General features: G+C 44.4%; 1 protein-coding gene across 2 annotated transcripts; it reads right to left on the bottom strand.

Moving 5' to 3' along the window:
* Positions 1-17,073: 17,073 nt before the first annotated feature.
* On the bottom strand, positions 17,074-58,128 carry SMIM36 (small integral membrane protein 36). 2 transcript variants are annotated; one of them, XR_012754068.1, is made up of 2 exons: positions 57,680-58,128; positions 17,074-18,677 (listed from the first exon to the last, which is right to left on the bottom strand). XR_012754068.1 is itself a non-coding variant. In XM_075347518.1 (2 exons), the coding sequence occupies exon 1, from the start codon at positions 32,681-32,683 to the stop codon at positions 32,420-32,422; it is 264 nt and encodes an 87-aa protein (XP_075203633.1). In that variant the 5' UTR covers positions 32,684-32,825; the 3' UTR covers positions 17,074-18,677; positions 32,354-32,419. The 2 variants fall into 2 exon arrangements, 1 of the variants encoding a protein (XP_075203633.1); XM_075347518.1 differs by lacking the exon at positions 57,680-58,128 and adding an exon at positions 32,354-32,825.
* Positions 58,129-72,089: the final 13,961 nt, after the last annotated feature.

Below are 72,089 nucleotides of genomic sequence, written 5' to 3'. Positions count from 1 at the left end.
AAGTGCCCCCCCGCACCCTCCCGGAAATCCAAGATGGCCACGCGCACAGCAGTACGCTGGCTGCATTCATCCTACTCTTCTGATTTTTGTCGCATGTGCCATGGAATATGCGACAGAAAACTCCTCCCCAGGCCCTGCCAGGTCACCCCCTATAATCCCACCGGTGTTCCACAGTGTCCCACGGTACCTGTGCAGCGTTGATCCCTCACAGCCCTCTCCTTCACAATAAATGCTGCTGCATGCACAGAGCGGCTGTCAGCTCAGCTTCCTGTGTTCAGACACAGTGAGTGGCGGTAACCATGCATCTGTAAGCTACTGCAATGCCCTGCTCATGAGGTAAGGAACATAGTTGATCAGGAGAGCTATACTACATTTCCAAATGGAGGTATTTGATTTTATAGTTGCCCTGCTGAACGACTACCAAACATGAGAGTCCGTTATACACCACAAGAAAACGTCTAAATATCGAGCTCTGTTGTTTAGTATTCACTCAGCTGGATTACTGGACTTAAAGGGGTATTCCATCTCCAAGATCCTATCCCCAATATATAGTAGGTGGAATAGCAATAATATCAGCAAATACCAATATTTGGAAATATAGAATAGTTCTCCTGATTAGGCATGCCCTTACCTCATGAGCAGGGCATTGCAGCTTTGATAGCAACACTTACGACATGGACTCTGCTGCTATAGACCCGGGGAGAGTGGGTGCAGATTCATTGCACCCACACTCCTCACATGGAGGGTCTGCACTCCTAGAAAATTGGGGATACATTCCCTGAGCGTGTCACCCCATATTCTAGATGGTCCAGAGTCGTCGTGGGACCCCCTTATTTTTTTTCCTTGCAATAAATTGGTGAAAGAGGGAATGTTTTGGGGAGTGTTTTTTCAAATACATTTTTTTTTGTCTATTTTTTTGTTAGTACTGACAGTTTGTGATGTCGGGTATCTAATAGACGCCATGACATCATAAACTGCTGGGCTTGATGTCAGGTGACCTTACAGCTAGTATCAACCCCATTTATTACCCCGTTTGCTACTGCACCAGGGCACGGGATGAGCTGGGGTGAATCACCAGGATTGGCACATCTAGTGGAAGGGCCACTAACTATGGACCTTCCCACCCTGAGAATACCAGACCACAGCTGTCCGCTTTAACTTGGCTGGTAATCCAATTTGGGGGGGACCCTACTTTTTTTTGTAATTATTATTATTTATAAAATTATTATAAAAAAAGAGCCTGGGGTCAACTCCACATTGGATCACCAACCACGATAAAGCTGCCAGCTGTGGTCTGGTATTCTCAGGGTGGGAAGGTCCATAGTTAGTGGCCCTTCCACTAGATGTGCCAATCCTGGCACGCTACAAAGCGCAGCGTAACTGCATGTAATTACGCAACGTGCGCACATAGCCTGACTCTGTAAAGAGCGCCGACATGCATGGACGGGGAAGCCCATCCTGTGCCAGAGCATCTCGCCGGTAAAAGGACATGTTCAAACGAGCATCGCTTACCGGAGTGATGCACTGACAGGACCTAGGATGATGTCATAGTCATGTGACCAGTCTGTAGCCAATGAGATAATAGACACGTGACTGATGACATGGCTATTTTGACGTCACGGAAGGTCCTGTCATCAGTTTTGGTTACCAGGAGGACGCAGCGATTATCGGAAGGAAAAACGGTGGGAGACGGAGTGCAGGATGCGTCGCGGGGACCAGTAAGTGTAATGGCAATGTTTATTAACTGTATGTGTACATTTATGTGTTTTTATGCGTTTGTGATTGCCTCCCATTGTTTTCAATGGGGTTCGAGAGATTCGTCGAACGGCTCGCCAAACCGAACTCGAACGCGGCCTCCATTTGATGAACCGAACCGAACTCGAGCCTCTAGAGACTCGCTCATCTCTACACGCAACACTTCCATGTGTATGAGGGAGTCGTGAGAAATAGCTGAAAGAATGTTTGGCCAACAGCTAAGTTGAAGTTGTATGGACACTAAGTCAGATTAGTGATTCAGGTGCTAGGGTAAAGTTTGTATGTTCTCCCTATGTTAATTTGTTGGTTTCCGTCAACATTCATAATAAAAATGTAGGTTCATTTAGATTTAGTGTTTGAGCCTTACTTAGGCCATGGTCTGGGTGTTGCCATTTTCTGCAGACAGGTAAAAAGTACATTCGTGCTGTGTAAATGAAAGACAAAAAAATAATCTGATTATTGTTGATTGTGTTTGGGCACACCCTTTAGAACTTACTAAGGTTTGAATATATATATATATATATATATATATATATATATATACATACACATACAGTATATTTTACCATTATTTTTAAAAGTGGCCAAAATACAGTCAGGGCCAGAAATATTTGGACAGTGACACAAGTTGTTATTTTAGCTGTTTACAAAAACATGTTCAGAAATACAATTATATATATAATATGGGCTGAAAGTGCACACTCCCAGCTGCAATATGAGAGTTTTCACATCCAAATCGGAGAAAGGGTTTAGGAATCATAGCTCTGTAATGCATAGCCTCCTCTTTTTCAAGGGACCAAAAGTAATTGGACAAGGGACTCTAAGGGCTGCAATTAACTCTGAAGGCGTCTCCCTCGTTAACCTGTAATCAATGAAGTAGTTAAAAGGTCTGGGGTTGATTACAGGTGTGTGGTTTTGCATTTGGAAGCTGTTGCTGTGACCAGACAACATGCGGTCTAAGGAACTCTCAATTGAGGTGAAGCAGAACATCCTGAGGCTGAAAAAAAAGAAAAAATCCATCAGAGAGATAGCAGACATACTTGGAGTAGCAAAATCAACAGTCGGGTACATCCTGAGAAAAAAGGAATTGACTGGTGAGCTTGGGAACTCAAAAAGGCCTGGGCGTCCACGGATGACAACAGTGGTGGATGATCGCCGCATACTTTCTTTGGTGAAGAAGAACCCGTTCACAACATCAACTGAAGTCCAGAACACTCTCAGTGAAGTAGGTGTATCTGTCTCTAAGTCAACAGTAAACAGAAGACTCCATGAAAGTAAATACAAAGGGTTCACATCTAGATGCAAACCATTAATCAATTCCAAAAATAGACAGGCCAGAGTTAAATTTGCTGAAAAACACCTCATGAAGCCAGCTCAGTTCTGGAAAAGTATTCTATGGACAGATGAGACAAAGATCAACCTGTACCAGAATGATGGGAAGAAAAAAGTTTGGAAAAGAAAGGGAACGGCACATGATCCAAGGCACACCACATCCTCTGTAAAACATGGTGGAGGCAACGTGATGGCATGGGCATGCATGGCTTTCAATGGCACTGGGTCACTTGTGTTTATTGATGACATAACAGCAGACAAGAGTAGCCGGATGAATTCTGAAGTGTACCGGGATATACTTTCAGCCCAGATTCAGCCAAATGCCGCAAAGTTGATCGGACGGCGCTTCATAGTACAGATGGACAATGACCCCAAGCATACAGCCAAAGCTACCCAGGAGTTCATGAGTGCTAAAAAGTGGAACATTCTGCAATGGCCAAGTCAATCACCAGATCTTAACCCAATTGAGCATGCATTTCACTTGCTCAAATCCAGACTTAAGACGGAAAGACCCACAAACAAGCAAGACCTGAAGGCTGCGGCTGTAAAGGCCTGGCAAAGCATTAAGAAGGAGGAAACCCACCGTTTGGTGATGTCCATGGGTTCCAGACTTAAGGCAGTGATTGCCTCCAAAGGATTCGCAACAAAATATTGAAAATAAAAATATTTTGTTTGTGTTTGGTTTATTTGTCCAATTACTTTTGACCTCCTAAAATGTGGAGCGTTTGTAAAGAAATGTGTACAATTCCTACAATTTCTATCAGATATTTTTGTTCAAACCTTCAAATTAAACGTTACAATCTGCACTTGAATTCTGTTGTAGAGGTTTCATTTCAAATCCAATGTGGTGGCATGCAGAGCCCAACTCGCGAAAATTGTGTCACTGTCCAAATATTTCTGGACCTAACTGTACATAGGGTTTTGTATAATTAATGTCCATTTGCTGAAGATTTATCGTATAATCCTTTTCTTCAACATTTACTGTTAGTGCTGATTATTTTCCAGCTGTCTGATTCTATAATGAGATTATAATGTCATCTCTGGGGAATTTATTTCACTTCCATAGTCAGCTTTGATGTCTGTGACAGACAATAACAAAAGGGAATAGTGACTCATTAGGGATGGCTGCACAAAGACAACTAATTACAGGAAATACAGTTACTGGACGCTTTAGATGACTTACAGATCAGTGTATAGCTTCTGTGCAGTTGGATATATACCGTACCTTTTTTACCATGAGCACTTTGAATGTAGCTAGACAATATTATAAAAATTGTGTGTGCTAAGAGATATGGAATTCTCTTGAAAGAAGACCATACAGATTAGGCTATTATATCCAAATCCTGATGATTTTAACAGGATTGGCTGACCATTGACTAAAGGCCGCTTTACACGCTGCGATATCGTTACCGATATCGCTAGCGTGCGCACCCGCCCCCATCGGTTGTGCGACACGGGCAAATCGCTGCACAACATCACTCAGACCCGTCACACTACTTACCTGCCTAGCGACGTCGCTGTGACCGGCAAACCGCCTCCATTGTAAGGGGGCGGTTCGTTCGGCGTCACAGCGACATCACTAAGCGGGCGCCCAATAGAAACGGAGGCGCGGAGAAGAGCGGGACGTAACATCTCGCCCACCTCCTTCCTTCTGCATTGCCGGCGGCCGCAGGTAAGGTGAGGTTCCTTTTTCCTGCGGTGTCACACATAGCGATGTGTGCTGCCGCAGGAACGATGAAATACATCGTACACACAGCAGCAACGATAATTGGGGGAATAGGGGGGCATGTCACCGATTAGCGATTTTGAACATTTTTGCGACGATTCAAAATCGCTCATAGGTGTCACACGCAATGACATCGCTAAAGCGGCCGGATGTGCGTCACAAATTCCGTGACCCCAACGAGATCGCTTGAGCGATGTCGTAGCGTGTAAAGTGGCCTTAAACCAACCACGGGACCAGCCCATCTAGTCTGTCCAGAAAAACTCATCTCATCAGCCCATGTCTTCAGATATTTTTTAAACAATCCTCTAGGAGAAAGGGTTAATACTTTGCGCTGCCATACAATTAGTCAATGCATTTCAAAACCTTCAAGGCTTCCTTCTCAGGACAAGCAAAAACGCAGCAAAATGCCAGACAGCAGAGGCTGTGTAGATTGAATTGAAGCTATTATTGGAAACAGTTTACATAACATTTTGCATCACATACAAGTGTATCTCAATAAATTAGAATATCATCAAAAAGTTAATTTATTTCAGTAATTCAATACAAAAAGTGAAACACCTGTATTATATAGAGTGATTACACACAGAGTGATCTATTTCAAGTGTTTATTTCTGTTAATGTTGATGATTATGGCTTACAGCCAATGAAAACCCAAAAGTCATTATCTCAGAAAATTAGAATATTATATAAGACCAACTGAAAAAATGATTTTACACTCAGAAATGTTGGTGCCTACTGAAAAGTCTGTACAGTAAATGCCCTCAATATTTGTTCGGGGCTCCTTTTCCATGATTTACTGCATCAATGCGGCGTGGCATGGAGGCGATCAGCCTGTGGCACTGCTGAGGTGTTACGGAAGCCCAGTTTGCTTTGATAGCGGCCTTCAGCTAATCTGCATTGTAGGGTCTGGTGTCTCATCTTCCTCTTGACAATACCATATAGATTCTCAATGTGGTTTGTCAGGTGAGGTTCCTGGCTAATTAAGCGCAGTGATATTGTGGTTATTAAACCAGGTATTGATACTTTTGGCAGTATGGACAGAGGCCAAGTCCGGCTGAAAAATTAAATTTCCATCTTCAAAAAGCTTGTCAGCAGAGGGAAGCAGGAAGTGCTCTAAAATTTCCTGGTAGACGGCTGCGCTGACTTTGGTCTTGATGAAACACAGTAGACCTACACCAGCAGATGACATGGCTCCCCAAACCATCACTGATTGTGGGAACGTCAGACTAGACCTCAAGCAGCTTGGATTGTGGCCTCTCCCCTCTTCCTCCAGACTCTGGGACCTTGATTTCCAAATTAAATGCACAATTTACTTTCATCTAAAAACAACACCTTGGACCATTGAGCAACAGTCCAATTCTTTTTCTCCTTGGTCCAGGTAAGACGTTTCTGGAGTTGTCTTTTGGTCATGAGTGGCTTGACACAAGGAATGCAACAGTTGTAGCCCATGTCCTGGATACGTCTGTGTGTGGTGGCTCTTGAAGCACTGACTCCAGCAGCAATCCACTCCTTGTGAATCTCCCCCAAATTTTTGAATAGCTTTTTCTTAACAATCCCATCAAAACTGCGGTTATCCCTGTTGATTGTGCACCTTTTTCTACCACACTTTTTCCATCCACTTAACTTTCCATTAACCCCTTAACGACCCATGACGTACTAGATACGTCATGGATCGTGTGCCGGTAAGCCCCGCCCCCTGCCGCCGGTCGGCGGCGGCGAGACGCGCACATATCAGCTGTTATCAACAGCTGATATGTGTGCCTGCTAGCCGCGGGTGGAATCGCTTCCACCCGCGGCCATTAACCCCTTACATTTCGCTGCCAAAGTCTTGGCAGCGATATGTATATGGGCGCCGCCATGACAGTGACTTACCCCGCCCCCGCCGGAAGTCACGTGACATGATCACGTGACTTTCGGCGGTTGCCATGGTAGCACAGGGTCATGTGATGATGCCTGTGGCTAACATGAGTCACTTCCTCTCAATGCCGGAATACAGCCGGCATTGAAAGTGAAGCAGCAAATCTGCAGTTCTCAGCTCTGTAGCTGAGATCTGCAGATAGTGCAGAGCGATCGGATTGCTGATCGCAATAGCCCCCTAGGGGGACTAGTAAAATAAAAAAAAAAAGTAAAAAAAAAAGTTTTAAAAAATTAAAAAAAAATAAAAAAACCTAAAAGTTCAAATCACCCCCCTTTCACCCCATTGAAAATTAAAGGGTTAAAAAAATAAAAAATACACACATATTTGGTATCGCCACGTTCAGAAATGCCCGATCTATCAAATTATAAAATCAATGAATCTGATCAGTAAACGGCGTAGCGGCAAAAAAATTCCAAACGCCAAAATTACGTTTTTTGGTCGCCGCAAATTTTGCGCAAAATGCAATAACAGGCGATCAAAACGTAGCATCTGCGCAAAAATGGTACCGTTAAGAACGTCAGGTCGAGACGCAAAAAATAAGCCATCACTGAGCCTCAGATCCTGAAAAATGAGAACGCTACGGGTTTTGGAAAATGGCGCAAAACGTGCGCCACGTTTTTCGGACAAGCTTGTGAATTTTTTTTAACCCCTTAGATACAAGTAAACCTATACATGTTTGGTGTCTATAAACTCACACCGACCTGAGGCATCATACCCACACATCAGTTTTACCATATAGTGAACACGGTGAATAAAATATCCCAAAAACTATTGTACAATCCCACTTTTTTTGCAATTTTTCCGCACTTGGAATTTTTTTGCCGTTTTCCAGTACACTATATGGTAAAACTTATGGTTTCATTTAAAAGTACAACTCGTCCTGCAAAAAACACGCCCTCATATGGCAAGACTGATGGAAAAATAAAAAAGTTACGCCTCTCGGAAAAAGGGGAGCAAAAAACAAAAACGCAAAAACGGAAAGTGCCCGGGGGCTGAAGGGGTTAATATGCTTTGATACAGCACTCTGTGAACAGCCATCTTCTTTAGTAATGACCTTTTGTGGCTTACCCTCCTCGTGGAGTGTGTCAATGACTGCCTTCTGGACATCTGACAACTCAGCAGTCTTCCCAATGATTGCTTAGCCTACTGAACCAGATGAATGGACCATTTTAAATGCTTGGGAAGCCTTTGCAGGTGATTAGTGGTAATTATTCTAATTTTCTGAGTTAATGACTTTTGGGTTATCATTGGCTGTAAGCCACAATCATAATTATTAACAGAAATAAACACTTAAAATAGATTATTAATGACTATATAATATAATATGTGTTTCCTTTTTTGGTATTGAATTACTGAAATAAATTAACTTTTCGATGATATTCTAATTTATTGAGATGGACTTGTGTATCCTGTGCTTTTCACTGAGTATATACATCAGGGTTTCCATGCAAATTTCTGTATAACGTGATCCCTTCACTATAATGAGGAAGCATAGTTACTCTGGACTTTCTGTGGCTTTTTTTCAGCAGTGTTTGTCTTTTCCGAAGCGCACAAAACTGTGGTCAACCGTGCTTTTATGCGCACTAAACGAAACTGACACTGCTGGATCATAGGTCAGACATTGTCCAAAATGACTCTTTCTGCCTAATTATAGTGAATGTTCCATCCGGGGCATTGTCTGAATCACGTATTTCAGAGATTTCATGTAAACCTCAGTGTAAGTACCCAGCATAGAACGCAAGATAAATGTGAACCGATTCTTACTACAATGTTTGAGAGGCAGAATAAACAAATTAACAGCAGGTCAAAATGGCTTTTTTTATATTTCATACCATTCACCATGCGGTATAAGTGATTAGATGGCTTTATTTTTTTCAGTGCGATTACAATGATACCAGATTTATATAATTTTCTTATGTTTGGTTACTATCTATCACACACTAAAAAACGCTTTTTTTTTTTTTACAAAAAAAAAGTTTTTGCATCAGCATATGTTGAGAGCTATAATTTTTCTATATTTCTGTCGACAGAGTCATGTGAGGGCTTGTTTTTTGCGGGATGAGTTGATATTTTAATTAGTACCATTTTTGGGCACAGAACTTTTTTTATTGCTTTTTATTCTGATTTTTAGGAGGCAGAATGAACGTGAAACAGCAACATAGAAATTGGTTTGGGTTTTTTTTTTACACTGTTCACTATGTGGGGAAAGTGCTAAGACAGCTTTATTCTTCGGCTCAGTACGATTACAGTGATATCACATTTATATAATTTTTTTAATGTTTTGCGCTTTTACACAACAAAAACAAATTTTTGAAACACTATATTCTAAGAGCTATAGCTGTTATTTTTCTGTAGACAGAACTGAGAGCTTGTTTTTGCTGACCAAGATAAAATTTTCAGCCATACCATTTTTATTTACATTTGACTTTTTGATCATATTTTATTTCACTTTTTTCTGTCGGTATGATGAACCATCATCGGTTTGTATCACTTTATTTTTTTACAGTGTTCAGTTTGGGGGTTAAATAGTGTGCCAGTATTATATTTTAGTTTGTTCTTAATGCAGCAATACTAAGTATGTGGACATTTTTGTTTTTATGTCAATATATGTATTTACTTAGAACATTTTTTCATTTGTTTTGTTCTTTATTTTGATACAAGTAAAATATATCTTTGTACCGTGTTAGCCAGTAGAGATAAAAAAAAATTGTTTAAAAGAACAGAGAGTCCTCAGTGGTTGATACCTTTTAATGGCTAACTGAAAAGATGGTAATAATTGCAAGCTTTCGAGACTACTCAGGTCTCTGATGAAGAGACCTGAGTAGTCTCGAAAGCTTGCAATTATTACCATCTTTTCAGTTAGCCATTAAAAGGTATCAACCACTGAGGACTCTCTGTTCTTTTAAACAATTTGTTCTTTATTTTGTAATTTAAAAAACCCCTAACTTTTGTTTCATTTTTTTATTTAGTTTCTATATGGGACATTAACTTTTATTACTCTGATCACTGGTATAATGCATTGCAATGTACATAAATCGCAATGCATTATATCTGTCAGTGTTACACTGACAAAACAGCTTTTAGGCTTAGCTCCTGGTCTATCAAGCCACCATGGCAGACCCAGAGGTCATTATTTGACCTCGGGTTGACATGGCAACAATTGTCAGCCTGCAGTTACATCACAGGGATGTTAATCGTGTGGGAGAGGGAGCACTTCTTCTCTCAGCCTCCTAAATGCTTTGATCGCTATTGATCACAGCATTTAGAGGGTTAAACAGCCATAGACAAAGCTTGGCTATCATTTACACTGTGCTCCTGGCGGCGATAGTTCTGGCACAGCTCCTGTGCCCGACATGACGTGATTGCCTATACGTCATTGGTTGGGAACCCCTATCAAATGTCGTGAAGGGGTTAAGGGGTATTAAAACACTATTACATTTTTTGGAACATAGCAGTTGGGATAATTACCATTGGTTAGAAGGGATGTTCTGAAGGGAGAGATCATCATTCATCAATAGTATCATTTTTACAATTTACAGACAAAGACTCATGAGCTTGAGGATTTTTAAGGTTAAGGAATCTTGACCATTTCAAATGCTAGAGGTTTAACCCAATCTCCATTCTACCATCTATTGTCGAACAAGCTCATTTCCAGATGTCATATACAAAAATGTTGTACACACCACATATTTTTGAAATGTATATGTGTATGTAATGTACATAATTAAAAGTACAACATGTATGTTTTGACTACTGTTTTGATACTATGTTGTCATTTTTCTGTCCTAGTAACTGTATTCAATATTTAGGAATTATGACTCTCTGCATAGACCAAAACTAGTTTTGTTCACATTCTTTATATTAATACGATAGTGTAACTAAAATGTGCCTGGAAATGGTAATATTAAAAAGAGCTTCTGGATTCCACGTTCCAGCCACGTGTCAGTAACATTCTAGCCAAATAGAAAACCTAATTTTAAACCAGTCAGTTACACAAGGTCAGCTAGTTCAATATAGCCTCCATATCCCACAGTTTCTCAAGTAATTATATTATTGGCAAGAAACCAATCTTCTTGTGTGTCCTTCCACTGAGCATTAAATGGGCTGAATTGTTAACAAAGCACAAAGATCAGCTTGGAACTATTAAAACCGATTAACAAAATAATTTCTTCATGCAGAAATTTAGTAAAAGTAAATTGTTTACTTTAAATCCCGTCAGTCTTGATGAACCTTAACCTGATCTTCATTTTGAACTTCAATTTATTTCTGATATAATTGGGTGCTAGAAAATTTATTTTCTATCTACAGATATTCTATGTGAATTACTGGGTGACCGAACAAGTCAACAAGTAAAGATATTTAATATTTGTGGATGTGTGGACCATAGAAACAGCTAAAAGACTACTGTGAGGACCTTGAGGAAACTGGGCCAATTTCAGATTGGTTTATCTACACTATAATAGAAGATCAGTGGTGCTGTACAAACAAGGATATTGCATGTATACCCAAGGACACAGGATGAATATGGGATGGAAGTGGATGAGAGTTCCATAATTTTTCGTTGTGGGTGTTTAGGAGAGGGCAAACTTTTAGGTTCATTCGAGGCCACTAGACCTAAATGTGTGACAGTGAAGTAAGCTTTAATTCTTTCAATATATAGAGTTTGATAGGTATAAAACTGTTGATGAATGGCCAAAGTTACAATGCCCTTCCCAACTGGGTTGCCATCCATCTAGAAATTCTATGAGAGTCTATAAAAAATAAGTCACTTTGTGATCTTGTCCATATAAAAAAAAATAAGGTGTCCATGATTTTTTGAAGCTGAGGAAACATATACAGATTATTTTAATTTTAATTATCATAATTTTACACTTTACAGTGAATATCTGATCCCAGATATTGGGCTATAAATCTATAGGGACCAAAATCTGGCATTTAAAAATGGTGATAGAAGGGATAGGAGGTTTAGAGCAAGTCTGCTATACTTGCCGAGTCTCTGGTGCAGCTGTAACTGCTTCCAGGCCGCTCACTCTATATTGACACGCAGATAGTCTGTGATTGCAAGCAGTCAGACGCTGTCACAGAGGCTGGGGCGTGTCTGGCTGCAACCAATCATAGATGCCAGGACTGATGGTGGGTGGGTGAAGAACTGAATTTGTATGAGGTTAATAAACAGCCCCGGAAGAAGAGTGAGCAACCCGGAAGCAGTTATAGCCATGCCGGAGACTCGGTAAGTGTAGCACAAGTGCTTTCTTTTTCTTTTTTTTTTATTTCCCAAATTGCCGAATCCAGATCATTAGCCGGAGTTCCCTGAGACCTGCGGGCCTGGGTCCAGCATTCGAATACTCTTGAAACTGCGCATATCCAAACTTTTACAGCCGGGGTCCACCCATCACTATTTCTGAAGGTTTTCCAATGTGTCTGTAAAAATATTGTCTGTCCATGATAATTCATAGTAAAACAACATATATATATATATATATATATATATATATATAAAAAAAAAAAAAAGCTTATGTTTTACTGTAAGTTTTAAACCTACATTTTATTGTTAGTTTTTAGAAAATGAAGAAAACGATTTTAAATCTCAGGACCATCATTTCATTTAAAATTTTGGATTTTGCACATGACTGGAGTATGCTGGTAGGAGATTAAAAAAAGAAAAAAAAAAAAAAGTTGGTTTAGAGGTTTTTTGCTGTTACCATGACAACCATGAAAAAGGCAAAGAAGAAAGTGCAAACTACTTGTTTTTTTTCAGTTCGGTCAAAGCTAGGAAAATTCTCAGGGATAAACTTTTGGCATTATTTGAATACAACAAATGTACAATGGTCTCTGTTTAAGCTGCCAACTTAGATACTCAGACAAAACTAGTGTTGTGGCGACAGTGACATTACAATTGCATTGAAGCGCTTCGTAATCTACTTTTGTAAAATGAAAAGAATCAGCTTGGCTGTACAGAAGCCATGTATAATGAGGGTGCAGAGCACTCTGTTCAGCAACGGCCTTAAAAAGGTTTTTGTGTTTTTCAGGCATCCGATGAAATGAATAACCTGCCTGTAGACCAACGTGTAGTTCAGAATTACCGTTACAATATTACATGGGTGGAGCGAGCAATGTAATGGAGATAGAACTGATTTCTGAAAACAAATAATTGTTAGAGAGTAACATGAAAAAAATGTGAACTCAGCGATAAGAGGGGTTCTTTCACCATGACCGCCCCTTTTTGTACTAAGGCTAGCCCATTGATTACCTGCAATAACTATACAGTTGTGGCCAAAAGTTTTGAAACTGACCATATTTTGGTTTTCATAAAGTTTTCAGCTTCTAATGTTTTGAGATCTTTTAGTTAGATGTCTCTATGCTTACTGAAGTCAAATTATAAGGATAAGGTTTTACACTTTTACTGACAAACACATACATTTTATGCAAATATTTTATGCAATATTTTATGCAATATTTACAGTGTTATCCTTCATTTTTCAAGACTTCTGCGATACACCTAGACAGCTGGATATCAGCTACAGGGCCTGACTGATAACATATTCTTGTCTAATCAGTGCTTGGCGCCTATCACAAGTTCTGTGTTTTTTGTTTTTGAGGATTGACAACAGGTTCCTAACTGAGATTTCTGGAGTTTCCTGGACATGGACTCTAAAGGTGGTGTCACACATAGCGACGACGACAATGACGTCGCTGCTACAACACCATTTTCTGTGACGTGGCAGCGACGTCCCATCGCTGTCGCTGTGTGTGACATCCAGCAACGAGCTGGCCCCTGCTGTGAGGTCGTTGCTCGTTGCTGAATGTCCTGCTTCATTTTTTGCTCATTGCTCTCCCGCTGTGAAGCATACATCGCTGTGTGTAACACCGAGAGAGCGACGAACTGAAGCGAGCAGTGAGCAGGAGCCGGCATCTGGCAGCCTGCGGTAAGCTGTAACTGAGGTAAACATTGGGTAACCAAGAAGCCCTTTCCTTGTTTACCCGATATTTACATTAGTTACTAGCACCGCCACTCTCACGCTGCCAGTGCCGGCTCCCTGCACACAACCAGAGTACACATCGGGTTAATTACCCGATGTGTACTCCAGCTACAGTGCCTAGTAGTATTCAACCCCCTGCAGATTTAGCAGGTTTGATAAGATGAAAATAAGTTAGAGCCTGCAAACTTCAAACAAGAGCAGGATTTATTAACAGATGCATAAATCTTACAAACCAACAAGTTATGTTGCTCAGTTAAATTTTAATAAATTTTCAACATAAAAGTGTGGGTCAATTATTATTCAACCCCTAGGTTTAATATTTTGTGGAATAACCCTTGTTTGCAATTACAGCTAATAATCGTCTTTTATAAGACCTGATCAGGCCGGCACAGGTCTCTGGAGTTACCTTTGCCCACTCCTCCATGCAGATCTTCTCCAAGTTATCTAGGTTCTTTGGGTGTTTCATGTGGACTTTAATCTTGAGCTCCTTCCACAAGTTTTCAATTGGGTTAAGGTCAGAAGACTGACTAGGCCACTGCAACACCTTGATTTTTTCCCTCTTGAACCAGGCCTTGGTTTTCTTGGCTGTGTGCTTTGGGTCGTTGTCTTGTTGGAAGATGAAATGACGACCCATCTTAAGATCCTTGATGGAGGAGAGGAGGTTCTTGGCCAAAATCTCCAGGTAGGCCGTGCTATCCATCTTCCCATGGATGCGGACCAGATGGCCAGGCCCCTTGGCTGAGAAACAGCCCCACAGCATGATGCTGCCACCACCATGCTTGACTGTAGGGATGGTATTCTTGGGGTCGTATGCAGTGCCATCCAGTCTCCAAACGTCACGTGTGTGGTTGGCACCAAAGATCTCGATCTTGGTCTCATCAGACCAGAGAACCTTGAACCAGTCTGTCTCAGAGTCCTCCAAGTGATCATGAGCAAACTGTAGACGAGCCTTGACATGACGCTTTGAACGTAAAGGTACCTTACGGGCTCGTCTGGAACGGAGACCATTGCCGTGGAGTACGTTACTTATGGTATTGACTGAAACCAATGTCCCCACTGCCATGAGATCTTCCCGGAGCTTCTTCCTTGTTGTCCTTGGGTTAGCCTTGACTCTTCGGACAAGCCTGGCTTTGGCACGGATGGAAACTTTCAAAGGCTGTCCAGGCCGTGGAAGGCTAACAGTAGTTCCATAAGCCTTCCACTTCCGGATAATACTCCCAACAGTGGAGACAGGTAGGCCCAACTCCTTGGAAAGGGTTTTGTACCCCTTGCCAGCCTTGTGACCCTCCATGATCTTGTCTCTGATGGCCTTAGAATGCTCCTTTGTCTTTCCCATGTTGACCAAGCATGAGTGCTGTTCACAAGTTTGGGGAGGGTCTTAATTAGTCAGAAAAGGCTGGAAAAAGAGATAATTAATCCAAACATGTGAAGCTCATTGTTCTTTGTTCCTGAAATACTTCTTAATACTTTAGGGGAACCAAACAGAATTCTGGTGGTTTGAGGGGTTGAATAATAAATGACCCTCTGAATAAACTTTTCACAATTTTAAAAAAAAAAAAGAAATAACATTCTTTTTTGCTGCAGTGCATTTCACACTTCCAGGCTGATCTACAGTCCAAATGTCACAATGCCAAGTTAATTCCGAATGTGTAAACCTGCTAAATCTGCAGGGGGTTGAATACTACTTGTAGGCACTGTACGTGAGCAGGGAGCCGGCACTGGCAACGTGAGAGCACACGCTTAGTGCTGGCTCCCTGTACACGTAGCCGGAGCCGGAGTACACATCAGGCAATTAACCCGATGTGTACCCTGGCTAGGAGAGCAGGGAGCCAGTGCTAAGCGTGTGCGCTGGTAACCAAGGTAAATATCGGGTAATGGTTACCCGATATTTACCTTAGTTACCAAGTGCAGCATGGCTTCCACAGCGACGCGTGTTCTTATGATCGCTGCTGCGTCGCTGTGTTTGACAGCTAAGCAGCGATCATAACAGCGACTTACTAGGTTGCTGTTGCGTCACAGAAAATGGTGACGTAACAGCGACGTCGTTGTTGTTGTCGCTGTCGCTATGTGTGAACCCAGCTAAAATTTCAGTGTTGTGTTGACCAAGCCACTTAGTTATCACTTTTGCCCTGTGACATGTTCTCTATCATGTGGGAAAAGGATTTTTCATCACCAAATTGCTTCTGGATTTTTGTGAGAAATTGGTATTGGAGGACGTTTAGATTCCATTCCTTATTCATGGCAAAATTGTAAGTGACAACCCCACTTTTGAATGGTCTCTTTTACTGTTGCATGACAAAGGACTCAGGTTAGCACTCACTTATTCTTCTCCAGACAATTATTCTTCCAGATGTCCCAAACAGTTTGAAGGGGACTTCTCCAGAGAAAATAGCTTTGCAAGAAGTATTGGGATTGGACTACAGTGGACTGGGGTAAAGTTATATTCTCTCCTGAAGCCTCTTTCAGACTGTTGGGGGCATGTGGAAGAATGATTGTCCGGAGAACAAAAGGTGAGCGCTACCATGAGATTTGTATCATGCCAACAGTAAAGATTCTTCATACAATTAATTTGTGAGGTTGTTTTACATCCAGGGGAATAGGCTCGCAAACAATTTTGCCTACAAGCCCTTCCATAAATAAAGAATGTTATCTAAATATCTTCTATGAGAAACTTCTCCCAACGAGTCAGGAACAGTTTGTGATGAACAACGATTTTTCCAGCATGATTGAGACCATGTCACAATGCAAAAGTAATATCTAAGTTGCTCAGTAAACAAAATATTGACATTTTGGTCAGGAAACTCCACAAATCTCAATTCCATTGAGAATCTGTGATCAATCCTAAAAATGCGAGTGGACAAAAAAAACACAGAAATCGTGATAAATTCCAAGCACTGATTAGGCAAGTATGGGTTGCCATCAGTCAGTATTTGACCCAGAAGCTTATATTCAGCAAGAATTTGTTGTCAAAAAGGGTCAACACTGTAAATATTGAGTCTTTGCATGTGCTTGATTGATTTGGCAGTAAGAATGTAAAAACTTATGAAATGCTTTAAAATTGTGCTTCAGTAACTATATAAACATCTGACTAAAAGATCTAAAAACACTGAAAAAGCAAACGTTGTGAAAGTGAAATTTGTGTCCATCTCATAACTTTTGGCCACGATTGTAGAAGGTTAAACAGACACGTTGCCCTAAAAGAGGACACCAGCACTATCAGTCATTGACATGTTACAGTACTGTTTTTACTGGACTGAATAGAAACTTCAAGTGGTCGCATGGCAATCAATGTTCAGGCTGTTTGGATGGCAAAGAAATAATGGTAGACGGAGGCAGGCTTAAAAAATTGCAGTAACACAACCACTTTAATGTACACATAGATTAAATTATTTTTCTCTCCTCAGGAGGGTGCATCACTTGTAATAATACATATATTACAGCCAAAAAGGGTATTACAGTCCATACGTTCTAGTAATGCTATGGAGGAAGTCCCAGGTGTAGTGGCATATTCTTTACCCGACTTGGGACTCCTTTATTGGGGCACTGCATCACCCTGCAGTACAGTAGCTGTAGGGGCTGAAGCTCAGGCACCCTGTTGCACTATCTCTTGCAGGCTTTAAGTTGGATTTCATCTGGCACTTATGGCAATGCAGGAATGAAGACTCTCTCTCCTTCCATGCTGTCGTTCTCATGATTTCGGCTTTGTTTGTCATCTGTCTCATCACTTCTGCAAGGTTGACATCTCTGGATATGGCAAGAAGTACTCCTCCGTCTCTGGCACAATAGTTGGAAGGTCATGCAGCCATCTCTCGAAATACCCTGTGGTGGGCCATAGACTGCTCTCCAGCTCAACTAATGCAGCGCTCTAAGTAAGCTGGGGAGACTCCCACTCCCACCTGTGCAGTCTCTGTTCCATATTTCTGCCTGTGCTGTACTATTGAAAAATCTGTATATATGTATATACATATATGAGAAACGGGTTTCAGCCGCGCTAAAAAACACTGTTACCAGGGTGTTGATTAAACACATTTAAGACATTTTCTCTTTTTCCCTGAAGAAGGAGACGGCTCATGTCTCTGAAACGCATTGGAATACTGTAATAAAAAGAGATCTTTAATCAACACCCTGGTAACAGTGGTTTTTAGCGCGGATGAAACCCGTTTCTCATATATGTATATACATATATACAGATTTTTCACTACGTCCATTACGGGGCCGCTGCTTTGAACCACGCTGACACTCACATGCTTTACAAGGGGTTGTGACTGGCACAACCTCATCAGGTGAGTGTTTTCATCTTTATCTTTTACACGGTTATTACCGGGTAAGACCCTATTGCGCCTTTTGTCTCCCCTTCTCCAGCAGTTGTGCTGTACTATTGCAACAATTAAAAAGTTTCTTGCTGACAACTACCGGTACTATTAACCTTGTACCACTGTGGCTGGTCTTTCCTGAAGTGCAGCCCCAACATTGAGATTTGTGTATTTAACACAGAATGAGCTGGTCACCCTTGCTCGCTCCTTTCCCGACCTAGGGACATGCTGTATTCAAACGTTATAATATTTAACGGACAATACACTTGATAGGTCAGCCGCGCCACTTCCTCTTAGCTTTGTTGATTGCTGTATATTTAGAAGCCACGGTCACTCCATAGGAGCTCACAGGGTAGCTTTGAGGCAGTAGTGCTGCTTACGTCTCTTCAAAGGGGATTCTTTCACCCCTTACAGGCTCTAAAGGCATTTAGGAACACCCTAATTGATCAGTGCCATATTGTTCACTTACAAACTTTAGTTCGATGCCCATTATTTGCAATAATGGGAATGGCAAAATACTGCAGCTCAATCGTAATCATGATGCAAGGATCCACAAAGCTCATACATCAATCATTAGGGAAAGATGCTAAAGTCTGGGGAATTTGTCATTTCCATGTGCCGGAATTTCATTTCCCAAAATCCCAGCTCTCGATCTGAAAAAGGGGAAAAGAATGAATGAGAATCTAGTAAATGCACTAATGACTAATAAAAGTACATTTATAGACATAGTATAAAACAGATTGATAATTACATAAATTTTCATGTATTCCTTGAGTCATTCTGTCCCCTAAGAAAGACTTAAAGAGGTTATCCACTACCTTTACATTGATGGCCTATACTTATCTTAGGCCAACAATGTTTAATCGGCTGGTCTCTGACACACGGCACTCCTGATGATCAGCTTTTTTTGTGTTAGCGACGGAAGCAGGAAACCAAAAATGCTCAGTTCCGGAGCTTCCCCATCTTTTTATAGCGGCTCAAATCAACAGGAGGCAGATGTGCAGTACCCAGCCTCTATCAGGAGAAGTAGCAGCTCCATAACTGAGCATTTCGAGCTGCCTTCTGCCACCGCCGGCATCGAGAACAGCTGATTGGTGGGGCTGCTGGGTGTCGGACCCCGAGAGATCAGATATTGAGAATAGCCCAGCCATCAATGCAAAAGTAGTGGTCAACCTCTTTAAAGAACGATTCATTAAGATAGGCATTGTGCATGCTACTTTTAATAAACAATTCACCCCAGTTTGAAAATGCCAAAAGTCGCACAATTTTGGTGCAGGTTCATGTTGCACAAAAATTGTCATTTTTCAAAGTGTTTTATGCCTGTATTCTGGCATAAAAGTTTGCAAGAATCACCCCCTTAGTTTAGAAGATGAACTGATTGATATACAAGTATGATATAGATCAGGGGTCCCCAACCTGTCCTTCACGAGCCACATGTGACTCGCCTGCTCTTGACATGTGGCTCGCCATCGGTCACCTCAACGGTAGCTGTACAGGGCCGTGGGTGGACCATCTCTTTCTCAGGGCCCACATTTATTGGTGGGCAGACTGGGCAGCTGATCCAGGGCCCCCATATTCTGAGGGACCCCCAGCCTTTCAATCATAAACTTCAGCAATAGTACAAGTTCTGCACTATTGCTGAAGTTTTCGCAGTTGCAGAATGACCTTTGGTGACATCACAGTCATGTGACTCATCAAAGGTCCTAACGCTGCACTGCATGAGTCTAGGCCTGCACATATGAGGTGTTAGGCGCACATACATTTGAACAGTGCAGCAACAGGACAGAGGCAGAGGAGCTCCTTAACACCCCACCGACATGTCGTCGAGGCTGCAGCTGCAGAGAAGAGGAGGACATGCAGGCACAGGTAAACGCTACTGCAAGAGCTGAAGAAGACATGTACAATAATTTTAGATGAGAAGCTGTGGTGGGAGAGGAGCGGTATTACTTTACAAAAGACATTATAGGGCATGCGTGGACTTTTACTGGGCAATGAGAGACATTATGGGTGATTGGAGGACATTATGAGGCATATTGGGATATTATAGGGCAGTGTGGGACATTATAAAACAAACTGGGACATTATGGAGCAATGAGGGACATTGTGAAGCATATTGGGACATTATGGTGGAATGGGGGACAATATGAAGTGTATTGGGACATTATGGCAAAATGGGGGACATTATGGTAAAATGGGGACATTATAGAGTAAATTGGGACATTGTGGGGCAATGAGGGACATTATGGAGCAAATTGGAACATTTTGGGGAAATGGGGGGGCAATAGGAAGCAAACTGGGCCATTAAAGGGCAGTGGGGACATTATAGAGTAAATTGGGATATTATAGAGTAAATTGGGACATTGTGGGGGAATGAGAAGCTTTATGGGGTAATGGGGACATTATGAGACAAATTGGCACATTATGGGTCAATGAGGGACATTTTGGGGCAATAGTAACAAGGAGAAAATTGATTGGGACATTATGGGATAATGGAGGAAATTCTGAAGCAAATTAGAACATTATGGAGCAATGAGGGAAATTATAGGGTAATGAGGGTCATTATGAGGCATTTAGAAAGTAGATTGTGAAAGGCGGCATAGTATAATGAGGAGTGAGGGGAATTTATGTAGAGATGTAGCATGGGGGAAATATTATAGAAAGGGCAAGTTTTGGGGGGACATTATGGAAAGGGGCACTTTGGAGGGCTATTTTGGAGAAGAGCAGTGTGTGGGGGGATATTTTGTACAGGAAACAATTAAGAACCCCTTCTGATTACACTTGTTTCCCCAGTCATTATTAAATAAAGGGGGCCAGGATGGGGGACATTATTAAATAGAAGGGGCCAGGATGAGGGACATGATTACTATATGGGGCCAGAATGAGGGACAAAATTATTGGTTTATGGTGGCAAGTGGGGCATAATTATTGTGGGGTAATTTAGAGGACATTATGACTGCTGTAATATAATTTAATTTTGAGGATACTGTATTCCATGGGGGAAAAAAAGTCTGACGTAGTGTAGAAATTGGTGAACAAGTGTAGAATGTGCTCTGGAATTGATCAGCTATAGGTGACTGTGTGATATTTTCTGTAGAGTTGTGTCATGGCAGGAAGAAGTGATGGCGGTCAGCACCAGATGAAGATCAAAAACGAAGATGAATAACTAAAGCAAGAGACATCACTGGTAAGACAGTGTATTACATGTACACATACATACACACACACTATATACAGAGCTCCTGTGTATAATGTTGCTGGTGATCGCTGTATTACCTATATACTGACACTATATACAGAGCCCCTGTGCAGGGCTGGCGTCAGCACCCAGCGCACTGGGGCGATTTCCGGGGCCCTAGACAGATGGCGGGGCCCACTCACTGTCTAGTCTACGACACTCGGGCCGATTTCTAGGGAACGCGCAGTGCTCAGCAATCAGCCGCACTTTGCTGGCTGGCAGCTCTTTAAACCCACACAGTGGCAGCACACAACAGCGTGCAGGAGGTAGTTAATCTGTGGGCGGAGTCAGCTGCCCATCCCACAGCTGAAGAGAAAAGAGACAATCCACAGCACAGCAGTCAGCGTCCCACAGACCTGTGTGAGTCCCCAGTACTGTATGTCTCCTGCAGACCTGTGTGGTGTGAGTCCCCAATACTTTATGCCCCCTGCAGACCTGTGTGAGACCCCAGTACTGTATGCCCTCTGCAGACCTGTGTGAGCTCCTAGTGCTATATGCCCCCCACAGACCTGTGTGAGCCCCCAGTGCTGAATGTCCCCCACAGACCTGTGTGAGTCCCCAGTACTGTATGCCCCCTTCAGACCTGTGTAAGTTCCGAGTACTGTATGCCCCCTGCAGACCTGTGCGAGCCCCCAGTGCAGTATGCCCTCTGCAGACCTGTGAGCCTCCAGTACTTTATGCCCCCCTGCAGACCTATGTGAGCCCCAGTACTCTATGCCCCCCAGTAACATATACGTCCCCCCCATTAACATGTATTCCCCCCCGTATCATCTATGCCTCCCAGTAATTTCTTTGCCCCCTGCCTCCCCTGTGATGTATACACAGCATTGTTCTCTGTGTCTTTTAAGGTGATGGCCATTACGCAGCCCAGCCTGCATAGTCACATGTCCTGGAGGAGCTGAAGGGAGACAAGCAGGGGAGGTGAGGGAGGCTGCTGCCGGCTTCCCCATATTAATAATATCTGTAAGGTGTCTGTGTGTGCATATATGATGTGTATCTATGTATGTTAGTGTATATAATTGTGTACAGATATATGTCTGTTTATATGTATGTTTGTGAATTTGTATTCAAATCTGTATGTGTACATTGCCTGTACATGTACGTATCTGTGCATGTCTTTGTGTGGTTGGGGCCCACTGAAAATCTTTTGCCCCTGGCCCACAAAAACATGGAGCTGGCCCTGCCCCTGTGTATAATGTCACTGGTGATCACTGTATTACCTGTACACTATATACAGAGCTCCTATGAAAAAAAAACACTGATGATAATACTAGTGTTATTAGTATTGTGTTTTTTTATTCATGATCATTATTGTAGTATTATACATCCCTGTGTGGTAGTAATATGTGGTCTGATCACGGTGTGGTGGTATTTGTCTTTTTTGTGTGGTATTATTTGGTCATTATATGGTCTGGTCATAGTGTTGCGGTATTTCTCCCTTGCATGTGGTAATATTCAGTTTCTACGTGGTATAATTATGGTGTGGTGGCATTACTCTCTTGTATGTGGTTGTATTTGATCACTATGTGTTGGTAATATGTTATCCCGTCATAGTGTCGTGGTATTTTTCCCTTGTATGTGGCTGTATTCAGTCACTATGTGGTGGTAATATGTTGTCTGGTCACAATGTGGCATTATTTCTCCCTTGTATGTGGCTGTATTCAGTCACTGTGTGTTGGTAATATGTTGTCTGGTCACAATGTGGCAGTATTTCTCCCTTGTATGTGGTATTATTGGTCTTGGTATAGTGGATTGTGTTGTGTATAAAGGTCACTTTTTCTTTCTGATATCAATATGGGGAAGATTCTTTATTTCCAATTATTGTTTCCTGTTTTTTACTGCTAAATTGCTTTGACTACGTCTTCATCTCCACAATGTGGCTCTCGACCAACTTTCAAAGTCGAATTTGGCTCTCAAAGTAAAAAAGGTTGGGGACCCCTGATATAGATTATGAGTCACATACTTGATATTATATTCTATTATCTATTAGACTGTACGCAATAGTCAGATATATCAGTGAAATACCATAAATGATGTAAAGTGGAGAGTGACTTATGCTGTCTTGTAACGCTCAGTGTTATTTAGGTTAAAACAGGTGGCCTCTCATGAGGAGGTGGAGGCGGAGGGGTTATGATTGGGATTTCTAAAGGTACCATCACACTTAGCAACGCTCCAGTGATCCCACCAGCGATCTGACCTGGCAGGGATCGCTGGAGCGTCGCTACATGGTCGCTGGTGAGCTGTCAATCAGGCAGATCTCCACAGCGATCAGAGATCAGCCACCAGCCACCAGCGACCCGTGTAACGACGCTGTGCTTGGTAACCATAGTACAAATCGGGTTACTAAGCAAAGCGCTTTGCTTATAGTTACCCGATGTGTACCTTGGCTTTGTGTGCAGGAAGCAGGGAGCCGGCTTCTAGAAGCTGCGGATGCTGGTAACCAAGGTAAATATCGCGTAACCAAGCAAAGCGCTTTGCTTGGTTACCCGATGTGTACCTTGGTTACCAGCGTCCGCAGAAGCCAGCTCCCTGCTCCCTGCACATTCAGATTGTTGCTCTCTCGCTGTCAAACACAGCGATGTGTGCTTCACAGCGGGAGAGCAACGACCAAAAAATGATCCAGGACATTCAGCAATGACCGGCGACCTCACAGCAGGGGCCAGGTCGTTGCTGGATGTCACACACAGCGACATCGCTAGCAAGATCGCTGTTGCGTCACAAAAACCTATGTTTGGGTCTATGAGATCCCCCACCACTAATCCTATCAGTATGAAGAAATAAACACAAACAGAGAAAAATACTTTTTTTTTTTTTTTAAAACTCCCTTTTTCACCAATTTATTAACTCCAAAAACACCCAGGTCTGATGTAATCCACACTACAAGGTCCCACGACGATTCAAGCTCTGCTACATCTGAAGCTCACAGCAAGTGCCGTAGAACATGACTGAACACTGTGAGCTTCAGGCAGAGAGAGAATGAGCAGTGCGGTGAGCAGTGACATCATTCAGGTTAGTTGCGGTCATGCTGGAGATCTGCACCAAATTTCAGCACCAAATTTGTACCTCCTGGAAGATATGGGCACCAAAACAGCATCAAAACCGTTTTTGTGCATACTTTTGCCAAGAGGTACAGATTTGATGCTGAAATTTTGACACCATATTTCTGCACCCAATCTACACCACCTGGCAAAAAAAAAAAATAGCATCACTACAGCATCATAGTGCATGCGGTAGTGATGCGGTTTTTTTGCCAGGTGTAGATTGGGTGCAGGAATAGGGTGTAAAAATTTGAGCGCAAATCTGCATCTCTTGCCAAAAAAACGTAGTTTTCTGCCAGAAGATGCAGGTCTGTGAACTCAGTGAAAGTTCATTGAGGTCCTCTGAGGTCAGGTTACCTGTGGTCACAGGTGCAGGGCCGTAGGAACCTCCAGCTGTGACCACAACTAACCTGAGTGATGTCACTGCCAATCTCTGCGGATCAGTCTCTGCCTGAAGTTACAGCATGCGGACATGTTTTATTGCTGCACGCGGTTAGTTCAGATGTAGTAGAGCTGGAATCGTTGTAGGACCTTGATTGGATTACGTTAGACCTGGATGTCTTGGGGGTTAATAAATTGGTGAAAGGGGGTGTTTTTTGTATTTTATTTCAAATAAAGGATTTTTCAGTGTTTGTGTTTATTTACTTTGACTTATAGATTAGTAATGGGGGTCTCATAGATGCCTCACATTACTTATCACACCAGGGCAATCGGGAATAGCCGGGAAAAGTGCTGGGATTGTTGCATCGAATGGATATGGCAATCCCGAATGGCTGCAGACTGCTATTTTTAGGCTGGGGGACTCAATAACCATGGGTCTCCCCCGCATCAGAACACCAGCCTCCAGCTGCCAAGCTTTATCATGGATATGTATCAAAATTAGAGGGGACTGCATGTCGTTTTTATTTTTAAATTATTTATTTAAATATTTAAAAAAAAAAAAAAAAAAAAAGCCTCATGCGGTTCCTCATATTTTGATACACAGCCAAGATAAGCACATGGTTGGGGGCTGCAACCTGTAGCTGTGGTCTTTAAATGTGCTGGTATGATGATGGGGGACCCTACACCAATTGTTTTATTTATTTATTTATACCCGCAGACAGCGTCTGTGGGCGGGGTCTGACAGTAGCCAGAGATGGGGAAATCAGTGAATATGGAATAGATGAGGGAGAATTATCGGCCCCAGAAGTAGCGCTGAAGCCGTGTGATACTCGGTAAGTATGTACTGTTTTAACCCTTTTGCTTCCTTTTTTTTTACAGTGGCCAATCACAGCTATGCCAATGCTTGACATGACTGTTATGGGCAGGGAGTAGATGGTTTTTGCCATCTGGTCATTTACCGATCCATGGCAAGATCGCCGACTTTTGCGGTAAATGATCGGATGTCCAATCCCAATACGGCCACAGATTTTACGATTTCAACATTTTCCGCTGTTTGATCGCTAATCTCTAGTTATTTATACATTCATCTTATATAATCAAACTTTTCATTTGGACTGGTGGCTCACTTTAATGCTTTTCTTACCTGTTTATCTATCAGAACAATGCAAAGTTTCCAGGCTACAAATTTCAATTACTAAACAAAAAAAAGCTAAATGATTTTAAGACCCAACAATTGGGTGCTCAAAGAAATGAACTACCAGAAACTAAAGTTTTTATTTTTAGGCTTTATGAAAATGTTTCCAGGGCATACATCCCCTATAGCTTTAGCACCACCACTCTGGTGAATCCTGTTGGTCTCTGCTTTCTTCCTGCATCCATGACGTGCCATACATCAGTCAAAATATTAATGCAGCTGATTTCTGGAGTCACTGGCCACATGCCATACGTGCGCGCATCTCACAGTGGCATGATAATGTATGGAATGTAATTACTGCGGGAAGTAATCAGAGACCATCAGAGGCCACTTGAGTCAAAGGAATGGTCAAAAATTAAAGGGTAAATATAGGTTTTCTTTTAATTTTTATCTATATCTAATTTTTTTGTAACTCTGGAATGAAATTGTATTTATAACAAAGTAACAAATCATGATATAAAATAAATTAGTATTGACTATGAAATGTGCTGTATTTTTGAACAAGTGGGGATACTAGAAAGATGCATTATAGGGCCTGATTCCTCTGGCATAAAAGGCTTGAAAAGCAACAGAATTTTGGCACAACTCGAGGCTGTTGTGACTTTTTCCATTCACTCATCATTCTTGAGAAAGTGGGTGGAACTGAGGTGGGACAGGGGGTGGTAACCAATGATCATCAAATTCGTGACATTTGCTAAGCCACAAATTTTACTCCAGCATCGATTTGAGTTAGATTTGTGGCGAAGCGCACACAGAGGTGCACAGCATGCGACCGGCGCTCCTAATTCTTGAAGAGGAGTACGCTCCTTCTTAGATCAAGATTGTCTAATTTCAGCACATCTCCTCATCAAGACCAGCGTAAACAACACCGGTTTTGATGAATTTGGCCCTATGTATGTCTCAGGTGTTATACATATTCCACTAACCTCTGTCATGCCCCTGAAGCCTAAGTTCATGTTTAGTAAATGGAAACAGTATACAGTATAACACTTTTGTGGGGATTTTTTTGCGATTTGTGGCACCAAAAGCTGCAAAAATCATTGCAAAATACTGGCATACTCAAAATTACACCAAGGGAAACTGATGTTCTGACAACATTTTAATACATCACAATTGATGAATTAGGTGAAGAAATCTGGAATTAATAAAGTCCACCCAAAATGAGGAAAACAAAAGAAAAAAACAGTCTAACATAGAGTAGACTTAAAATAAGGTGCAAATGGAATAAGGAATTTGGTACAATCAAGAAAAAGGCTCAACTACACAAAACTAGACAGAAAACAGTTGTAACGGTAACGATGAATCAGGGCCCATTCGTTACAATGGTAAAGAGCTTGATGGCAACTATAATGAAATAGTTATCAAGTGAGAGAAAAGATCGTGGATGTTTGCCTGCACAGAGAATTACAAGTTTGGACTTGAAATGATGAAAATGCCAGAGGGCTATAAGCATTAGATGGTTAGTGCGCTAACGAAAGAAGGGCATGAATTAGAGCTAGATCTTAAATAATAAATCAGGTCAGGGAGAGGCAGGCTAGTCTGGCCAAGAAAGCTCATGTTCCTTAGCCTTTAATGAATTCCCATTATGTTTCTCGCTATGGCTATCATAACCCAGCCGGCAGCCACAAATTAGTGGGAGGTTTAAGGATAGTGAAAGAGACACCATGATTTTAATCCTGTACAGACAGTGATACTAATTAGTCTTCATGTCTATGACAATTATATAGTTATGTTTATTCATTTCTAAAACCAATATAGAATGGGTAGAAGAGGACCTGTCATTCACAAGGTAAAAGTAGACAAATTTTGGTCTTAGTGAGTAGTATGTTATTTTATTTCTTTTAAATTCTCCATACTGTTCCTGAAATATTGGGTTTTTAAAGTGTTAATTTTTATGCTTTTTTGTGCAATTTAATGCACCATTGTCAAAAGTTTACATTTTTTGTTGGGATCTCTGGGATGAGATTACTACAATAAAGGGGCTCAGTATGAAGTCTTCAGGTATCGAGGAGAGACATTGCTTGACTGAGTATTCTGTCCTTTGTATTAGGAATTGGTGAATTTTAAGCACCTGGACCCCAACTGACCGAATCTCCTAATGTCTTGACTCCTTCCATTTTTGATAAATTTTGTTCATTTTTAGGTATAGCACTTCTGTGTAAGGATGTATTTTTTCACTTTTTACTCAAGCCTTTAATGGATTGGGAGTTGCGATTTTGTAGAAAATGTTCTTTTTGCCAATCTAACCTGGCTCACTTTCCTACCGACTTTTTAAAACTGTTGAGAATTTAGATTTCCAACTTTTGGTGTTAAAAAATAACAAAAGTCTTAATAAATTCCGCCTGTGTGTAAACCATCCTCGAGGCATTTCTGAACATTTACAGACATTCTATTTGCAGAGAGAACACAAACAACACACTTCTGGAAAGAGAAAAGGCTGTAACTATGCCCTAGGATATTTAACAGAACATTGTGTTATAAATTCACATGTACTACTGATTTATGGGAAAAATTGTAAATAATTGATATGTTTTGTGCATTCAATCCATAAAGGAGATAGACATTTATGGCATAGCTAATAGATATGCCATAAGTATCTCAGAGGTTGGACCCCGACTACCAGGCTTTACAGGTGTAGGGAGCTGGAGCGCTCAATTCAGTTTGCACAACCTTGGTCAGTTTACCACCTACTAAAGAGAACTGCTGAATACAATTTCCATAGTATATACTGAAAATTGCTCAGTTTTCAAGTAAAGATGTTAAAAATTCCCATGATTCTTCTTCGGTCCTTTAGTGCTCCATAGACTGAATTTTATCATTTTTGTGTATGGAACTAAGAAGTAACAGGCAGGTAGTAGCTAACTTCCTGTCTATTCTGCCTGGTGCTGATCCCTGACACCTTAGAGTGGTCACTGATCACTCCTGCCGGCGTTTCTTTCACTTTCCCTGATGGCACGTCGACAGAGCAGCATCGTCTCTTTCGCTCTGCTCTGCTGACGGGATGTCTTCGCTAATGTCATTCCGATTGACAGCTGTCTCCCCACTACCTAATTGCGGGGAGCTGGCTGGCAATCAGTACGATATTTGCAGTGGTATCCTGTAGGCAGGGAAGACCAAAAGACATAGAAATCATCTTTTGAGGAAAGGTGACGTGAAGCAGGGGAATCACCTGCTGAGATAATCCATGTGCAGAACAGGCAGAAAGTTTTTGGCCCCTTACACAATATATAAAGGTCCTTGATAATGATAACCCGTTTCAGATTCTTCTAATTGCATTGTGTATTGCTTTAACATTCCTAGTGTTTTGTAATCCATGTCATAATTTATCAGTCTCTTCTTGTTCTTAGATATCCATGTTCTGTACACAGTGTTAATGTGTGTACAGACACATGATCCATTAATCTCTTTAGTCCTTAGTTTAATACCACATTATGGTCCCCTATACATAAAATTACGGTTCAATGACGTATTTTTAAAGCCTTGACCCTTACATCTGGCCATCGGCTGGATGGATTTCTCCAGCATGGTAGTGAAAATCAGTCCAGAACTCATCCCATAATTTCCTATGGGTTTTGTTCCTAAGTGTCCAGTCTTAAGGCCCCGTCACACACAAAGATAAATCTTTAGCAGATCTGTGGTTGCAGTGAAATCATGGACATATTGTTCCATTTGTACACAGCCACAAACCTGGCACTGATTGTCCACAATTTCATTGCAACCACAGATCTGCCGCAGATTTATCTCTGTGTGTGACAGGGCCTTTAGGCTCTGTGCGCACGTTGCATATCTGCATGCAGTTACGCTGCGTATTGCACTGCAGCGTAACTGCATGCGTCCTGCGTCCCCAGCACAATCTATGAAGATTGTGCATAATCCATGCGCACGTTGCGTTTTAGAACGCAGCGATTTGCATGCTGCCAAAACACTGCGTTCTAAAAAGCAACATGTCACTTATTCTGTGCGCTTTGGATGCAGCTCCTGCTCTGTCTATGGTGGGGGCTGCATCCAGAGCGCATGAAATCTGCTTTTTCACTGTATTCATTATGCAGTGTTTCTGCAGCGATTTGACGTGCACATGTGCTGTCAAATCGCTGCAGAAATGTCTGCAGGGACACGACGCAACGTGCGCACATACCCTTAGAGCCAGATCAAAAGATAGTCCCTTCTGTTTGTTTGGATACCAGTATATAAAGTGCACCACTTTGTCATTAATTGTTTCCAGTCCAGGTATAAAAATACTGGTTGGTCACAGCTGATGAATGTGAACCAAGCCTAAAGAAGTAGATTTTGAGACACTTTTCCTTGTTATCATCTTACATCAGTTTTAATATACTGTATATCTCAATGCATTAGTTTTTAGTTTGTGTCATCAACATATAATAAAATTAAAACAAATTGTGATGGATCCTCTAAAAAAAAACCCCAAACTGCTGATTACAGAACTGATAAAAATGGGTGTAAAATCGGGGTTGGGCTCTATTCATATTTTTGCTCTTTAGTATTTTGATGGAGAAAGCAGTGCAGTCTGATACATTTATTATCACAATAGCTGACTATGTGAATAGTAGAATGTGAGACATGTATGGTTTAATGCAAATGTTTTAATATTCTTTCCTTTTTATTATTGTCCCTGACCCAAAATAACAATAGAATTTTAAAGTCTGATTTTTTTTTACTATTGGAGAGCATTAAGAGCTTTTCTAATCCTAAACAGAATGATATAATATGACTTTTATAGACTGACTGTAACTTGCATTGCGACCTAGAATGACGTTAGAGCCCATTCATTTTACAATACAATGTACTGGTACTATGTCAATAATAAGTATAGAACCAAATGTACAAACTATTATTATAGCTTCCACAGAAAACAGGAACTATTACATTACAGTAAAAAGGAATTATGATCTATTCTAAAAAATTGTTATATTAAGTACTATACCATTATCCAATCAAACCCAATTATATATATATATTATACTCATAGGGTTCTATGGACATTTAGATCCTTAGAACCACCAGAGGTCCAATTATTTTTGAGTAATAAGGATGCTAAAATGCACCTACACGGTGGCTATCTAAAAGGAACCATATGAGGAAGCTTAATTTAGCAAATAAGCAGAAAATCATTGATATGGAAGCATGAGAATACTGAAAAATCCAAGATAAGCAGGTATTCCATCCAATTACTGTCAGCCATGTTTAATTTGAATCTCTTCATTTCATGTGGATATCCTACACTAATTTATAAGGAAACAAACTGAGACATCTTCATATACTAAGGGAAGTGAAAAAGTCATCAATAATTCATACAGTTCTTGTGGAATGACCCAGTGCTATGCATTTGTATTTGTCTTCAGACTGGTGAACAGTAGAGGACAATGTTCTGTATAGGTGACGACATAGTTGTTTGGGAAGAATGAGGTTTACCCGGGGACTATGAGGTACCCAGTCTATGTCCAGCGTGCACGCACATCCAGCCAAGATTTCAGAAGCAATCATGGCTGTCACAGACAAGTAGAGGTGGACCATACTATGTTTACTAAGGGACAACTAATAAAATCCAAACATGGACACTGAAAAACATGGGCTTGCTAAAGAATATAGCTGCAGATTGATTATGAACATTATCAGCATTGCCCAGTGTAAAATAAATACCTTAAGATGATGGAGTGACAATTAGAATTAGATCTAGTTCAAAGTTGATGCTCTCCAGGACTTCAAAATCATTAAAAACCAATCTCTTCTTTATGAATACAAAACACAAAAAAACCCATAAGATTCAGCAATGGTATTCTGCGTGTGTGTCCATGTGAATAAAGAAGAAGGTTTTTTTTTTAGTTATTTTGAGTACTAGAGTACCTCACCTTTGAACTGGATGTTTGCTTCTGGACAAGCCAACCCAGCTTAACACCATCCTATGTTTATTCACTTGAATGAAGCTCTGCTGAAATGGGTGAGCAAACCGGTCTTTGATTTTGATCATTATAATTAGTTAGATAAAGGTGAACTTTTGGATATATCAGACTTACAGTATACTTCACTATATTATAAGGTGGCATCCACTAGGGTCTATAATTTGGGAATCCCACCAACATCTGAACTATGCAGATCTGCATCTTCCCAATTCTCTCATTGTTCCTCTCCAGAACAATGGCTCTCCCATTGAGATGATTGAGATTACATTCACATATAAGAAGTTGTATAAAAGTGAACTTTCATATTAATTCTAAAACAAAATCTTAAAAGCAATGTGTTCTTTATATTAAAATACATTTTGAAATTTGAAATATATAATATTATGACTCCATAAAGTACAAAGTTGACCAAAAAGTCCATATAATTCGTATACTGAACCATAGCAGGTTTCCCCATCTTCCGTGACCACCTTTCATAACCATGGAAGAAGTGACTCACTCAAAGCTTAGGCATAAATGACAAATGAAAACCTAATGGGTTTCTAATTACCTAAGCACTTACATGTTCCTTCCGGCGTTTTTCAGATTCATTTAGTCTCCTTCACACAAATGTGATCAGAAAATCTCTTTAGACAACTGTTATTTTCTTCTCTAGTAAATCAGGTCTGTGCTGGTAGGCCTTTCCCCAAGTAGCACTTTGCTGCATTACCACCAAGCGAATGGGCGACCTGTTCTCTGGCACTGTCTCCGGAGCATACTCCTTACTAGGATCCTTTCCCCGGCAGTCATACAACACACAGGAGACCAGAAAAACCAGCAGGAGAATGACATAACTGGCTACCAGAATTATTAAGTTTAGAGTCACTGGGTCAATTTCCAAATAAAACTCCATGACATCTTACATATTCTCCGCTTCTGGGCTATGGATTCCTTCAGTTCTGTCGGAGCAGAGAGAGGTGAATGGATTCTAATAGATGCACAGGATTGTGTGGTAAAAATACATTTAATCCCCTCCACTCATTTCTAGGCTGCATGATTAAAGCGGCTCAATTTAATAACTTAATCCTCTCCTTTTGAAGACCACATAGAAGATGCATTTTGCCTGATTGAAGTGAAAGCGTGGTCATATCACCACTCTGAGCTGATTAGAAATGAAGATTGGTCCTGCTATATTTTTCTGATCATTTTATATTGATAATTAAACTGATATTTATGGGTTGTGGGAGGCAGGAACTTACATGTTTCAATGCCTCTTTATTGATAGAGGTATTGGCTATGCAATTTTAGTCTTTGAAATATCCAGTTTATTGGTTAATACAGGGAAGGACCTATCATTGGTGTACAGGGGCCAAAGAGGTAAGGGGGCCCATATGCACCTCAAACGCAGGTGTAATTATGCATTATGATGAGGTACTTGACTTTATAGGGCCCTTTTTTGTCTGTGTCCCCCAGTGGGTTAGTAGGCAGAGGAGTGAAGTCAATATGATTGGACCAACTGATGACATACTGATAAAATAACTATGTGATGATTTCAAATAGCCAGACTGGCTTTTTTTTAAGGCCAAACACCAGGTAACTATCTTAAGATGGACTATACATGAATTTAAAATACCTGTAAATGCACATTTTAAATCCCCAGTATGATCAGTTTTGAAACCTTCTGAATGAGATTCTGGAAGGGGACAAGCATATATAAGTACCAGGTGACAGGACTGTAATAGTGGCCCATGCAGGAGCCTTTTAGCCAAAGTTAAAATATATTAACTGGACAAAAAGTATTGAGAAATGTCACCTAATTATTGATTTCAAGTATTACATTAGGTATGGATTTCCATGGCCTAGCAGGTGGATGCAAGCCTTACATCACCAAGCACAATTGTTGGATGGAGTAGTGTAAAGTATGCCACCCCTGGACTCTGGAGCAGTGGAAACATATTCTGTCCAAATGTAGGGGGGTTAAGACTATGCCACCCCCTACAGAAGTAGCCGACACACTGATTGGTTTTATATGTTGCCAATGTATGTAAAGTGCTATGGAATTAATAGCGCTATATAAATGAATAAAATTATTATTATTATTATTATTATATGCTGTAGCAAATTGTATGTGTATTTTGTATATGGCCACCAGGTGGCAGTGTGGGTTTGTGATGGCTGCCCTGGCACCTGATTAGGTCAACAATGGGTTAAGAGAAATAGGAAGATAGGATAGTGTATATACTGTATAGGACAGGATATAGAAGGAGAGTTTCCAGGAGGAGAGAGAAAGAAGAAGCCATATTGTCCTACTGATTAGCGATCCTATGGGGTCACCCCTTTGAGCCCAGACATGCGGGGTCCTGCTCATTAGAGGACTGTTTAACTGCTTCCCCAGAGGCGGGGTATAGTCTGGTCAGTCAAGGAGGCATCTGTTCTTTCCGGGATATGAAAACCCTAAGAAATCCCTTGCGAAACTGAAGGTCAGTGGGCCCTTGTCTGAGAAGGGTAGGTCCTGGCCTATAGCACGAGTGGAGGAGTGCTATCACACGTAGACTTTCCAAAGTGCAAGTGTGTCGCCCAAGGGATACCGATCCAGCTTCAGGGACGCCACAGGGTCTTCTTCTGTATATGGCAACAGGTATGTCGGTTTTGTATATATGTGTCGTGACGCCACTCACGGCTTGTGGTCAGAGATATGGGTGACCGCCACTGCACATTTAACGAGCGTCTGGAGCTGATGGGATCTGCAGTTCGATGGTGTGGCCTCCTGTGAATGAGGCTGACCCCAGGGGCTCGGGTGTGTAGAATAACGGGTCCCAGAATAATTCAGTCTCAGTCCAGAAAGTCTTTTAACTCATTTTTACTCACTTTTGTTGTTATTGTAAGGTAACCCGGGCGATGCTGCGATAAACCAGGTAAGAACTAGGGCTCCTTCAGGCCAGTATGAGGGTAACAGGTAGCTCGTCTTTCTAGGACTTCTGTGTTCGGATAACCCCCTGACCTGAAGTACCGTGGGGGTCTAATCAGGGAGTCGCTACTGCCTTTTCTCCTTTTCTGGACTGTTTGCCAGCAGCGTGGACTAGGTGAGATGGCTTCTGGCTCTGTCTCCTTATGGGTCCCTGCGTTGCTGCTGAGGCTCGGACTCTGTGTGGTTGGTGAGGTACTTGTAGTTCCTCTCACCGGCAGGTTTAGCAGATAGTTAAACTTGAGTCTACTCTAGGGACCTGTTCCCCGTACGTGCCTACTCATCAGGAGCACCTTTTCAGCCTTCTCACTCGATGACCGTTCTCCTCGACTAACTGTCACTACACCGCGCAGGGTCTGACTAGTGTGAGCGTGCGTCTGCGTCTCCTAGCAACCGCTGCTCACCACTACCAGACTGGCTCGTTCCCCTCCTTTCCTGACAGCCTCTTCACTTTAGCTCCCAGCCCCTCTGCTACACCTCTTGAAAAGAATTGAAGGCTAGCCCCCCTCTGGAGACTACCCAAAGGTCCCCTCTAAAGGTGTGGGAGACCTGGTTGCTATGTTTCTGTGCATACACACCTCATTCCGGCCTTTAGGATTACCTGGAAGTACTGTCCCAGCATGGGTGCAGTACTCAGTGGTGCCTGACCGGGTCAGGGGCGCCACACAAGCTAATCCCTGTGAGTGGGCAGATAGGCTTAAGGACTATGTGAATCTGTTTGTGCAGCGTGACGTCAGACAGGAGAATGAGGGGCCTTGCAGTAACTAATGGAGACCAGGTGCCAGGAAAGCGGTCGGATGTTAAATTATATGTGGAGGTAGAGTCTGGAGGAAACCCCATTGGGACCAGAAGTGGTGACTGTGTAGTGCAAATGAAAACAGATACTGTAAAGAAGAATAGTAAGAGAATATTCCAGTGTGCACTTTATTGTTTCAGAGAGAAAATGGATTGAAGAATGGACTGTGGTGGAGTAATTCTGTTAGTGGAACAGCAACTGGGAGGCAAGGGGTTACCGAGCGGCTGCGCTGCAGCCTGGCAACCCCTGTCTACACGACTACTACTGCCTTCCCCGTGGCCCCCACACAAAAGTGGATCACCTTTCTGCATCTGGTAATCTGAAAGACAAGTCTGGATTTGGTGAATGCATTGCACCAACTGCAAATTTTTTTGGTGGAGGGTTAATGCTATGCTAAGTGTCATAATTAGAGTGAGCATAATTATTAATGCTTCAGTATTCCAACATATTTTGGGCAATTGTTTGTTCCAACTGTGTGGGAGTGTCGGGGGCGGGGGCCAGCTTCCCCGTCGCGAGGGCTGCTCGGGGAGATCGCGCTCGGATCCGGTGCCTTCTCCTCGGTGGCTCGAGTGGGCTGGACCCGGGGCTCGAGCAGCGCTCCTTGCCCACGAGTGAAAAGGGGGAAGAATTGGACGTTTTGGGATATATATAGAGTTCATGACGCCACCCACGGGTTGTGGTGATGGTGGGCACCACCACTACTGGTGACGGGGTTCCCGGGAGCAATGGCAGGGAGCAGCTAGGTGTTGACCCCTCCGTGGGTAGGGGCTGCTGGTCCTGGGGCCCGGTAGGAGGGAGGGTTCCTTAGGATGGGTTTTGGCAGGGTGCAGGGTTGCGGTGCAGTGCAGCGCGCTGCCGGATGGCACAGGTGTACTCACTCAGACACAGATGGACAGAGTCTCTGGTAAGCAGGGGCGGACTGGCCCACCAGGAGGTCGGGAGAATCCCCGGTGGACCCCTGCTATTGATGGCCACGCCCCCTAGGCCCCACCCCCCCTACCCTCCCCCTGGGCCCCTATGGATATGTGTGAGAGGGCCTCCCCGGCCAGTAATTTCACTAATCATATCGGCACATTGCCGATATGATTAGTGACAATCCCATTCCCTCTGCAGCGGCAAGCAGGGAGAGCGATCTCTCTGCTCTGCCTGCTATCACTGTCAGTGCCACGCGGCTCTGACTCATCTACGCAGCGACACTGCAGGAGGAGGCAGTCTCAGAGGGATGACTGCTTCCTTCCTGTGCAGGTGCTGGCAGCATCGCGCGGTGGAGGACGGACCCGGCATCGCCCCAGGCCAGGCTGCAGGAGCAGCAGCGCGTGAGTATAGAAAGCGGGGGCCCGGGGGGGTGTGCGGGGGCTGCGGGGGCCACGGGGAGCGAGCAGGGGCCCCGGGGGTATGTGCGGGGGGGCTCTTCTTCTTACCAGTCACCTGCCTGTATCTGCAGCCACCGGCGCGTTCCTCATCAGTGTGTGCATGCCGGGCACACTAGCAGGAGGCAGCGCGCTGTGCTGTTCCGGCCCTGTTGTGTGCTGTGTGCCCGACATGCACACACTGATGAGGAGCGCGCCGGTGCCGGTGACCGCAGCTTCTTCCTATTCAAATGTATTTGCGTCTTTCAGACGTAAATACATTTGAACAGCGCGTCGGGACTGGGCCCCGCCCCCGACGTGCAGCAACGTGATGAGATCAGCACATTGCTGACGTCATCACAGTGCTGCGGGCACCACACTGGATTCATCAGGAAGCGAGCGCTCCATGGAGGAGCCGAAGAGACAGGTGTAATTAATGGAGATATGTGGGGAGGGGCTGAGGACACATAACGTGTGTGTGTGTGTGTGTGTGTGTGTGTAGGGGGTGATGCATTGTGTGTGTGTGTGTAGGGGGTGATGGGGGTGCATTGCATTGTGTGTGTGTGTGTGTGTGTAGGGGGTGATGGGGGGTGCATTGTATTGTGTGTGTGTAGGGGGTGATGCATTGTGTGTGTGTGTGTGTGTGTGTAGAGGGTGATGGGGGGGTGCATTGTGTGTGTGTGTGTGTGTGCGTGTAGGGTGTGATGGGGGATGCATTGTATTGTGTGTGTGTGTGTGTGTGTGTGTATGTAGGGGGTGATGGAGGGGTGCATTGTGTGTGTAGGGGGTTATGGGGGTGCAGTGTGTGTGTGTTTGGAGAGGGTGCATTGTATTGTGTGCGTGGGGAGATGGTAATGGGGGGTGCATGGTATTGTGTGTGTAGTGGGTGATGGGGGGATGTATTGTATGTGTGTGTGTGCGTGTGTGTAGTGGGTGATGGGGGGATGTATTGTATGTGTGTGTGTAGTGGGTGATGGGGGATGTATTTTAGTGTGTGTGTGTGTGTGTGTGTGTGTGTAGGGGGTGATGCATTGTATTGTGTGTGTGTGTAGGGGGTGATGCATTGTATTGTGTGTGTGTGTGGTGTGTAGGGGGTGATGCATTGTATTGTGTGTGTGTGTTGGGTGTGATGGGGGATGCATTGTATTGTGTGTGTGTGTGTGTAGGGGTTGATGGAGGGGTGCATTGTGTGCGTGTGTGTAGGGGGTGATGGGGGGGTGCATTGTGTGTGTGTGTATGTGTGTGTGTAGGGGGTGATGCGGGGTGCATTGTGTGTGTGTAGGGGCTGATGGACGGTGCATTGTGTGTGTGTGTGTAGGGAGTAATGGGGGTGCATTGTGTGTGTAGGGAGTAGTGGGGGTGCATTGTATTGTGGGTGTGTGTGTAGGGGGTGATGGGGGGTGCATTGTATTTGTGTGTGTAGCGGGTGATGGGGGGGATGTATTGTGTGTGTGGGGGTAATGGAGCGTGTATTGTGTGTGTGTATGGGTAATGGGGGTGCATTGTAGTGTGTGTTTGTGTGTAGGAGGTGATGGGGGGTTCATTGTATTGTGTGTGTGTGTGTGTGTGTATAGGGGGTGATAGGGGGTGCATTGTATTGTGTGTGTGTGTGTGTGTGTGTTTGGAGGGGGTGATGAGGGGGTGCATTGTATTGTGTGCGTGGGGAGATGGTAGTGGGGGGTGCATGGTATGTGTGTGTGTGTGTGTGTATGGTGTGATGGGGGATTTATTGTATTGTGTGTGTGTGTGTGTAGGGGTGCATGCATTGTGTGTGTGTGTGCGCATAGGGTGTGATGGGGGGTGCATTGTGTGTGTGTGTGTGTGTGGGTGGGGTGATGCGGGGTGCATTGTGTGTGTGTGTGTGTGTAGGGGCTGATGGACAGTGCATTGTGTGTGTGTGTGTGTGTAGGGAGTAATGGGGGTGCATTGTGTGTGTGTGTGTGTGTGGGGAGTAGTGGGGGTGCATTGTATTGTGGGTGTGTAGGGGGTGATGGGGGGTGCATTGTATTTGTGTGTGTAGCGGGTGATGGGGGGATGTATTGTGTGTGTGGGGGTAATGGAGCGTGTATTGTGTGTGTGTGTATGGGTAATGGGGGTGCATTGTAGTGTGTGTTTGTGTGTAGGAAGTGATGGTGGGTGCATTGTATTGTGTGTGTGTGTGTGTAGGGGGTGATAGAGGGTGCATTGTATTGCGTGTGTGTGTGTTTGGAGGGGGTGATGGGGGGGTGCATTGTATTGTGTGCGTGGGGAGATGATCGTGGGGGGTGCATGGTATGTGTGTGTGTGTGTATGGTGTGATGGGGGATGTATTGTATTGTGTGTGTGTAGGGGTGCATTGTGTGTGTTTGTGCGTAGGGTGTGATGGGGGGTGCATTGTGTGTGTGTGTGTGTGTGGGTGGGGTGATGCGGGGTGCATTGTGTGTGTGTGTAGGGGCTGATGGACAGTGCATTGTGTGTGTGTGTGTGTAGGGAGTAATGGGGGTGCATTGTGTGTGTGTGTGTGTGGGGGGGGGGGAGTAGTGGGGGTGCATTGTATTTGTGTGAGTAGCGGGTGATGGGGGGGATGTATTGTGTGTGTGTGGGGGGGTAATGGAGCGTGTATTGTGTGTGTGAGGGTAATGGGGGTGCATTGTAGTGTGTGTGTGTGTAAGGGGTGATCGGGGGTGCATTGTGTGTGCGTAGGGGGTGACGGGGGGTGCATTGTATTGTGTGTGTGTGTGTGTGTGGGGGGGGGGGGTGATGGGGGGGTGCATTGTATTGTGTGTGTGTGTGTGTGTTTGGACGGGGTGATGGGGGGTGCATTGTATTGTGTGCGTGGGGAGATGGTAATGGGGGGTGCATGGTATTTGTGTGTGTGTATGTAGTGGGTGATGGGGGGGATGTATTGTGTGTCTGTGTGTGTGGAGAGGGGTGCGGAGTCATTAATCGAGCTATAGTTACATTTAATTGTCAAAATTTTCGTTTCTTTCACCTTTTCTGTTCTAATATTTTACAATGTGAACAACCATGGTTTGCCCCCCCTAGTTTTGATCCTGGGTCGCCCATGCACAGGCCTGAGTGGGCCCCTCACCCAGCCTTTCAATCGTAAACTTCAGTGATCGTACAAGTTCTGTACGATCACTGAAGTTTTCGCAGTTGCAGGACCTTTAGTGACATCACATGTGTCATGTGAGTCCTAGCAGTGCACTGCGGGAGTCCCCAGGCCTGCACCGACCGCGCCGATATTCAGATGTATGCGCGTCTTTCAGGCGCGCAATACATTTGTACAGTGCGGCCGGTGACAGGAGGGAGAGTAGCTCTGCTCAGCCCCGCAACGTCATCGCCAGGGCTGCAGAGGAGCGCGCTTCAGTCCTGCACCGACATCATCATCACCGTGGCCGCAGCTGTAGGTATGAAGAGGAGGACGCGCAGGCACAGGTAAGCGCTCCAGAGGAGCCGAAGATGTACTTTTATATGAGGGGCTGCGGGTGGGGGAGGAGCAGTGTTATTTTACAACTGGCATTAAGAAGCGGTGGGGGACTTTATGGAGCATATTATGGGGCAGTGGGGGACATAGGGCAGTGGGGGACATTATAGGGCAGTGGGGGACATTATAGGGCAGTGGGGGACATTATAGGGCAGTGGGAGACATAATAGGGCAGTGGGAGACATAATAGGGCAGTGGGGGACATAATAGGGCAGTGGGGGACATAATAGGGCAGTGGGGGACATTATAGGGCAGTGGGGGACATTATAGGGCAGTGGGGGACATTATAGGGCAGCGGGGGACATTATAAGGCAGCGGAGGACATTATAAGGCAGTGGGGGACATTATAGGGCAGTGGAAGGACATTATAGGGTAATGGGGGCCATTATGAAGCAAATTGGGGCATTATAGGTCAGTGGGGGACGTTGTGAAAGAAATTGTAACATTATAGGGCAATGGGGGACATTATGAGGCATCAAAGATTTTGGAAGGCAGCATAGTATAATGAGGAGGGGGGATTTATACAGGGATGTAGTTGGGGGAGATATTATAGAAAGGGAAATTTTTGGGGGGACATTTTGGAAAGGGGCACTTTGTGGGGCTATTTTGGAGAGCAGGATTGTGGGGTGATATTTTGTGCAGGAATCAATTTAGAACCCCTTCTGATTCCACTTGTTTCCGCAGACATTATTATTAGTGATGAGCGAGCATGCTTGTCACTACTCGGTACTCGCACGAGTATCGCTGTACTCGGGCTGCTCGGCGGGGACCGAGTAATCTCGCGATACTCGTGCTGTACTCGTGGTCTTCATTTCTGCATGTTGGCGCTCTTTTGAGAGCCAGCCCTCATGCAGGGATTGGCTGGCAGACCACTGCAATGCCACAGCCCTGTTAGTTGTGGAATTGCAGTGATTGGCCGGCCTGCACAGCGTGACCGAGCCTTTATATCGGCCGGCGCGCTGTGCTCTGCTCACAGCTATCCAGACTGTCAGTGCAGGGAGAGTGTCGCTGATTCAGGGAAAGCTTTGCGGCCCTTTATAGCTTTTTCAGTTGCAGGGCTGCAAACAGTGTGACCAAAAGTCCTTCTCAGGACTATTCTAGTTGTATACAGGCAGGCAGGGTATAGCCAGGTCGGAGTACAGTAGCAGAGTCCTTCTCAGGACTACTGTTGCTATATACAGGCAGGGTATAGCCAGGTCTGAATACAGGCTAGTGACCAAAAGAGTCCTTGTCAGGACTATTGTACCAGTATACAGGCAGGCAGGCAGGCAGGGTAGTGGTGACCGTATACCAGCCTTCATCATATCTGGGGCTGGTGTACACAGTGTAAAACAGTCCAGATAGTGTCTGACTTGTCTGTAATTGTCGCTCCCCAAAAAAACCTGTTAGGTTCTTATTGCGTCCGTGCTTGGTTTTTAAAACCGCACGTGTGTGCCTGTTGGTGGCAGCGTACAGGTGCACTTGTGTGCAATTTCCAGAAACTTTAATATAACGCACAAGTAGTGAATATACACGTCAGCAGTACACAGCATTGCAAAATGCGCAAGGGCATTGGCAAGGAACAAGGAAGTGGACGTGATGGTGGTGCAGGCAGAGGCCGAGGTCGTGGGCAAGCTCTAATTTCGCCACAACAAAGGGCCACATCTAGTCGCTCGCACGTCCTGTCCCAAATTCTTGGGGACCGCAGCAGTACACCGCTCTTGAACCAAGACCAGTGTCAACAGGTTGTTAGTTGGATAGCAGATAATGCTTCCAGTCAGATTGGCACCACCACAAACACTCTGTCTTCCACACGGTCAAGTGTCAGTAGCCGTGATACTGCACCGCACATTTCTGAACCTGATCCTCCTTCCTACCACCAGGCTGAGTACACGTCCTCCTCGGACATTAATGATCCCACACTTGGACACTCGGAAGAGCTGTTCACGTTTCCATTCACACATTCTGGCCTCTCGCCAGCTCATATTGAAGTGGGTCATGAGGAGATCGTCTGTACAGATGGCCAAATATTTGAGCAGCCACGTTCTCACGAAGTTGGCAACGTGTCTCAACAAGTGGTGGACGATGATGAGACACAATTGTCAGGAAGTCAGGAGGAGGAGCAGGGTGCGGAAGAGGAAGACGACGTGGTGGATGATCCAGTAACTGACCCAACCTGGCAGGAGGATATGCAGAGCGAGGACAGCAGTGCACAGGGGGAGGGAGGCGTAGCATCACAACAGGCAGTAAGAAGCAGGGTGGTGGCCCCAGGCAGAAGTCAGGCAACCGTTCCCCGGAACAACACGACGACACAAGGTGCCTGTACAAATGTTAGGTCTTCCCGAGTCTGGCAGTTTTTTAAGTTGGATCCAGATGATTCAAAAAAGGCCATTTGCAACACCTGCCGTGCCAGCATCAGCAGGGGTACCAAAACTAGCAGCCTGACCACCACCAGCATGATCAGGCACATGTCAGCCAAGCACCCGACTTTGTGGGAAGTACAACAGAGTCGAGGAGCAGTGCTTGCTGATGTCACTGCTACGTCTTCGCTGGTTGTGCATGCGAGCCAATCCCCTGTCCATGCTGCCTGCGAACAAGCCTCCTCCACTCCTGCACCTGCAGTTGCCTACGCAGAAAGAACACCATCATCAAGCACGTCCTTGTCCCAGCGCAGCGTTCAGTTATCCATTCAGCAAACCTTTGAACGCAGGCGCAAATACACTGCCAACACCCCACATGCCACAGTTCTAAATGCTAACATTTCGCGACTGCTTGCGCTGGAAATGTTGCCTTTTAGGCTGGTGGAGACAGAAGCATTCCGTGACCTGATGGCGGCAGCTGTCCCACGTTACTCGGTCCCCAGCCGCCACTATTTCTCCCGGTGTGCCGTCCCCGCGTTGCATAACCACGTGTCACAAAACATCACACGTGCCCTGAATAACGCTGTTTCACCCAAGGTCCACCTAACCACAGACACGTGGACAAGTGCTTGTGGGCAAGGCCGCTACATCTCGTTGACGGCACACTGGGTTAATATTGTGGAAGCTGGGACCCAGTCTGAGCGAGGGACGGAACACGTCCTTCCCACACCAAGGTTTGCAGGCCCTACCTCAGTCAGTGTTTCACCCACACTCTACAGCTCCGGAATGTCATGCTCTTCAGCCTCCTCCTCCTCCTGCGCATCCTCATCCACTGTGCCCTCCACACCAGTCACAAGCTGGAAGCACTGCAGCACTGCCTCGGCGAAGCGGCAACAGGCTGTGCTGAAGCTAATCTGCATAGGTGACAAACCCCACAATGCAGAAGAGCTGTGGACAGCTCTGAAACAGCAGGCAGATCACTGGCTCACACCTCTGAACCTAAAGCCAGGAAAGGTCGTGTGTGACAATGGCCGGAACCTGGTGGCGGCTTTGAGGCGAGGCCAGCTGACACATGTTCCATGCGTGGCCCATGTGCTCAACCTCGTGGTTCAGCGGTTTATAAAGTCATACCCAGAGCTGTCTGATCTGCTGGTAAAAGTTCGCCGCCTGTCTGCACATTTTCGAAAGTCACCTACTGCTTCAGCCGGCCTTGCCGGCTTTCAGCGCCGTTTGCATCTTCCGGCTCACAGACTGGTGTGTGATGTCCCCACGCGTTGGAATTCAACTCTGCACATGTTGGTCAGGATATGTGAGCAGAAGAGGGCAGTTGTTGAGTACCTGCATCACCTAAGCCGTCGGGAAATGGGTCAAACTCCACACATAACACCTGAGGAGTGGAGATGGATGTCAGACCTATGTACCATCCTCCAAAACTTTGAGGACTCCACCAAGATGGTGAGTGGTGATGACGCCATTATTAGCGTCACCATACCGCTACTCTGCCTTCTAAAATGGTCTCTGCTGAAAAACAAACATGATGCATTGCAGGCGGAGCGCGATGAGTTGCAGCAAGAAACAGTAGTGGGTGTGGGTGATAACACACAGCCCAGCCTCGTCTCATCACAACGTGCAGTGGAGGACTATGACGAGGAGGAGGATGAAGACATGGAGCAACTCTCCGGCCAAATTGAGGATATGACATGCACACCAGTCATATCCTCGGTTCAGCGTGGCTGGCCAGAGGACAGGGTAGATGAGGAGGAGGAGGAGGAGGAGGAGGAGGAGGACAGCATGTTCAGTCATCTTGTTGGTCAGGCTACTGAAGTCCTGGCTGTTAAGAGTCTGGCGCACATGGCTGACTTTATGGTAAGCTGCCTGTCTCGTGACCCTCGCGTTAAGAACATCTTGGCCGACAATCATTACTGGTTGGTAACACTGTTAGACCCACGCTACAAGGAGAACTTTTTGTCTCTTATTCCCGTGGAGGAGAGGTCAACCAAAATGCAGCAGTTCCGGAAGGCCATACTCACGGAAGTAGGCAAAGCATTCCCCTCACAAAACGCTAGCGGCATAGGTCAGGAATCAGTGGACAACCGAGGCGTACAGCCGAGAGAGGCACAATTCCAATCCGCCAGAGGTAGGGGAACAGTCTTTAAGATGTGGGACAGTTTTCTCAGCCCCTCACGTACCACAGCCCCTGAGGTGCGGGGTAGTGCCACAAGAAATCCTAAGTTTGCCCAGATGCTGAAGGAGTACCTTGCAGATCGAACAACTGTACTCCGACATTCCTCTGTGCCTTACAATTATTGGGTATCCAAGCTGGACACGTGGCATGAATTGGCTCTCTACGCCTTGGAAGTCCTGGCCTGCCCTGCTGCTAGCGTTTTGTCAGAGCGTGTTTTTAGTGCCGCAGGTGGAATCATTACAGATAAACGCACCCGCCTGTCAACTGAAAATGCTGACAGGCTGACTCTGATCAAGATGAACAAGGGTTGGATTGGGCCAGACTTCACCACACCACCAGCAAATGAGAGCGGAATTTAAAGTTTGCCATGTACCTCCACTCACCCATGGGTACACACTTCTGGACTTTGGATAATCGCTGGACTGCTCCTCCTTCTCCTCATGCGCCACCATGATGATGACCGTTACAAATTGCAATACTTAGGCCTTTGTTTCAGGTATACCCCCAGTGGTAACTTTTTTCGCCCATTCTTTGCAGAATGGACATTACAATGACAGGAGACCCGCTCCTTTGCAATGGGAACAATGTTTTGAGGCCCTCATGCACGTCTCTACCCAGGGACAACGTGGAGCCTCCCAATTTTTGGCTGCCCTGCCTAAGGGCTATACTATAATACACCCACTTCCTTAAAATGGACACTTAATGTTTTGAGGCCCTCATGCACGTCTCTACCCAGGGACAACGTGGAGCCTCCCAATTTTTGGCTGCCCTGCCTAAGGGCTATACTATAATACACCCACTTCCTTAAAATGGACACTTAATGTTTTGAGGCCCTCATGCACGTCTCTACCCAGGGACAACGTGGAGCCTCCCAATTTTTGGCTGCCCTGCCTAAGGGCTATACTATAATACACCCACTTCCTTAAAATGGACACTTAATGTTTTGAGGCCCTCATGCACGTCTCTACCCAGGGACAACGTGGAGCCTCCCAATTTTTGGCTGCCCTGCCTAAGGGCTATACTATAATACACCCACTTCCTTAAAATGGACACTTAATGTTTTGAGGCCCTCATGCACGTCTCTACCCAGGGACAACGTGGAGCCTCCCAATTTTTGGCTGCCCTGGCAAAGGGCTATACTGAAATAGACCCACTTCCTTACAATGGGCACTTCAGGTTTACAGGCCATCATGCACGTCTCTATCCAGGGACAATGTGGAGCCTCCCAATTTTTGGCTGCCCTGGCAAAGGGCTATACTGAAATAGACCCACTTCCTTACAATGGGCACTTCAGGTTTACAGGCCATCATGCACGTCTCTATCCAGGGACAATGTGGAGCCTCCCAGTTTTTGGCTGCCCTGCCTAAGGGCTATACTATAATACACCCACTTCCTTAAAATGGACACTTAATGTTTTGAGGCCCTCATGCACGTCTCTACCCAGGGACAACGTGGAGCCTCCCAATTTTTGGCTGCCCTGCCTAAGGGCTATACTATAATACACCCACTTCCTTAAAATGGACACTTAATGTTTTGAGGCCCTCATGCACGTCTCTACCCAGGGACAACGTGGAGCCTCCCAATTTTTGGCTGCCCTGCCTAAGGGCTATACTATAATACACCCACTTCCTTAAAATGGACACTTAATGTTTTGAGGCCCTCATGCACGTCTCTACCCAGGGACAACGTGGAGCCTCCCAATTTTTGGCTGCCCTGCCTAAGGGCTATACTATAATACACCCACTTCCTTAAAATGGACACTTAATGTTTTGAGGCCCTCATGCACGTCTCTACCCAGGGACAACGTGGAGCCTCCCAATTTTTGGCTGCCCTGGCAAAGGGCTATACTGAAATAGACCCACTTCCTTACAATGGGCACTTCAGGTTTACAGGCCATCATGCACGTCTCTATCCAGGGACAATGTGGAGCCTCCCAATTTTTGGCTGCCCTGGCAAAGGGCTATACTGAAATAGACCCACTTCCTTACAATGGGCACTTCAGGTTTACAGGCCATCATGCACGTCTCTATCCAGGGACAATGTGGAGCCTCCCAGTTTTTGGCTGCCCTGGCAAAGGGCTATACTGAAATAGACCCACTTCCTTACAATGGGCACTTCAGGTTTACAGACCATCATGCACGTCTCTATCCAGGGACAATGTGGAGCCTCCCAATTTGTGGCTGCCCTGGCAAAGGGCTATACTGAAATAGACCCACTTCCTTACAATGGGCACTTCAGGTTTACAGGCCATCATGCACGTCTCTATCCAGGGACAATGTGGAGCCTCCCAATTTGTGGCTGCCCTGGCAAAGGGCTATACTGAAATAGACCCACTTCCTTACAATGGGCACTTCAGGTTTACAGGCCATCATGCACGTCTCCATCCAGAGACAATGTGGAGCCTCCCAATTTTTGGCTGCCCTGGCAAAGGGCTATACTGAAATAGACCCACTTCCTTACAATGGGCACTTCAGGTTTACAGGCCATCATGCACGTCTCTATCCAGGGACAATGTGGAGCCTCCCAATTTGTGGCTGCCCTGGCAAAGGGCTATACTGAAATAGACCCACTTCCTTACAATGGGCACTTCAGGTTTACAGGCCATCATGCACGTCTCTATCCAGGGACAATGTGGAGCCTCCCAATTTGTGGCTGCCCTGGCAAAGGGCTATACTGAAATAGACCCACTTCCTTACAATGGGCACTTCAGGTTTACAGGCCATCATGCACGTCTCTATCCAGGGACAATGTGGAGCCTCCCAATTTGTGGCTGCCCTGGCAAAGGGCTATACTGAAATAGACCCACTTCCTTACAATGGGCACTTCAGGTTTACAGGCCATCATGCACGTCTCTATCCAGGGACAATGTGGAGCCTCCCAATTTGTGGCTGCTCTGGCAAAGGGCTATACTGAAATAGACCCACTTCCTTACAATGGGCACTTCAGGTTTACAGGCCATCATGCACGTCTCTATCCAGGGACAATGTGGAGCCTCCCAATTTGTGGCTGCCCTGGCAAAGGGCTATACTGAAATAGACCCACTTCCTTACAATGGGCACTTCAGGTTTACAGGCCATCATGCACGTCTCTATCCAGAGACAATGTGGAGCCTCCCAATTTGTGGCTGCCCTGGCAAAGGGCTATACTGAAATAGACCCACTTCCTTACAATGGGCACTTCAGGTTTACAGGCCATCATGCACGTCTCTATCCAGGGACAATGTGGAGCCTCCCAATTTGTGGCTGCCCTGGCAAAGGGCTATACTGAAATAGACCCACTTCCTTACAATGGGCACTTCAGGTTTACAGGCCATCATGCACGTCTCTATCCAGGGACAATGTGGAGCCTCCCAATTTGTGGCTGCCCTGGCAAAGGGCTATACTGAAATAGACCCACTTCCTTACAATGGGCACTTCAGGTTTACAGGCCATCATGCACGTCTGTATGCAGGGGCATTGGTGAACCTCACAATTTTGGACTGCCCTGGCAAAGGAAAATACTACAAAGACTCACTTCCTCAAAATGGGCACATTAGACTCAAGAGGCCTTCATGTACGTCTCTTCTCAGGGACATCGGAGTGCCACACAATGTTTTCACGTAAAATCTTTCATGTATTAATCTCAAAAAGTAACATACACCAGCTCTATCTCACTATAGGGTATGTGCCCTTAACATTTCTGCCATGAAAAATCATTTTGGGGTCATTTTGGAAGGTTTTCTGGTGAGTCCGTAAAAATGGCGTGAAACGCGGACAAAATTGTTCACAGCTGTGACTTTTGAGTGATAAATGCTTCAAGGGGTCTTCCCCATGCTGTTGCCATGTCATTTGAGCACTCTTCTGAGACTTTTGTGACATTTTTAGGGTTTCTCCATGCTGCCGGGGGGTCATTTCACAAAAATACTCGGGTCTCCCATAGGATAACATTGGGCTCGTTGCTCGGGCTGAGTACACGAGTATCTTGGGAGGCTCGGCCCGAGCTTCGAGCACCCGAGCTTTTTAGTACTCGCTCATCACTAATTATTATATAAAAGGGGCCAGGATGAGGGACATAATTACTATATGGGGCCAGAATGAGGGACATACATTATTAGTTTATGGTGGCAGGTGGGGCATAATTACTGTAGGGGCAAATTAGGGGACATTATTACTGATGAAATATAAGTTAATTTTGAGGATACTGTCTCCAATGGGGGAACAAGAGTCTGACGTGGTGTAGAAATTGGGGAAATAGTGAGGAATGTGCTCTGGGAGTGATCGGCTATAGGTGACTGTTATTTTCTGCAGAGTCGCGTCATGGCAGGAAGAAGTGATGGCGGTCAGCGCCGGAAGAAGAGAAAAAGCGAAGATGAATAAAGTCAGCTAGAGACGTCACTGGTAAGTCAGTCACGGTATTTCTCCCTTGTATGTGGTTGTATTCGGTCACTATGTGGTCTGGTCACAGTGTGGTGGTATTTCTCCCTTGTATGTGGCTGTATTTGTTCACTGTTTGGTGGTAATATGTGGTCTGGTCACGGTGTGGTGGTATTTCTCCCTTGTATGTGGCTGTATTTGGTCATTGTTTCTTGGTAATATGTTGTCTGATCACTGTGTGGCGGTATTTTTCCCTTGTATGTGGTTGTAATTGGTCACTATGTGGTGGTAATATGTTGTCTGGTAGCGGTGTGGCGGTATTTCCCCCTTGTATATGGTATTATTGATTTTGGTATAGTGGATTGTGTTGTGTATGGAGGTCACTTTTTCTCTCTATAAGGGGGAGATTTTTTCCAGTAGAAATTAAATACTTAAACAATTAACCCCTCCCCTCCCTGTCCTGCCCTGTCCTGTGACTATTACACTGCAGTAAATATGCACTTACTGAGATTCTCCAGTGAAAACAAGTAATCACCTTTACTAAGGCCACGTTCACACACTGAGTATTCAGAGGTTTTTTTACCTCAGTATTTGAAGCCAAAACCAGGAGCAGTAAAATCAGAGAAAAAGTGTGTGAACGTGGCCTAAAGATAAGTGATAACTTATTCATCTGTGTGGACCGATTGCTGGGACCTGCACCGATCGTGCAACTTTTATCCCCCATTACACTGGAGCTCGTGTCCGACTCAACCCCTGATCCATTCATTCCCTCAGTGGCTGCGAGCGCTGCGCTTGTTATTATCTGGCTGCTCCACAGAGGATGAATGGAGCTGCAGTCACACATCCCACCCCACAGAGGATGAATGGAGCTGCTGTCACACACCCCACCCCACAGAGGATGAATGGAACTGCGGTCACACATCCCACCCCACAGATGATGAATGGAGGTGCGGTCACACACCCCACCTGCTGCTGCAAAAAGTTCCCCAATCTTCCGATCGGTGCGGTTTCCACTGGTCTGGTTCCACCGATCAATAAGTTATCACCAACCTACCCTGTGGATCGGTGATAACTTGTTTTCACCAAAGACCCCATTACTGCAAATGACTATAATTGTACATCCCAGTTATGGTGCACAATATAGATGTGCAGGAGCCGTCTGTGTATACAGTCAAAGCAACACAATAATGGGGATAACGCTAATGGGTGTTTATATTTAGCTGTAGGGTGGGCCCCTGGAGTCAATTCTCCTGGTGGGCCCCAGACAGCCCAGTCCGCCCCTGCTGGTAAGTGTTGATTATGTGTATTATACATGGGTTTTGGACATCTGATATTTGACATTGCACTATTTGTGATCCCTTGTCTAGTCACCTATACATGTCTATCATTTAATATCATATTCACCAGCTGTATTTATCGCTGTCTGATTGGGGCCCGGGTCCCGCTCAGTGGGTGTTTTGTCTTTGTATGTCTTTTAACTGTTTTTAACATGTCTTTTCCTATGCATTAATAAAGGTGTCTTTCTTATATACCATTGTTGGTGTGCCCCTGGTTGTTTTTGCGGAATCTTGTTCTTTTCATATCGCTCTGGTTTCCCCTTCCGCAACAGGGTAAGCAGCCTTTCACATTTGATATGTATTGTTAGTGGTGCGCTCCACTCCCCCGTTCATCTAGTAAACCAAACGGCTGGATGGACAGGGCCTGCAGCCGGCTGCGGTGTTCTCCCTGGACGGGTTGATGGTGGCTGTTGTTTCCCTGCACCTGTGTTTTGGATCTTGACTCCAATGCCTGGGCACCGGTAGTCCACTCCCCGGCGTATACGTGCCGGAGGAGCCCGTTTGCCCGCAGACGCTGGCCCTTTGGATCTCTGGCCCTTGGCGGTGGCGCTTATCCGGAACGGTTGGGCTGTTGCCTTCAATCGGGACTTGGGTAGGAATGAACCCCTGAGGTCCAGACCGCAATCAGGAAATTTGACTAAAGGTTGGCTTCAAGCCTAGTCGGGGTCTGAGTACCCTGCCTGGTGCTTGGCTCCAATTGGCTCCCCGGTTCGGTACTGGCGGGCCACCGTCCGACCCCGGTCCTACGGTTCTGCTGACCTTCACCAACTGCTGCAGACGGCCACCACTGTCTGCCTACCTTGCTGAAAGTGCCTGGGCTCCAACCCAGACACCAACAGTTTCACTCCTCACACTCTACTGCCCACGACTCGACTGACTACTGTGTTTTTCCCACCTCCAGGCCTGTGAACTCCTCGGTGGGCGGGGTCAACTGCTTGGCTCCGCCCCACCTGGTGTGGACATCAGCCCTGGAGCGTGGCAACAAGGATTTAATGTGTGACTGATGTGACCTGTCCAGGGAAGGGGGTGTATGATGTTGTGTCTGTGACCACCTGGCTAGGCCAGGGCGTCACAGGAGCAGTTTAAGAAAGCCCTTTTCTTTTCCAGGATAACAGATCCCAGTGCACAAAGCAGAGTCCAAAAAGGAATGGTTGCATGAGTTTGCTGTGAATGATTTTGACTACAATCTCATCAACACCTTTGGGTAAAAAAGGCAACCAAGATTGCAAGCAAGCTCCTATCACCCAGCATTAGTTTCTGACGTCTGAAATACTCTTTTGGATGAATGAACAAAAATTCCCCAAAGACACCTCCAAAATCCTGTAGAAAGGCTTCCCAGAAGACTAAGGGGCACTTTGCACACTACGACATCGCAGGTGCGATGTCGGTGGGGTCAAATTGAAAGTAACGCACATCCGGCGTCGCAGGCAATATCGTAGTGTGTAAAGCATTTTTGATACGATTAACGAGCGCAAAATCGTCGTAATCGTCGTATCATCAGTGTAGCGCCTGTCCTTTCCATAATTTGGAAATGACCGATGTTACGACGTTGTTCCTCGTTCCTGAGGCAGCACACATCGCTGTGTGTGAAGCCGCAGGAGCGAGGAACATCTCTTACCTGCGTCCTGCGGCTCACGCCGGCTATGAGGAAGGAAGGAGGTGGGCCGGGTTGTTGGTGTTTACAGGATGTTTACGTCCCGCTCATCTCCACCCCTCCGCTTCTATTGGCCGCCTGCCGTGTGACGTCGCTATGACGCCGCATGACCCGCCCCCTTAATAAGGAGGCGGTTCGCTGGCCAGAGTGACGTCGCAGGGCAGGTGAGTGCATGTGAAGCTGCCGTAGCGATAATGTTCGCTACGCCAGCTATCACTAGATATCGCACCTGCGACGGGGGCGGGGCCTATCGCACTCGGCATCGCAAGCATCGGCTTGCGATGTCGTAGTGTGCAAGGTGCCCCTAAAATATGTTATAGCTACAATGGGGGACCAATTTCACATCAATGTCATGTCACAAAACCTCCTGTACATGTAATGTATAGCTAGTCCAATATGTATTTCCATATAGTGTACCTGGAAGTGCACGTAATTTGTTCACCAAGTATGATGATAGACAAGTGTTTGTGATTTTGATCTGTTTCTCTGACAGAATAAGGTATTGATATGTGTACTTAAAGGAAATCTGTCACCAGGTTTTTGCTACTTAATATGAAAGCAGCATAATGTAGGAAAAGAGACCCTGACTCCAGTGATGTATCACTTAGCTTACTTGGTGTAGTAGTTGTGACACAATCAGAGTTGAGATAAAGCATGTATCAGAGCTCAGACAGCTAACCCCGCCCACACCACTTCTTTCTGTGTACATTGTCTATCGACAGAGAACTATTTGTCAGTGGAGGAGGTGTGGCGCCCTGGACAAGCCAGGGGCCACAGAGAACAACACCCACACACCCCACACTCCCGATCAGGCACACCGAAGTCAGACACAAACCCTTGTTGCCTTCCTCCAGGGGCTGATGTTCACACCAGGGGGTGGGCCAGGCGGTTGGTCCCGCCCACCAAGGAGTTCACAGTCCTCGAGGCGGGAAAAGCAGGCAGATGAGTTGAGGAGTTGAGTGAGGGAAGTGGAAGTGAGAGGAAGGAAAGTGGTAAAGGAGCAGACAGAAGTTGGTCCGGGTGTGTGGCCCGGACAGATCAGCAAGGTTGGCAGACGGTGGTGACCGTCTGCAGGAGTGGCCTATCGGAGTCTACCGTAAGGACCGTGGACGGGCGGTGGCCCGGCGGTACCGGACCGGTACACAAAGAGAAGTCAGCACCATCTGGCAGGGGCTTATGGACCCCGGCAAGGCTAGGAGTCGCCATGAATTTGCCAAATCCGTCAGCGAAGGGAACCTCCTGGGTTTCCCAGCAGCCAAGTCCCGACAGAAGGCAACAGTCCAACCGTGAGAGGGAAACACAGCCACCGCCAAGGCTACCGTTCCTAGGGCCAGAGCCTGCGGCCAAAAGGGGCTACTTCAGCACCCATCCAAGCTGGGGAGCGGGTTACCGGTGGGAACCCATTGGGACCGTTTACAGTACACAGGTGCAGGGAAAGGCTGTCACCATCAACCTGCCGGGAGAAACAACACCGCAGCCGTCTGTGGGACCCGTCCATCCAGCCGTGTGTTTTACCGAGAACTGTGTCCTCATCATTGGCTGAGTGAGTACCACCGTGCTGTGCGGCACAGCGCTGCCCCGACGACCCTGCACCTCACCAGGCCCCGTAACCCGCCTGCCATCCATCCCTACCCCATCACCGGGCCCCGGGACAACCAACCCCCTACCCACGGAGGGGAGAACTAACATCCAGGCTGCTCCCTGTCTTCGCTCCCGGGATCCCCGTCCAGAGCAGCGGTGGTGTCACCAATCTCACCACAACCGTGCGTGGCGTCACGGATAATCACCAAATCCCCACCATCCAATCCAAATCCCCTTTTCACTCACGGGCGAGGAACGCCGCTCGAGTCCCCGGGATCCGGCCCACCGCTCGAGCCACCACCGAGCAGCGGCAGCAGCAGCCGGACCCAAGCAGTGGCAGAGCGCAGCATCTCCTCCTCCGCCCGCGACAGAGGCACAGTTGGAAAAGGTCTCGCATACACTGTAGCTGGCAGTGATTATCTCCTGATGATAAAACCTTCATTATAAGTAAACAACAGCACACAGCTTAATAAGTAACACATTGCTAAATTTAGTGTTTTAACCCCTACCTACATCATGCTGTCCTCAGATTACATAGCAAAAACCTTGTGGACAGATTCCCTTTAAAGAATTTAATTTCCTATCATTTTAAAATTGTAAAAGTTACTGCTTTTTCATCCATTTTATGATATTAGGCACTTGCAATTTCACTGTACAGAAACAGTCCTAGTTTTTGGCAGTGACATGAGACATCTGGTCTGATGCTTACATCATCTGTTCTTACCATTAGCTTAAAATGATAAATGAGGCTAAGAGAATGACTGTAAATAGTGACCTAATCGAGTACAAATAAATGATCCGCAATCCAAATATGATCCAGGAATTGTCTGTTGATAAAACTGCGATACTCTGCTGGTGCAAGTGATTGCTTCGTCAGATATTACCCTTTAATATTTTACTACTTTTTAGTTCAGGAATGTTTGGTATCGGATACAATTTTAATGTCACTAACGAGGTGAAGTTCATGGAAAATATTCTTTATTTTAATGTATTTATTTCTGTTTGAAGTAATCATCTTTTTTGCATTATGAGACACAACCAGGTATAGATACCTACGAATAGGAGGACAGTTTATATTCTGATAGTCTAAGAAGGAGGTGGGTATTTGAAGAATTGAACTATTTATTTCTTGGTGGTCTAAGGGAAAACATATGGTGAATACCTTGTGATATGCAGTATTTTAGGGATGTTTTTGTTCCTGATTGAGTAAAATAGGGAATATTCCCTAATGGTCTAAGAGTACATAAGTGCTTAAGATTTAGTTCTCTTATGATCTTAGGTAAATGGGGTAATAACAGTTAGCATTAAAGGGGTGGTTCACTACTCTGCAATAGTGGCCATATCTCTGTAAAACTGATAGGGAAGGCTTTTTCTAAATACCTTGTTCCAATTCTGCCTCTGAGTGGTACTATTACGGTCCGCTCATCCCCATGAAGTGACCCCCCCTGGGCTCTGTGACCTCTGCGATCCAGTGATGTTAATTTCCAGTTGACTTGTCAGCACCAAGGCCGGCTACAGTCTTCCTGAGTGACTGGGCTGTGGGTGGAGTTTCACCGCTCATCACAGCCTATCATCACTGCCCAGCATCGGTCCTGCTTGCGGCTCTCTCCAGCGAAGGAGAGCGTGCATGACATGTTGCAATGTGATGAGCGATGAAACGCCGCCCACAGCCCATTCACTTAGGGAGACTGGGGCTGGGCTCGGTGATGTCGGGTCAACTAGAAGTTGACGTGATATCACCAGATCTCAGAGGTTTCGGGGTCACTTTATGGGGATGAGCGGACTGCAATAGCGCTGCTCAGAGGCAGAATTGGATGAACAATGTATTTATATAAGAACCTTCCCTATCAATTTTACAGGGATGTGGCCACTATTGCAGAGTAGTGAACCACATCTTTAAGTATTTTGTTCTCAGGTGATGTAGGATAAAATAGGGTATTATTTACTAATGCTTTGTTGACACATAGTTTCAGCCATGTACCTTAATGGAGTCTTGTCCAATAATAATCTCTTATGATCAGAAAGTGAAACACCAATAGGTGAATCTAGGTTTTTCCAGCATCTGGGGCAAGAATTCCGTTTATCGCCACGCACCTAGCAGTTTGAATAGTCGTCATCTTACCAGTCATTCATATGCAATTTGCACGCTTTTAGTCATGTGCCGATGAGCTACTCTACCTAATTCTCTTAATGTTCAGTGGAAAACAAAGAAGCATGAAGAAAAGCCAGTTATCAAATGACCGTAAGTATAAAAAATATTGTACTTTCTCCGAGCCAACTGTCAGCTAGACAGTCTCCTTAGAGAGCAGCTGACTCCAACAATGGGGGGCAGTAAAATGCAACCACCGGAGAGACACCTCAGACAGGCACATCAGGGCTCCCGGCCAGTTGCGCCTGGGGAAAATGCCCAGACCCCCCCCCTTAGATACGCCCCTGGCTACATCCTTCACTCTGCGATGGACAGTGAGTTTTTTGGAACATTTTTGCGTGAGGTATAGAAAAGGATTATTTTTTTGTGTGTTTATGAAACGAAAACACTCTTTGTGACTTTAGTTAGGCAAGCCATGCCTCTTAAAGCACTTGGTCCTGATTTAGACAGCCAACAAATGGTACACTAAAGGCTTGGCTGAGTTAGGACATCTTTTCCTGGTTGACTTTCAAATATGGTACATCGGTGGGATTTGTAATAATTCTGTTATTCATTGATACTTTATCTATAATGTGTACTAAGTTCACAGTTAATATTTACCTTTTAAGACTACTCACAGAATTATTGTTTGAATTATTTTTATCTATATGTATGCGTTCAAGACATACTATTACAAATACAATTGAACTACCCACCCTTTGTGTCCCTGTGCACTAAAAAGTCCCTAAATTTTTCCCTATATACCTGTAGCTACCTATTTGTGGAGGTCGGCACCCTAGGTTGAAATAGGTGGGTGTCCCCACTCCGCGGCGACTTGCCCTTCCTGTTTTTTCCCTATCGCTGTCTTATAGGGCATTGAAATAGGTATAGACACCTGTGTAGAGGAATAGATATAGGTGTTTGAAAGGTACAGGATAGATATAGCTTTTCACCAGTCTGAACGGCAAATATAGGGCACTATTAAAATTATGTTGACCCACTTGAAGGACTGACCCAAATTTTAACGAACCTATTTCAACCTAGGGTGCTGACTCCCACAAATAGGTAGCTACAGGTACCTATAGGGAAAAATTTAGGGACTTTTTAGTGCACAGGGACACAAAGGGTGGGTAGTTCAATTGTATTTGTAATAGTATGTCTTGAACGCATAAGTCTATAAAAATAATTCAAACAATAATTCTATAATGAGTACGGTACTACTCGCAGAATTTAATTTAGGTTTTCTTATATGGTGCTCCATGAAACCACTTTTCGTTGTAATCTCCATTAACAGATGTTAAAGGATTTATTTGAGGATTTAATACCAATATGCTTCATACTTGTCCATCTGAAACCACTATGGGTTGCATTTTTGCAATACTGTTTTAATTATCCCTGTATAAATACTGGAAGAAACAGAAGTTAAGGATACATATTATACTATATATATATATATATATATATATATATATATATATATATATATATATATATAGGAACCCTGCATATGGTACATCTGATGACTGGCTGCCCCTTCCCCAACCATTAATTCACAAAACCTAGTTTATGCTACAGAAAAACATGTGATATTATTATTATTATTATTATTATTATTATTATTATGATAGGGTCCTGTTTTGCATAACCCACGTAGAAACAAACTAAAAAAAACAACAACGTGTGATGTCACTGAAATCACAATGCGCATACATTTTTTGATTTGTAAATTAAATACATAGAAAATATATACGTATTACCTTTTCATCAGCCTCCATTAAGCAGTCAGTCTATTGCTGTCCATGTGTATTTGATGTTTTCTAAGTTTTCCAACCCAGTCCAATTCATTTTTAGAAGACGACGTTACTGTGTCTACAAGTCCTTCAAAGTTCTGAGCTGAGATGATTAGAAATTGAAATCTATGGCTTTGCTCCATCTTGTGCCTGATGATAATATTACAACTGTAAGGCGTATATTATAGTACAGAATTCAGGACTAAGTACTATGCATTTATTTATGTAGGCATTTATTAATGTAGTCATTGGATTGTCAAGCTAGAGTTCAAAGCCTGAATCCAGACAGTAGGTCTTCCTTATGATTCATGGCTTTTTCCCCAGCTACTCTACTTTCCATATTTCAAGGACAATTTAGTACATTTATTGACTTCCTATCAAAAACGAGTCTACGGTACGTATGAGATGGTACAATTCTATTGTGGCCTCCACAGTGGAAGAAGACAGCATGTTCCTTGGACAAACCCCTGACACATTTGTTTTCTCTACTGGGTGTCAAGGACGTCTGCTTGGATTGATTGCTCAATATCTTTGGCTGCAGTAACTATTGATCTCTATGACATGCCCTAAGAGTCTGGACATTCTTGTGAAACTATTTTGTGAAATTTACTGTTAAAAAAATTGCGCAATAATTACATTTTCAAGAACATTAGAACTTGTTTGGATGTGGATTCAATTCTCACATTACATTTTAAGATGATATATGACCAGAAAATCATTGCTGCCTCTGGTTGACAAATGTAAAATACTTGCAGACCCTCAGGAGTATACAGTCATATGAAAAAGTTTGGGCACCCCTATAAATGTTAACCTTTTTTCTTTATAACAATTTGGGTTTTTGCAACAGCTATTTCAGTTTCATATATCTAATAACTGATGGACTGAGTAATATTTCTGGATTGAAATGAGGTTTATTGTACTAACAGAAAATGTGCAATCCGCATTTAAACAATATTTGAACGGTGCAAAAGTATGGGCACCTCAACATAAAAGTGACATTAATATTTTGTAGATCCACCTTTTGCAAACATAACAGCCTCTAGTCGCTTCCTGTAGCTTTTAATGAGTTCCTGGATCCTGGATAAAGGTATATTTGACCATTCCTGTTTACAAAACAATTCCAGTTCAGTTAAGTTTGATGGTCGCCGATCATGGACAGCACGCTTCAAATCATCCCACAGATTTTCAATGATATTCAGGTCTGGGGACTGGGATGGCCATTCCAGAACATTGTAATTGTTCCTCTGCATGAATGCCTGAGTAGATTTGGAGCGGTGTTTTGGATCATTGTCTTACTGAAATATCCATCCCCTGCGTAACTTCAACTTAATCACTGATTCTTGCACATTATTGTCAAGAATCTGCTGATACTGAGTTGAATCCATGCGACCCTCAACTTTAACAAGATTCCCGGTGCCGGCATTGGCCACACAGCCCCAAAGCATGATGGAACCTCCACCAAATGTTACTGTGGGTAGCAAGTGGTTTTCTTGGAATGCAGTGTTTTTTTGCCTCCATGTATAACGCCTTTTTGTATGACCAAACAACTCAATCTTTGTTTCATCAGTCCACAGGACCTTCTTCCAAAATGTAACTGGCTTGTCCAAATGTGCTTTTGCATACCTCAGGCGACTCTGTTTGTGGCGTGCTTGCAGAAACGGCTTCTTTCGCATCACTCTCCCATACAGCTTCTCCTTGTGCAACGTGCGCTGTATTGTTGACCAATGCACATTGACACCATCTGCAGCAAGATGAAGCTGCAGGTCTTCGGAGGTGGTCTGTGGATTGTCCTTGACTGTTCTCACCATTCTTCTTCTCTGCCTTTCTGATATTTTTCTTGGCCTGCCACTTCTGGGCTTAACAAGAACTGTTAAACGTCAATTGTCCTCATTAAACACGCACTTCAAACTGAACACAAAACAACAACCTGGGCATTATGATGGCCAGGTATGAAGTAAAGGCGTATACATACTTTTTTTTAAAAGTACAAAACTTTATTAATATAATTCAAAATAGTAAAAACAGGAAGAACCCACATAATGGAGCACAAAAATTCCTTGGTGTCAACCCTCTCAATGGCATATGATCACAATTATACAAATTGATAATCTCACAATGTATCAACAACTACAAAGAATCCGACAATCAACCACAAGGATGGTATCAGTTCTATTGTTGAAGTATATAAATCAAAATAACCAATAATACATCAACTTTGTGTTAGAAGGTAGATAATAGCAATTATAACCACTGACATTCATATTACCGTGGTCCGAGTCGGCCCTCTGCAATAATAACATGTGGACAGACTAGTGCACTCATGCTGTAGCAATCTGCCAGCCAGTAGTGGGGACAATGAAATTCTTATTTAGAGCTTGTAATAATTATATGTCTATATAGCATCGCACTCCACACAGGCATGCAGGCAGCTGCAGCTTCACATACTGACATCCATATGCAGAGATATTACATTCAAAATGCTAAATATCTAACGCAGCAATCAGAGATCATGTCCGTTAGCAACACATTGCAGCTTATGGATGCCAAGAGAAAATAGCATAGATAAAGGGCATAATACCTTGAGAAGGTCACCAGGCCATGTGCTCCACCACCCTTGACGCCGTTTCGCCTTGCTTCTTCAAAAGGGGCGTGTCAGGGTGGGGAGAGGTCCAGATATTTAAGCTAGTGCAGCAGCCAATGAAAGGGGCAGTTTTGAACAAGCCTCCATGAACGCCCCTGTCACATGACGTTGGTGACGTCGGCGCATAGGGCGGTCTCCGCCTACCTTTGTAAAGAGCTTCCTTCCTGACACGCACCGGCCTATGTGAGGCGCACATCAGGAAGTATAAGGAGCGGAGATCGGCGCATGCGCACAGCCAATGCCATGGGACTTAGTACAAATATATAATATAAGCAGAACGCAGCGCAACAGAGAGCCATAAATAAATACCCTGGTATTTTCTATCAACAAGATATTGGGTACATTGTATACATATATATCCTATAGTTTATCAAAAAAGATCTTTAGTATAATGGATATTATTAGGGACACATTGGACCACAGCCATATATACATAACCCATACAATCATAGGAGCAATCTCTATATTATAAAGAGGGTATGTATACAGCTGTATCCAATATGACCCCACCACCACAGTATCAATAACAATACATCAGTATTATCAACGATTAATTTATCCAAGAGACAAATTACACCTCTATCCTATAGTTTATCAAGAAAGATCTTTAGTATAATGGATATTGGAAGGGACACATTGGAACACAGCCATATGTACATAACCCATACAGTCATAAGAGCAATCTCTATATTATAAAGAGGGTATGCACACAGCTGCATCCAATATGAGCCCACCACCACAGTATCAATAACAATACATCTGTATTATCAAAGATTAATTTATCCAGGAGACGAATTACACCAATATTTCTATATTATAGAGTATTAGTTCTACAAAAGAAATCATGAGGGTATCACCATACATAACATCATATTAAATTGACATTATATTATAGTACAATGACACATCTTAATTCTTGTCCCTCTTTCACAGAGCACATGCTGAATCCTGGCTATTTTGATTTATATACTTCAACAATAGAACTGATACCATCCTTGTGGTTGATTGTCGGATTCTATGTAGTTGTTGATACATTGTGAGATTATCAATTTGTATAATTGTAATCATATGCCATTGAGAGGGTAGAGTTGAGCGCGGTTCGTGGTTCGTGGTTCTCCAGTTCTAGGCTCGAGTGATTTTTGGGCTGTTCGAGATCGAACTAGAACTCGAGCTTTTTGCTAAAAGCTCGATAGTTCTAGATACGTTCGAGAACGGTTCTAGCAGCAAAAAGCAGGGCTTTTTACAGCTACAGTGAGCAGGAGCCATCGCTGGCAGCCTGCCACAAGCTGGTAACCAAGATAAACATCGGGTATCCAAGCAAAGCGCTTTGGTTAGTAACCCGATGTTTATCTTAGTTACGTGCAGGAAGCCCACACTTTCCCGCTCAGCTCGCTCCACCCCCTCCTGCCCGCGGCATGTACACATACATACACATACACAAACACACACACACACACACACATCCACCCCCCCCCCCCGCCCGCCCGCCCGCTCGCTCGCTCGCTCGCTCGGCTTACCTGCGGTGATGAAGTCCCGCCATCCCGACCTCAGCGCTGTCACTGTCCTCCATGGCCGCCGCTTGTCACATCACCTATCGCTTCCGACCCGAGACTGACACTGGCGGTGACGTCACGGACCTCTCGCGATACTTGATGTGAAGGCGCCGGTCATTGACCTCAGTGACAGGGGCTGTCAGTGTGCTGGAGATCAGCGCAGGTAATGTACCTCACTGACAGCAGCACTTGTCACCCCCCTGCAGTGACCTGGGCTGACCCATTGATGTTAGCTCAGGTCACTGCACTGCTCTCCCAGCCAATGGGGAACATCCTGCTCTTCATTGACTGGGACAGTGTGCATCGTCATGGCAACCCCTTGGATTACACCAGACCTGGATTTGTTTTTCAATCTAATAAATTGGTTAAAGAGGGAATGTTTTGGGGAGTGTTTTTTCAAATAAAAATGTGTTTGTCGTCTATTTTTTTTTTATTCCTGACTGGGTTGGTGATGTCGGGTATCTGATAGACGCCTGACCTCACCAACCCCAGGGCTTGATGCCAGGTGACATTACACATCTGGTATTAACCCCAAATATTACCCCGTTTGCCACCGCACCAGGGCGCGGGATGAGCTGGGGCGAAGCACCAGGATTGGCGCATCTAATGGATGCGCCACTTCTGGGGCGGCTGCGGCCTGCTATTTTTAGGCTGGGGAGATTCCAATAACCATGGACCTCCCTAGTCTGAGAATATCAGGCCCCAGCTGTCTGCTTTACCTTGGCTGGTGATCCAATTTTGGGGGACCCCTACGTGTTTTTTTTTTAATTATTTATTTAATTTAAAATAACAGCGTGGGGTGCCCTCAGTTTTGGATTACCAGCCAAGGTGAGGTTGCCAGCTGTGGTCTGCAGGCTGCAGCCGTCTGCTTTACCCTAGCTGGCTACAAAACTAGGGGGAACCCTATGTCATTTTTTTTTTCATTTTTTTGGCTAAATACAAAGCTAAGCACCCCTTAGTGCCACATGAAAGGTACCAAAGGGTGTTCCACTTTTTCTCCATTTTTTTCTCCACTTTCTCTCCACTTTTTCTCCACTTTTTCTCCATTTTTTTCTCCACTTATTCTCCACTTTTTCTCCTCTTATTCTCCACTTTTTCTCCACTTTTTCTCCACTTTTTCTCCTCTTATTCTCCACTTTTTCTCCACTTTTTCTCCACTTATTCTCCATTTTTTTCTCCACTTTCTCCACTTTTTCTCCACTTTTTTCTCCACTTTTTCTCCTCTTATGCTCCACTTTTTCTCCTCTTAATCTCCACTTTTTCTCCACTTTTTCTCCACTTTTTCTCCACTTTTTTCTCCACTTTTTCTCCTCTTATGCTCCACTTTTTCTCCACTTTTTCTCCACTTTTTCTCCACTTTTTCTCCACTTTTTCTCCTCTTAATCTCCACTTTTTCTCCTCTTATGCTCCACTTTTTCTCCACTTTTTCTCCACTTTTTCTCCACTTTTTTCTCCACTTTTTCTCCTCTTATGCTCCACTTTTTCTCCACTTTTTCTCCACTTTTTTTCCATTTTTTCTCCACGTTTTCTCCACGTTTTCTCCACTTTTTTCTCCACTTTTTCTCCTCTTATGCTCCACTTTTTCTCCACTTTTTCTCCACTTTTTCTCCTCTTAATCTCCACTTTTTCTCCACTTTTTCTCCACTTTTTCTCCACTTTTTCTCCACTTTTTCTCCACTTTTTTCTCCACTTTTTCTCCACTTTTTCTCCTCTTATGCTCCACTTTTTCTCCACTTTTTCTCCACTTTTTCTCCACTTTTTCTCCTCTTATGCTCCACTTTTTCTCCTCTTATGCTCCACTTTTTCTCCACTTTTTCTCCACTTTTTCTCCTCTTATGCTCCACTTTTTCTCCACTTTTTCTCCACTTTTTTCTCCACTTTTTCTCCTCTTATGCTCCACTTTTTCTCCACTTTTTCTCCACTTTTTCTCCTCTTATGCTCCACTTTTTCTCCACTTTTTCTCCACTTTTTCTCCATTTTTTTCTCCACTTATTCTCCACTTTTTCTCCTCTTATTCTCCACTTTTTCTCCACTTTTTCTCCACTTTTTCTCCTCTTATTCTCCACTTTTTCTCCACTTTTTCTCCACTTTTTCTCCATTTTTTTCTCCACTTTCTCCACTTTTTCTCCACTTTTTTCTCCACTTTTTCTCCTCTTATGCTCCACTTTTTCTCCTCTTAATCTCCACTTTTTCTCCACTTTTTCTCCACTTTTTCTCCACTTTTTTCTCCACTTTTTCTCCTCTTATGCTCCACTTTTTCTCCACTTTTTCTCCACTTTTTCTCCACTTTTTCTCCACTTTTTCTCCACTTTTTCTCCACGTTTTCTCCACTTTTTTCTCCACTTTTTCTCCTCTTATGCTCCACTTTTTCTCCACTTTTTCTCCACTTTTTCTCCATTTTTTTCTCCACTTATTCTCCACTTTTTCTCCTCTTATTCTTCACTTTTTCTCCACTTTTTCTCCACTTTTTCTCCTCTTATTCTCCACTTTTTCTCCACTTTTTCTCCACTTTTTCTCCATTTTTTTCTCCACTTTCTCCACTTTTTCTCCACTTTTTTCTCCACTTTTTCTCCTCTTATGCTCCACTTTTTCTCCTCTTAATCTCCACTTTTTCTCCACTTTTTCTCCACTTTTTCTCCACTTTTTTCTCCACTTTTTCTCCTCTTATGCTCCACTTTTTCTCCACTTTTTCTCCACTTTTTCTCCACTTTTTCTCCTCTTAATCTCCACTTTTTCTCCTCTTATGCTCCACTTTTTCTCCACTTTTTCTCCACTTTTTCTCCACTTTTTCTCCACTTTTTCTCCTCTTATGCTCCACTTTTTCTCCACTTTTTCTCCTCTTAATCTCCACTTTTTCTCCACTTTTTCTCCACTTTTTCTCCTCTTATGCTCCACTTTTTCTCCTCTTAATCTCCACTTTTTCTCCACTTTTTCTCCACTTTTTCTCCACTTTTTTCTCCACTTTTTCTCCTCTTATGCTCCACTTTTTCTCCACTTTTTCTCCACTTTTTCTCCTCTTAATCTCCACTTTTTCTCCTCTTATGCTCCACTTTTTCTCCACTTTTTCTCCACTTTTTCTCCACTTTTTCTCCACTTTTTCTCCTCTTATGCTCCACTTTTTCTCCACTTTTTCTCCTCTTAATCTCCACTTTTTCTCCTCTTATGCTCCACTTTTTCTCCACTTTTTCTCCACTTTTTCTCCTCTTATGCTCCACTTTTTCTCCACTTTTTCTCCACTTTTTCTCCTCTTATGCTCCACTTTTTCTCCACTTTTTCTCCACTTTTTTCTCCACTTTTTCTCCTCCTATGCTCCACTTTTTCTCCACTTTTTCTCCACTTTTTCTCCACTTATGCTCCACTTTTTCTCCACTTTTTCTCCACTTTTTTCTCCACTTTTTCTCCTCTTAATCTCCACTTTTTCTCCACTTTTTCTCCACTTTTTCTCCACTTTTTCTCCACTTTTTCTCCACTTTTTTCTCCACTTTTTCTCCACTTTTTCTCCTCTTATGTTCCACTTATTCTCCACTTTTTCTCCACTTTTTCTCTACTTTTTCTATGGTCGGTCTACCCATTAGCTCTGCCATGAATAGTGTAGCTCTACACCTACTGCACATGTTACTTTATGATTGACATCTCTTTCGTACCAGAGCTGTCTAAGTCTACTCTGACCCCATATTTGTCATTACTATATTGTCCTTGTACTGTATTATGACATTTGTATCATGTGTTTCATTTCTTGCTGTGTTGCAATTTTTTTGCTGCATCCCAATTGTACCTCTACATTGTTCGAGTTTATGTTATTGTTCTCTCACTCTTATGTGATACTGATTATTGTCATTTTTCATGATTACATGCAGATAAGTCCAATCTGACGAAGGCTCAGACCGAAACGTCATTTGTAACTTGTTTTGGACAAAAACATATATGCTTATGAAAAAAAAAATTTCTTAATACGGACCAATAAAGAGTGATTTTGCATTACTATCCGTTGTGACTTACTGACTTAGTCTGGGAGATATAGAGTGCCGAGGTTACTCACTAATTTTATCTATTATTACCTCTGAGCACCTATATACCAGTGAGCAGAGCTTCCTCTACAGTAGTTCTCCTGATTAGGCATGCCCTTACCTCATGAGCAGGGCATTGCAGCTTTGGTAGCAACCATTACGACATGGACTCTGCTGCTGTGGACCCGGGGAGAGTGAGTGCAGATTCATTGCACCCACACTCCTCACATGAAGGGTCCGCACTCCTAGAAAATGGGGGATACGTTCCCTGAGTGTCTCCCCCCCATATTCTAGACGGTCCAGAGTCGTCGTGGGACCCCTTTATTTTTTTTCTTACAGTAAATTGGTGAAAGAGGAAATGTTTTGGGGACTGTTTTTTCAAATAAATTTCTTTTGTCGATTTTTTGTTTTTGTTAGTACTGACAGTTTATGATGTTGGGTATCTAATAGACGCCATGACATCACAAACTGCTGGGCTTGATCTCAGGTGACTTTACAGCTAGTATCAACCCGATTTATTACCCCGTTTGCCACTGCACCAGGGCACGGGATGAGCTGGGGTGAAGCGCCAGGATTGGCGCATCTAGTGGATGCGCCACGTCTGGGGTGCCTGCGGCCTGCTATTTTTAGGCTGTGAAGGCCCAATAACTATGGACCTTCCCACCCTGAGAATACCAGACCACAGCTGTCCGCTTTACCTTGGCTGGTGATCCAATTTGGGGGGTCCCCTACTTTTATTGTGTAATTATTAATATTTATAAAATAATTATAAAAAAGAGCCTGAGGGGACCTCCACATTGGATCCCCAACCACGGTAAAGCTGCCAGCTGTGGTTTTCAGGCTACAGCCGTCTGCTTTACCCTAGCTGGCTATCAAAAATGGGGGGACCCAACGTAATTTTTTTTTTTTAACTATTTTTTAAATAGAAAAAAATAATGGGCTTCCCTGTATTTTGATTGCCAACCAAGGTAACGGCAGGCAGATGGGGGTGGCAACCCATAGCTGTCTGCTTTATCTGCGCTGAGAATCAAAAATACCGCGGAGCGCTACGTCATTTTTTTAAAGATTTATTTTTACAGCACTGTGATGTCCAGCAATCAAAATACAGGGAAGCCCATTTTATTTTTAGTTATTTAAATAAATAATTAAAAAAAATATATGTTAGCTCCCACTGCATTTTTTGTATTGCTAGCTAAGGGTAATCCAAGCAGCTACTGGCTGCTAACCCCCACTGCTTGGTGTTACCTTCACTGGCAATGGAAAATCCAGGGAAGCATTTTTTTTTTTTTTTGCCAAAAAGCTACAAAAAAAAGGACGTGAGCTTCGCCATATTTTTGTATGCTAGCCAGGTATAGCAGGCAGGTGCTGGAAGAGTTGGATACAGCGCCAGAAGATGGCGCTTCTATGAAAATGCCATTTTCTGAGGTGGCTGCAGACTGCAATTCGCAGCAGTGGGGCCCAGAAAGCTCAGGCCAACCGGTGGTGCGGATTCCAATCCCAGCTGCCTAGTTGTACCTGGCTGGACACAAAAATGGGGCAAAGCCTACGTCATTTGTTTTCTAATTATTTCATGAAATTCATGAAATAATAAAAAAAGGGCTTCCCTTTATTTTTGGTTCCCAGCCGGGTACAAATAGGCAACTGGGGGTTGGGGGCAGCCGTACCTGCCTGCTGTACCTGGCTAGCATACAAAAATATGGCGAAGCCACATAATTTTTTCAGGGGGCAAAAAACTTCTGCATACAGTCCTGGATGGAGTATGCTGAGCCTTGTAGTTCTGCAGCTGCTGTCTGTCTGTATGGAGAAGAGCAGACAGCAGCTGCAGAACTACAAGGCTCAGCATACTCCATCCAGGACTGTATGCAGAAGTTTTTTGCCCACCAAAAAAATGACGTGGGCTTCGCCATATTTTTGTATGCTAGCCAGGTACAGCTGGCAGCCACGGGCTGCCTCCAACCCCCAGTTGCCTATTTGTACCCGGCTGGGAACCAAAAATATAGGGAAGCCCGTTTTTTTTAATTATTTCACTTATTTCATGAAATAATTAAAAAACAAATGACGTGGGCTTCGCCCTATTTTTGTGTCCAGCCGGGTACAACTAGGCAGCTGGGGATTGGAATCCGCAGCACAGGTTAGCCCGAGGTTTGTGGGCGCCTCTGCTGCGGATTTCAGTCCGCAGCCGTCCCAGAAAATGGCGCTCTCATAGAAGCGCCATCATCTGGCGCTGTATCCAACTCTTCCAACAGCCCTGGAGCCGGGTGGCTTGTTGGGTAATCATGAGTTAATACTGGCTTTGTTTTACTAGCTAGTATTAAGCCAGAGATTCTTAATGTCAGGCACGTTTGACCCGGCCATTAAGAATCTCCAATAAAGGGTTAAAAAAAGACACCACACAAAGAAAAAATACTTTAATAGAAATAAATACACAGACACATTAGAGACTCCATCTTTATTACCCCTGTCAGCCCTCCACGATCCTGCTCTTCTGTCTTCTTTCTTTCTAGTGTAGTAGTAGTGACGATTGTAGTGAGGGGCATCACTTGGGGCTGGGGAACCTCCATCCTAACTACAATGCTCACTACAATCGGGAAGCAGCGTGCAGCCTTCACTCCGTGAGTGATCACTGCTGGCTGCTAGCGGTAACGCTGACAGACGCGTTACCATAGCAACGGTGCTCCCGGAGCCGCGGTTAGCGGTGACGTCACCGCTAACTGCGTTGCTATGGCAACGGTGATCTCCGTTAATGACCGGCTGTGTCAGCCGGTCCCTAACGGAACGGGGAGTCGACCGTGTGCTAGAGCATGTCGCCGGTACACGGCGATACACATATGTGCACCGTGTACCGGAGAGATGCACTCGCAGGTCCTACATGACGTGTCATAGTCATGTGACCAGTCTGTAGCCAATGAGATAATAGCCACGTGACTGGTCACATGGCTATTTTGACGTCACGATAGGTCCTGCTTCTCTGCTGGCAGTGCAGGTCACCGGGAGGATTCAGCGATCATCGGATGGAATAGCGGCAGGAGACAGAGTGCAGAAGGGATCGCGAGGACCGGTAAGTGTTATGGCAATGTTTATTAACTGTTTGTGTACATTTATAATGCATTTTTATGTGTTTGTGATTGCCTCCCATTATAGCCTATACGTTCGAGTTCGGTTCGTCGAACGTTCGACGAACCGAACTCGAACGGGACCCCCGTTCGGCGAACCGGCCTCGAGCCGAACCGGGACCGGTTCGCTCATCTCTATGAGAGGGTTGACACCAATGAATTTTTGTGCCCCATTATGTGGGTTCTTCCTGTTTTTACTACTACCATTTTCAAAAGAGGAAAAGCTTTGTGACAGCCATGCAGCGCTGCGCCCGTGATCGGTGAGTAGGAAAGAGAGAGGGATTGTGCTGGGGATGCAGGCTGCATGCAGATACATAACATGCGCACATAGCCTTACTGTGAAAAGCCATGCTTTTGGTGATCGAACCGTTATCAAACGGTAACTCGAACTGCCAAACTTGAAGCAAATCGTTCGAGTTCGTCGAACGACTCGAACACCGCCCAAAATCACTCGAATTTGAAATTGGGGAACGGTTCGATTCGAACATCGCTCATCTCTACTGGTTATGTGTTATGTGCAGTTAATTGTTTGGGGATCCAATAAAGTCTTAATATTGTGTCTCCCTCATACTGTGTTGTCTGGGTAGTGTTCCGCCCACGGTTAAGGAGGTCGGGCGTTCAGTTGGGATGAGCCCTGGGCCATGCTGTCTTTCTAAAGGCGGCCGGGCCAGCGGACGAGAGCACCCACTGACCCCCGTGTCTCAACAATTGGTGGCAGCAGTGGGATACTACTCAGCCTGGTTTATCCAGGGGAGCTGCAGAGAACTGGTGTTCTCGGACACTGTCCAGAGCTCAACAACCAGGGAGACTCTTTCTACATGCTACCAATCTAGGACCTGCGGATCCGATTGGCAAGCCATAACCAAACCTGGATTCAGCATCAAATACATGGATTCGGCTGTGAAACCAAGGACTACCTAAGAAAGGAATCCAGCTTGGGACAATCCTGTCATCTGACTACAGACTTTGCAGTCCTCAGACAGCTTCCTAAATCTGGCGTTATTCCATTCTCGGTGGGTGCCCGCCGAAAGCGGGGTGCTGCTGGATTGGAGTAAGTAGCCCTGGAAGCTCTGAGGCACGGACATTCTAATCCCTGGTGAGCCAGCGGAAGGGTGAGACTCTGTTGACTGTTGCATTTGTGTGTTTTGCTGGTTATGTGTTATGTGCCGTTAATTGTTTGGGGATCCAATAAAGTCTTTATATTGTGATTCCCTCATCCTGTGTTGTCTGAGTAGTGTTCCGCCGATGGTTAAGGAGGTCGGGAGTTCAGCTGGGATGAGCCCTGGGCCATGCTGTCTTTCTAAAGGCGGCCGGGCCAGCAGACGAGAGCACCCACTGACCCCCGTGTCTCCACAATCACCGGTGACATTATACACAGGAATTCTGTATATAGTGTACCGGTAATACAGTGATCACCAGTGACTGAATAAACAGGAGATCTGTATATAGGTAACACTGTGATTACCAGTGACATTATGCACAGGAGCTTTGTATATAGTGTGTAGTGTGTACATGTAATACAGTGATCACCAGTGACATTATACACAGGAGCTCTGTATATAGTGTATGTGTGTGTGTGTGTATGTGTGTGTGTGTACATGTAAGACACTGACAATGCTGCCCCGGCCAACATAGAAACAGACGGCCGTGGCTTCGGCACTGCCACTGGTGGAGCTGCCTGGGGTCCCCTGTGATAGCCCAGCCTGGGGCCCGATGTAAAGCACGGGGGGCCCACTAAGGCCTGGGGCCCTATGTGAATCATGAGGGGGTCCACTAAGGTCTGGGGCCTAATGGCAGCCCGGTGGGCCAATGCGACCCTGGTGCTGATATATTCTTCATAATAGACTGTGGAATATTGAAGATCCTAAGCTAGGGAACGAGGGACGGTGGATGAAATGTGAGTTGTGGAAGGAAAGAGGTTATAGATCATGTCCTGAGCCCCCTTTCATTTTTCATTTTCATTTTTAAACTCTTGAGAACAATGAATATCTAAAATTCCTAAAAAATGTTATCCTTCTGATATTGTGTCCACAACAGTTCAGCTGTGTGATCCCCATGAGGAACTGCATATAATGGTGGTCTCATTAGCATTAATGGGAATCTGCCAGCAGATTTTTGGTATGTAAGCTGAAGACGGCATGCTGCAAGGATTAATGCAGAAAATTGAGGGATGCATGTCTTGTCAAGGCCTGATCTGTTGTCTATTTGCTATGTTTCCTTTAGCAGCAGGACCGTTATAATTACTGGACTACAATGTCACGCGCACGGCAGTCCGACACGCCCCCTCCTGTAATTGACACCTCACAGTCAATGTACAATCTTTACTCAGCACCTAGTGTGGGCAGGGACAGCTCTCTCAGCTCTGCTACATAGCTAAATCTAAAAATTCTGATTGTCTCAGAATGGCTGCACCCAGTAATTAAGTGATCCATCATTGGATTCAGGATCTCTTTCCCTACATCATGCTGTTTTCAGATTAGGTAGCAAAAATCTGCTGGCAGATTCCCTTTAAGACACTATGTATAATATGGCTTCAATGGTTTATTTATGACAGGTGTCTGCCGCCGGGAGGAGACAGATCATGCTTCTGAGAACTGTGATATTCCTAATTGAATCAACAGAAGATATAAATATACTCATATTATGCAAGATATTATTCAAATAACACTGTGATTTGTAGCCAACATGTTAAAAGGATACTGGCATTAGGTAACCAAGAAGGACGTTCATATAGCAGTCAGTTCAGAGTAGTTTATACAATGCTACACTCATGAAAACCAAAAGGAGTAGAACTTAAAAGGGTTGTCCAGGCGGGAGCGATTTTAACATTGATAGCCTATACTCAGGATATGTCATAAATGTCTAATCGGTGGGAGTGTAGCACCACCGCTGATCAGCTGTTCCCGGTGTCGCCGGTGGAAGGAAATTTTCATGGATGTGTTACGTGTCCGTCAATAGAAGTTCACGGAATTAGCTTTGCAAAGTACTCCCTGACCTTCTATCATTCCTGCTTGATGTATTTGGTATCCTATGTATCTCCTTTGCTTTTTTTTAATCCCTTTC

Source organism: Anomaloglossus baeobatrachus, chromosome 5, assembly GCF_048569485.1.
Source record: "Anomaloglossus baeobatrachus isolate aAnoBae1 chromosome 5, aAnoBae1.hap1, whole genome shotgun sequence".
Classification (NCBI taxonomy): domain Eukaryota; kingdom Metazoa; phylum Chordata; class Amphibia; order Anura; family Aromobatidae; genus Anomaloglossus; species Anomaloglossus baeobatrachus.
Note: the sequence above shows the minus strand (reverse complement) of the source record. Positions and strands in the feature narration are given on the sequence as shown.

Bases quoted from the DNA above. Each gene is read 5' to 3' on its own strand.
- SMIM36 (XM_075347518.1), bottom strand. From the start codon at position 32,683: ATGGAGTTTTATTTGGAAATTGACCCAGTGACTCTAAACTTAATAATT.